This window comes from Vanessa cardui, chromosome 6 (genome assembly GCF_905220365.1).
Source record: "Vanessa cardui chromosome 6, ilVanCard2.1, whole genome shotgun sequence".
Classification (NCBI taxonomy): Eukaryota; Metazoa; Arthropoda; class Insecta; order Lepidoptera; family Nymphalidae; genus Vanessa; species Vanessa cardui.
This window is the reverse complement of record NC_061128.1, coordinates 696,651-768,739: the sequence shown is the minus strand read 5'-3', so window position 1 is coordinate 768,739 and position 72,089 is coordinate 696,651. Positions and strand designations below refer to the sequence as shown.

General features: G+C 33.3%; 2 protein-coding genes across 2 annotated transcripts in view; both read left to right on the top strand.

The window, feature by feature from the left end:
* Positions 1-13,620: 13,620 nt before the first annotated feature.
* Positions 13,621-35,508, top strand: LOC124530419 (pickpocket protein 28-like). Its single transcript, XM_047104586.1, has 9 exons — positions 13,621-13,697; positions 15,268-15,357; positions 17,084-17,165; positions 22,285-22,558; positions 24,965-25,010; positions 25,101-25,247; positions 31,146-31,252; positions 33,490-33,572; positions 35,416-35,508. The coding sequence occupies exons 1-9, from the start codon at positions 13,621-13,623 to the stop codon at positions 35,506-35,508; spliced, it is 999 nt and encodes a 332-aa protein (XP_046960542.1).
* A 27,305-nt stretch (positions 35,509-62,813) lies between these two features.
* LOC124530417 overlaps positions 62,814-72,089 on the top strand; it is a 13,966-nt gene continuing 4,690 nt past the window's right edge. Inside the window, exons 1-6 of the mRNA XM_047104584.1 lie at positions 62,814-62,875; positions 65,469-65,589; positions 66,732-66,893; positions 68,998-69,097; positions 70,025-70,096; positions 70,954-71,068. Of these exons, the coding sequence (XP_046960540.1) occupies positions 62,814-62,875; positions 65,469-65,589; positions 66,732-66,893; positions 68,998-69,097; positions 70,025-70,096; positions 70,954-71,068 (632 nt within the window). The remainder of the gene's footprint in view (positions 62,876-65,468; positions 65,590-66,731; positions 66,894-68,997; positions 69,098-70,024; positions 70,097-70,953; positions 71,069-72,089) is intronic.

The following is a 72,089-nucleotide window of genomic DNA, read 5'->3' as shown; positions in this document are numbered from 1 at the left end:
TTGTGCCACATTTGTTTCTATCTGCATCTTATGCTACATTAGCCTTGCGAACTATTTATTACTTGGATAAATGTACCTCGCGTTTAACGTACCCGAGTAATGTTTTGCTTTATTCTTTGAATCAATAAGTTTAATAAAGGCTATACATTTTTTACATTTACATCGGCTAGCTGTAAATTGATTGAAAAATGTAAAAAAAGGAGTTCAATTTCATCACAGACTTTATTACAAATCAGCAATTCTTGCTATTTGTTTATTTGCTGTGTTCGAGTTGGAATAGTTAGTGAGCCAGAACATGATATAAAATCTTAGATTCCAATAGTGGGGGTAATTTAGAGGATAGTTAATATTTCTTACAGTCCCATAAAATTGTCAATGGAAATTGATGACCATTTACCATTGGCGTCCTATTTGTCCGTCGTGGTGAAAGAATTATGAAGAAGATTTAAGCACTCCTTATCATGACAATTTCAGATATTGCTCAGTCATCTGTCAGTCATCTGATCCATACGCATGAGGTAGCCAATAAGGATATCCACCCAGCTTATATTCATTTTTAAACTAATAATTTAATTTGATAAACCATACTGAAACAATACTATCTTATCTATAATATACATATATATGTGTATGTGCATGTGTTTAATTTACGTATACTATGTACACCTCTAACTCTTTCTATGTCTGTTTCTTTCTTCAACCTTAAGATTTTGTGGAAAAGGTTGCTGTTTTAGCGATAAGGCCACCTTTTGAGCATTATTCTTGAACGTGACTAAAATATGTGTTTATTATTGTACAATAAAGAGTACTTAATTTTAATTTAATTATAAACCGATAAAGTTATATATGCCACTATCGATAACACTAATATCTTACTACTTCTATTGTGCATTATATAACTGATCGTATTTGAAACTCCAACTGCAAGAAATTCAATTATCGATAACTAGCACTAAACTACTTACTGCTCTAATTTGTTTTCAATTCGAATCGAATTAAACCGCTAGTGTTTAGTGTCGCAGTATTTTTTTAATTCAGTAATTTGTTAAAAGAACTCGTTATATTTTTTATTTCTATCGGAAAATTGACTTCTGTCGTTTGCATCCTTCTAATGAAAGATTTCAAACCACACAGACAGCCCTTTCACACGTTAATATTATTAAGGGTTTACGGTCTGCTAGTATTAAGCAACATCGTGATCGTTGTCGAGCTATATAGCTATGTCACACACATAGGTATATAGCTCGAATGCCAGATTTTCTGCATCATCTGAGTTCGTAACGTCACTATAGCTATACTACGATTCGACGCAAATTGTGACACAGTTTTAAAAGATAGACTACATACTCGAATCATTAGCCTGTTTCAAAATAAACGTGGCAGAGTATTTGAAAAAAGAGTACAATGTTAATGGGCACTGATGACCAGTTATGGAATCCCATATGCCCGTCCTAGGCGGACAATGTAAAAAACAAAGTAATGTAAACCAATCGAACCAAAGCCTAAATTCTGAAACAGTATATAAACTATGACTCGTATCTTAATCGAGTTCCACATATGTCATCCGAGCCAAATAAGTAATCTCTCTTACCAATATTCCCAGCACATAGAAGAACTGGTGACAACGGTTCACGATTTAATTAACGCGATGGAGCCTCGACCTAATTACTGGCGCTGACTATTACACATGGCGTGATATTAAGAATGGATCGCAAATTCAATATGCACGTGAAATAATTATCATCTGTAAATAATCGAACAAAAATATCGATTAATGCTTTACCCGAGACAATACTCGCTTTCACGTGCTGAATTTTCGTTTAATATATCGAGCTCGGCGTTGAAGGAAAATATTGTGATTAAATACACGTGTCCATATAACCTACTGTTATACAGTGTGATAGAATAAGCTCCTTGTGTTAAATACTAATGTATTTAAGATATTTGTCCATCAGTGAAATACACAATACAGAATAATATATATGATAAAAAGCATGGACTATACATACCCTGATATTTATACATACATTTACATTAACAGCTAGTAAATTTCCCATTGCTGGGCTAAGACCTTCTCTCTCTTGGAGGAGAAGGTTTGGAACTTATTAGACTACGCTGATTCAATGCGGGTTGGTAGAATACTTACATATGTGGCAGAATTTCGATAAATTAGACACATGCAAGTTTTTTCAAGATGTTTTCCTTCAGCGCCGAGATCGACATGAATTATAAACACATATAAGCATATGAATATAAGGCGGTGCTTGCCTGGGTTTGAAACCGCGATCATTGGTTCTAATCACTGGGCCATCTCGGCCCTTGGTATTTGTTTTTACTCGTATTAACTTTTTAGGTTGTTGCTGGTTCTTCTTGGCAGAATTATTGCTTTATTAAAATAGAATTAAGATGATTTTTACTGAAATGTAAAACTATATCAAGAGATAGAATAAAGAGTTATGTGTGGCAAAAGCTCAGCATTTTCGTTTAACATCTTGTCAAAGAAAATTTAAATTTTAACTTGGCACTGTGACGTTGTTTTGTAAAATGTGGACTAATTCTTTATAAGTTTTGAATGTATTTTTCTACTATGTATTAGTCTTTGCAAGCCTGAAGGCACACACTACCTACGCAATAGTTATTGTACATGAATAATTTATAAGACATTCTGTTTAGAAGGAAATGCCGAGTTCTGTAATCTACCCTATAGTAAGATACAAATGCCTCAAATGAATGGGAGGTATTACTTTTCTTCTTTAGGTGTAGGAAAACACGTCAATATATGACAATGACCAGACTAATATAAATGTTAAATAATAACATCCCACCTATTACTTTCAACACCGTATTGATAAATTGTTAATAACAATAATTATGTACATGGGAAGTTAAGTCTCAAGAGTTTTGGTTTGTAACATATACTACTATAGACATACATGATTATAATGAACATTACTTTTTTGCAATTAATCATGTATAATCTATACTAAATCAGAATCAAAATATTCTTTACTCGAGTTGGAGATGTCATTTTACAAAACTCTATTAAGTGAAGCTACTTATAGCTTGGAATGTAGTACCATCAAGAAACTCAATAGAAACTCCTTTCTAACATTTAAAATTCAAAGATATCTTAGTACACGATTATTGTAAAATACAGTTATAGTTCTATTCTATAGCGCTATATCAATACACAGTAATATAAAATCCTGGATAGTGTGTACATATAACACTATCCTGAGCAATATTTCTCGCCCCATCGCTTGATTAGACAAGTGTCAAAGGTTCTAAGGCTATAAATTACATACAAAGTGCGCCTCGTATAAAATGCTAAATTTGAGCAGAGATTACACGTGGCGTACATAATTCATCAATATAGGTCCAATATATATTTAAAAGTAAAGCAGTTAAGTAACGCTGTTCCAATGCCGGTTGGTGGAATACACATATGGCAGAATTTCGAAGAAATTAGACACATGCAGGTTTCTTCACGATGTTTTCCTTCACCGCCGAGAACGAGATGAATTATAAACACAAATTAAGCACATATATATAGTGGTGCTTGCCTGGGTTTAAACCCGCAATCATCGGTTAAGATGCACGCGTTCTAACTACTGGGCCATCTCAACTCTCTCAATATATATTTATAAGCTCGACTCATTGAGTGAAGCAATGTGACTGCAGATTACATTTCTATACAGCTACATAAAACATCTGTTCAAAGCTTTCATTTAAGATAAATTTAAGCATGTTTTAATCAATTATTTTGTGGCATAGTCCATTTTATTTGATAATTTTTAAATATTGACAGCGACACTATATAATTAAATTTACTTTTCTAAAGTAATATATAATAATTTTAATCTATTATAATTACATTTATGTATTTCAAACGTTCCTAAACTTATATTTGGACCATGTATTAAAGTCGCAACAAATTTGTATACCGTATATGGAGCTTGGTCTAAATTAGTAGGTGTATCGAATGACCTACTGATTTCCCAGTAGTAATAATCAAATGTGCGTTTCACATCTCGATCTGATTACTGAATGATTCAAATTCTATCACGGTATTAAAATTATAATTATCCTCTATTCTCGGTATCCTTTAATTTTTGTATCAATATTTTTTAGAATTATAAAACATGAAGTAAAATATAGAGTTATTATTTCTAAGTAGCAATGTATTCGTGTCATTTATATAATAAAAGAGGCTGAATTAATAATATTTTGAATATAATTATATCATAACTATATAAAGAAGAACAGAATAGAAGAAGTTATGGTTAAAAGATTCTTATTCGTAAATTCATTTATTTTACAAATTATCATTAATTTAGACTTACTTCTAGATCGAAGTTGAATCCAATAAAAAAATAAATCAGTCATTAACCGAGTCTCGGCTAATGCATTGCGTATTTATTAATCATTTTCCAAACTGCAACCTCAGTAATCTCCCCAAAACTGGAACATCGATTTTGTGTATTAAGCTCATGAGGATATTTATGAAAATACTTACACATTATATTGAAACCAACCAGAGAAAATGCATTTATACTGACTTTTTCATTGTAACATGTTGTGCAGATTTTTAATAAAGTTAAAAAATTCTCCCGCATAAGAATAGCATCTATTTTGCACGACAAATTTGCGATGTAACACCGAGTATTATGTCATCTATCAAAATTTCATATCGAAATGGCCTCACAAGCTTGATTTAATCAAACTTTTCGACGAACTTGTTAGGTAGATGATACAACTTTTCTTTTAGCGTGCTAATTATATTTAAATACAACATAGAAGAGGTATGTTAAATTGATAGCGTTTACTTAAGAATATTTAACATACAGAAACCGAGGCTATGAACATTTGATGTTTCTTAATTATGTAGATAGCGCTTCGTGTAGTAGGAAACGTCATGTCGCAGAAGATTCCTGTGGAGCGAAAGCCGCAAAGGGACGCTGCTCTCGACTCGCTCTGTCGAAGAAGACCGACGAGGAGGCAAAAGCTACGCGCTCCTTTACCCTCCATCTCAACAGGTGCCTCAACTAGGGAGCTCAACCGACACGAGTATTTTGACAATGTTATCGTTAACTGAGCACGAGGTGAATTATAAGCACAAATGAAGTAAATGACATTTCGTTTGCCTGTGTTTAATTCCGCAATAATTTGTGATAAGTGAATAATATATAATAACAGACTAACCAAGTATTACAGACATTTTTAATTTTGTCCTTTAACAAATATAAATTATTTGTAAAAGTACATTGGTAAATAAGCCATATTATTTAATGTAAGACTATGAAGAGAATAAAAAAGCGTGGAATTAATGCTCGTTGACTTCCAAGCAGGATAAATTACATAGTTTCTTGCCGGTTGTTCTCGGTAGAATCTACTTAAGAAACCGGTGGTAACTTAACTTAAAATAGTTGTCTTCTACAAGCCTACTTACCAACCTTTTTTTTTGTTTGACGAGGAGAAAATGCGCTTACACATGCCGCCCGGTCGTGGGACCGGGACGGGTATGTGGGACTCAACCGGGGCCATTAGAGCCCCGTGCCAGGCACTAATGCCCTGTCCTACACACTAAAACCATCCTCGGGTTTCCACCATGTTGCCGAGTGGTGAGGCAACGGGATCGCCCAGGGCATGCAAACGCGGCCCCACCAGCGGCAGCCACCGTGAGGCGGCTGAATGACAAGCGTAGAAAGCGCGCTTAGTGTGCGCCCTCCTCATCATTCTCCATGTGCTCTTGTGATGAACTCCTCCGAGTCCGCCACTGGAGGCTGGGCGTCAACGAAGCTGACGCCCTGTGGCGGAAGGCGAAGATTGTAGGCTCCGCCGTTGACCGCCGCTGTGAAACACCTGGGAGGTTCGAGTAGCGAGCCCTCCCACTCCTTACTAGCCAACGAGGCCACTGACATGGTCCGCCCTGACGCCAACCAGGAACGTACCAGGAGCAGTAACACGGCATCCCTCCTGCCAGTCTTAGCCGTGGCCGACGAGCAAACACAAGCCGGCCCCGTTACCCAGGGTGCACCACGAGGAAGTGACTGACATGCATCAGCCAACCTACTTTAATAAAGTATATTTTAAATTTTTGATTTTGATTTTTAACTGTAGAGGCTATATAAATAGTGATTTTACTCTAAAAACCGCAACATTAAACATTACATCACATTAATCACATCGTTGTGTAGATGCTTCGGTAATATAATAATTACTATCAGTACAACTTCAAATATTTGCCATGAAATTGGAGGAATTGAACCAATTACTTGAAAATCAATTGGGCTGTAAGATCAAATACTATTTGAAACGGGTTGGGTGTCAGATTGATTAATTTGCGGCGAAATCATTAATTATAAATGCTTTGAACTGGTTTACGTGTTTGAAAGAATCGACAGTTCTCTCGGCCGACTGCTGGCTCTTGTTATTGATAAACTGCAACATTTATATTTGAAACAATACAAAAAGTACTAAAAGACCTAGAACACGTGAAACTTAAAATGATTTTAATTGTATTGACTTAGAGGCGGTTTTAGCCCAGCTGTACGATTATTATTGATAACTGTCTATAACATATATCTTCTTTTATAGAAATGTACATATGTTTTTATGCCGTTCGTGTATAGTACAATATAGATCAAATACTTTATCTGCCCTGATAATTATGTTTGTTAAACTTACGTATATCTTAAAATATATTGAATATACATAGTTTTATATCTTTTAAAAAGTTTCGTTATATTTTAAATTATATTATGTTTTATACTTCAACATCGTTTCAATATTATGTCACTCTTCTTATTGTTATCTCATCTTCCTCTGAATTTTTTATATCGAGAATTTATTATTTAATAAAAATTTTAACAAAAAGAAAAACCGACTTCAAACAATACCCTATTTTAAAACAAATGAATATGCACGAAAAAGTAATAAAAATAATTGCGTATTCAACATATTTTTTAGAGTCTTCCTAAGTTAAATGAAATGAAAAATATTAGACTACTTAAAAGTCGATTTACGATTATATAATGTAGTTATAATTATTGGTATATTTGGAGTCGGTGTCAGCTACGGTGCCCTTACCCCAACAATCAAAAGAAAGAAGCGATACGAGCCCCTTGATTGATCCAGTATATTATTGTGTAAAAGGTAATTTGTAAAAAACATATTTGTTAAAGTATTCTCGTATTGTTTTTGATAGATATACTGTAGGGTTTTATTGGCTGACACCGACTCCAAATATAACAATAATTATAACTACATTATATAATCGTAAATCGACTTTTAAGTAGTCTAATATTTTTCATTTCATTTTACCTAGGAGGACTCTAAAAAATATGTAAAATATGCAATTATTTTTATAATTTTTTAGTGCATTTTTATTTGTTTTAAAATAGTGTTTTGTTTGAAGTCGGTTTTTCTTTTTGTTAAAATTTTATTTATTTTTTGATTTTAAGTAAAACTGATGTTGACTAACTAATTTTTTTTAATATGGATAGATTAAGCGTTCCGTTTATATGAGTCAGAAACTACTTCGAGGACAATTTCAAAGGGAACTTGCGAATAAAGCAAAAATAGACTTTCGAAAATGCTGATTTAATACGTCATGCGGCGTAAACTACAAGGATCCCTCGAAAGAGCTGTAATCGAACTCAGCAAAAAAACTTTGAAAAAGACCAACTATATTTCGTACATCATATGACATCACATCACATACACAAAATTTGATTAAAGATAGTAAGAAATTCTGCCCCATATCGCACCCTAACTGCGAGCCGTATAGGAGTTCCATCACTACATAGTATAAAACAAAGTCGCTTACTCTGTCCCTATATCTTTAAATCTACGCAACGGATTTTGATGCGGTTTTTTTTAAAAGATAGTGTGATTCAAGGGGAAGGTTTTTATATATAATACATGAACAATATAGTAAAGAAACACTGATAATTTTAGAAGTTTGCGATGTGATGTCGTATATAAACAAATTCTGTAGTCTATTTAGTATCAGTATTGCACCCGTGCGAAGTCGGGGTGGGTAGCTAGTTGATTATAATATTCGACTATGATAATTACATAAACATAACCACATTACGGAAGGTGACTCAAATATCCAAATAACCTACAAATAAAAGATTCGACCGAGTATCGCTAACGTGCTCCTCAGAATTGTTCCGTTCCCTTCCGTTCCGTTACTTTGTCATGGACCCTGTGCTCAGAACCTTACCAAACTTTCACCAAATAACCCATGAAGTATATATTTTATAATAAAAAAAGAATTATTAAAATTGGTTAACGTGATTTTCAGTTATTCACCTATTTGTCGCGCATATACATAATGCAAATTTAAGACTTATGTCGTTTTCACATGGATACCATCATCAGAAAAAAAAATAAAAAAAATGGGACCCCACGGGAAGCACTACCTTTCAAACAAAAAAAAATTTATCAAAATCGGTCCACCCAGTGAAAAGTTATGAGGTAACAAACATAAAAAAAAAAAAACCGCATCAAAATCCGTTGCGTAGATTTAAAGATATAGGGACAGAGTAAGCGACTTTGTTTTATACTATGTAGTGATGGAACTCCTATACGGCTCGCAGTTAGGGTGCGATATGGGGCAGAATTTCTTACTATCTTTAATCAAATTTTGTGTATGTGATGTGATGTCATATGATGACGAAATATAGTTGGTCTTTTTCAAAGTTTTTTTGCTGAGTTCGATTACAGCTCTTTCGAGGGATCCTTGTAGTTTACGCCGCGTGACGTATTAAATCCGCATTTTCGAAAGTCTATTTTTGCTTTATTCGCAAGTTTCCTTTGAAATTGTCCTCGAAGTAGTTTCTGACTCATATAAACGGAACGCTTAATCTATCCATATTAAAAAAAATTAGTTAGTCAACATCAGCTTCACTTAAAATCAAAAATAAATAAAATTTTAACAAAAAGAAAAACCGACTTCAAACAAAACACTATTTTAAAACAAATGAATATGCACGAAAAAGTAAAAAAAATAATTGCGTATTCAACGTATTTTTTAGAGTCTTCCTAAGTTAAATGAAATGAAAAATATTAGACTACTTAAAAGTCGATTAACGATTATATCATGTAGTTATAATTATTGTTATATTTGGAGTCGGTGTCAGCCACAGTGCCCTTGCCCCAACAATCAAAAGAAGCGATACGAGCCCCTTGATTGATCCAGTATATTATTGTGTAAAAGGTAATTTGTAAAAAACAAAAGATGATTGATATTACGAACATTTTAGAATGAATAATTGTAATGCCATTCCAATGTGGACAGCCTTTAGGTGTCAAAGCCTTCAACGCGGTTCTCTGTGTATCTGTTTGAAAGGAATAAAACCGAATTTCATATACATCTCACTAATGAATGAAGTGATTAATTAGAAAGGTTATAGTGTATAACTGATTAAATTTTGGATACATTGGCATATGAGCATGATAATTGAAGATATCGGACAAAAACAGACTCATTGAGATCTTTACTGCTCTTCGTAAACTATATACACGTTACTATCAAATAATCATCAATCGAAAGCCTGTAAATATCACACTGCTGGGCTAAGGTCTTCTCTCTATTTTTGGGGAGTTTTGGAGTACACCCACCACGCTGCTACAATGCGGATTGGTGGAAACACATGTTGCAGAATTTCGTTGAAATTAAACACATCACCATGTTTTCCTTCACCGACAAGCACGATATGAAAAAGTGCTTGTCGGGGATATGAACCTACAATCTTCGGTAAAGATGCATACGTTGTAACCACTGGACCATCTCGACTCAAAGAATATACTTGTAAGTATAATATGTATTACGAAATAAACGCGTTTTGTTTACACTTATTGTAACCGTGATAAGGACGGAATACGGGACGTGTAGAAAGTAATAAAGAACCACAATTATAAGTGGGTTTGTAAAACCGCTGACACTTTGACACGACCTTACAGCTGAATTTGCTTTTATTTAATTAAAGTTTGAATTAATTCTAATAATTATTCTATCATTAAAACATCGTGAAAGGTTCGACGCTGCTTATAATTGTAGCTTAGGTCAATCAAACAATTTGTCGACTTAATGATAGAACAACTTCTGATTAACAAAACAAACAGAAGTATTGCTGCTCTACACAAACAAATAATGTTTAATTTGAAATAAAAAATGTATTCAAAAATCAAATCAATATTTGAAAATATAACAAACTCTAGACGGAATTAGTAATTTTAGAAGACATAACGGATTAAGGCTTTTTATGTGGTCAGTTATCATGACGGGAAATGTATTGTTAACAATCGCATATCTATATGTGATTAGAGACAGATACAGAAGCGATCAAATCATAACACGGGTAAGCTGCATACACAGGTATGCCCGCATAATGCTTACTATTATCACGTATATATTAAATTGCGAAAGTGTTCAGTCCACATACTCAGTAATCATGTACGGCTCCCGTTTATTTCACTGAGATTTGAATTCTTTCCTATTTGAGACACAGTAAAAATTTTATAAAATTACTTTGATTGCCATATATATACATATATACATAATTTATTTTGTATAACACTTCGATCCAATTGGTAGCTAATGATTATTGATTTTTAAGGCACTGTACACGTGATTAGTAACAGTCTCAGAATTAATTTCTTGGAGAGAATGCTAGTGTAACAAGATACATATTATAGTAAGGCACATAGACATCTTAGTTTCCAAGTTGTGACGCATTTTTCGCATTCATAACACAAGTGCTTCAGCTACTTACATTGGGATCAGAGTAATGTATGTGATGTTGTCTCATATTTATTTATTATTATTTGAAATGTAAGGGATTAACAATTGTGGTTTTTTTTACAGAGATAACATTGGCATATTTACCATTGTTCGTTTGTAAATCTGTTTATCTAATTTAAATCAAAAATATGTAAAATAATATCAAAGATATAAAGGTAAACTGACATAATGTAAAATCATTTTAGATAAATGCAAATTGCAGAGTAAATCAGGTTCCGTTTCCAGCTGTCAGCATTTGCAACTTCAATCCTGTATCGTTAAAGCGAACCGCTGGTATCACGGAAATATTGTAAGTTACTAAAATTTTTGGTATACAATATTCAATACTTGTAAGTGGTTTCGCTATATATAAATATAAAACAGTAAAGTTGAGTCTGTCAAAGTGTTGATGTTCAAGCTATGAGAAAAAGACCATCTCATCTTATGATTCTATAGTAAATTTTCACGAGATGTTTGCATTTAAGCCCATCAATAATCAGTTATATATACCTAATAAGTGATAATACGGTGGTAATACTCTCCTCACTCCTCCATCTACTGGACCTTATTATTACACTAGCTTACTCGTCGAAAAAGTGTACTACCAATAAGTTAAGACATTCGAGGCTATTCAAAGAAAAAATATCATTACCATTGAGTCAAAGTAAAGAAAATAAGTTGGATTAAAAATCGAATGATTGTATCGGCAAAAGAAACTCAACTACTTTGTTAACATTCGTTAAATTATTAAATATTTAAAAGAAATACCCAAGAGACGATTATTTCATTCCCAAGGTGTTCTTCCATTTATAAACTCGAGATGAATTATAAACACAAATAAAGCACTGGGTTTGAACCCGCGATCATCGATTAAGACACACGAGTTATAATCACTGGGCCATCTCTGACTAATCACAATTCATTACCAATTTTGTAATATATTCGATAATTTCATTCTACATTCTGTATATCAAGCCTTATCTAAAAAATCGCATTCAAATTCAACGACAAATGACATCAGATTACTGTTTATTAATTGCTTTAAATAAATTTCTCAGTAATTTGAAAAACCGATTCAAATGAGTCAAATTTAATCACCATACCATTTGACGATATCATTTTAGGAAGCCTTTATCTGAAATGGTCGTTAATAAATTTCAGCTTGACATTCAATTCATTACACGATAATAGATTGGTTCACTTACTGCATAGTTGTGGTAGATTTATTGGAGTCAGTAAATTCACTCTGCTTCGAAATAACCAATAAGTCGTGATTAAAATTTGACTGAAATATCAAAATTTAATATATCGGCCATCGATCAACCACCCACTCATCAGATTTTCACACTCCAATCTCTATACCTAGTATCATTGTTCTGGTTGGAAGGGTCGATCCAGTGCAACTATGAGCACAAGAGATATTACATCTGATATATTTATTTATTTTGAATACTTTATTGTACAACGCATTACAGTTATTGGGTATTAAAAAACCAAAAAAAAAGGTGCTCAAAGGCGGTCTTATTGCTTAAAGCGATCTTTCATAGACAACCTTTGGTGATAGAAGCTTAAATCTTAGCTACCATGATTGGTAGTGGATTGGGGTGATTTAGGGAATGTTTGTTATTTCTTACAACGTAAATATGTAAATATCTATTGGCGGTAGTGACCACTTATCATCAAACGGACCCTTTGTGCACCTATTACTTAAAAAACAAAGAAGATGCTCATGTATCCCGTAAATTATTATTATATTTATATTGTTTGAATTGAAAACTGTTGTTGTGACTGTTGGTGTGAAATAATATATTTTAATTTTATTATTTATTATTTAATTTTAGAAAACACAACAACAGAACTCAGAAAGAAATTGAAAATTTCTACCGCAATCTACCAAGTCTAATACATTATAGAGGATATGACGAAAACTTAGACGATGCTTCGGAGATTATGGAAATTCTTAAACATCATTACTTTAATACGGAAACTATTATGGAAGAGGTACAGTTACAATCAATTACTCTAAAAATACTTCCTTATAATAAAAATGAAATATAGCAAATAAAACTATAACCAGAATATTCTCTCATATTTGCAAAATTTTGATAATGTCAAAATCACGCATGAATGAATTTTTGTCAAAAGAGCCTTAATTATATTTATAGAAAAGAGAGATTACAGTTTATTTGCAATTGTAATTCCTTCCATTTGCAGACTATTACTAAGAATTAAATCATTGTCAGTAAATTGATAGCGATCAAAATATTCCAAGCAAATTTTGAGTTTCATTTTGGACAAAATTGAATATGATTTATTGCGTGGTTGGAGTTAAAAATTGTATTATGAGATATATTATGTCAGCAGCTTTCACGCTAATGCCAACAATACTTGTACAGTCATAGTTAGAAAACCTTCGTCAGTTTTCAGATTCATTCGTTTATCAAGTCTTAAGCTCTTAGTACCTTTTGAATCTAATCATCAAATCATTGCGACACGATATGTCATTCTCGATCGGTAAAGCAGATCATCGCTCATACTGAGCACACGAAAATAGATCTTAAGGTGACGAACCTTTTCTTATCCCGACTGTTCATATTTTGTTAGGCCGATACGTGCCCGCACAGAATACGAACAAAAAATTGACATAATTCCTTTATATTTTCCTAATATTATGAGAAAAAGTTCGTATTTTGAATTGCGAAACCGCGACAGGAAGAATCAATAAATAATATTATATTAACATAGGATAATCGTTATAGGTGCATCAGCAGTGTGAAGATCTGTTATTATACTGCACGTTTAATAGTAAGAAGAAAAGCTGCAACAAAATGTTCAGTTTGATAAAAACGTACGAAGGTCATTGCTGCGCTTTCAACTATGCAGCTCTCAACGATGGAATTATGGAGTGAGTTGTTTACAATACCAAACTTTATAACGGGTTTACACAAGTTGATTAATCGGTAAATTGGAAGCCATTCAAACGGTAAGTATGAGCAGCAATACGATAAGAGTTTGGCAATATTTATAAACTTTAATTAAATTCTATACTGTGTTGAGCTAATATTTGATCAATGTATTTAAAGTACCTGATTTTAACAAAACGACAATAAATCAATGAAGCGGCATTATAATAGAATCGATAGGCGAAGTATTCACCTTTCTACACCGCCATTAAGAAACTCTTTTTTTTTTCATAGTATAGTTTGGCGGACGAGCATATGGGCCACCTGATGGTAAGCTGTCACCATCACCCATAGACAATGACGCTGTAAGAAATATTATCTATTCCTTACATCGTGAACGTATCACCAACCTTGGGAACTAAGATGTTATGTTCCTTGTGCCTGTAGTTACACAACAATACTGAGTACTATTATTTGTCGGTAGAATAACTGATGATTGGTACCTAGCCAGACGGGCTTGCACGAAGCCCTACCAAATAAACTACTCAGCCTTCAAAACGGAACACAACAATCGTTGTTGTTTGACGGTTAAATATATTATGATTGGTTGTTACCTATCCATATTTTGTAAGTATTGTTATCCATCTGTAACTGAACCGTTTTATTTCTATGTATACTAATTCTTGTTCTTTTTTTTTAAAAAATATTGCTCTATAAAAATTGAAACCTATAAAAACAAGTTGCGTGTATTGAACACTAGTCATATTTACTTCGGGCCAAGCGAAATAAACTAAAAAGTGAATTCAAAGGTATTTCCGTTCGCCCACAGAAATCAAACTGACTTTTAGATAATAGTTTCTCATTTTTATGCTGAAGAAATGGTCTGCTGTATTTACCAACTTTTGTATTTTAAAGAGTAATTAGTTTCACAAATGATTATATGATAAGCGTCGAATAGTTAAAATAAGAAGTGGAATTTAATTTAAGATTTTTGTATGAGCTGAGTGGGCCAGTGGTAAGTAGTTAGTGTGGCCAGGGCCAAGCAATCACACTTTATACATATATGTGCTTAATTTGTGTTTATAATTCATCTCGGCGTTGAAGGAGAACATCGTGATGAAACCTTCATGTGACTAATTTCATCGAAATTCCGCTACATTGCATTCCACCAAACCGCATTTGAAACAGCGTGGTGGAATATGTTCCAAACTCTCTACTTAGTGGAAGAGGGGGCCTTAGCCCAGCAGTGAGAAATTTACAGGCCGTTACTTACTACTTACTTTTTGTATACAGTTATAAAATTGGTTATAATGACCTATTTTTAAGAAGTCGTAAACAAATATTGCGTTTAAAACTACCTCTAGTTTAAAATGAAAATTAACCATTAACAGTTAAGCGTAAAGCTGGTATTAGAAGTGGAAACAATAACCCAAGGGCGTAAGAGCCCTTTAATAATTTTTATTCAAAGTAAAAAATCAACGTTACAATGAATTTAAATTATAAAATTTTAGCGCTCAGGCAAGTAATAAAATAGTTGTAAAATTTTTAAAATATAAATACATAATTTTTCAGTGAAATATCTTACGACGATGACATCGAATACTACTCGGACCCAAGTAACGAAAGGACAAGCGGTATTTTCGTCACATCGGAATCTGGCAGGTGACATGCATCTAAATACATATAATAGAGATAACAAAGCTTCCTGCGGCTTTAGTGATATAATTTGAACTGCACTGCACAATTGAAGGCTATGCGAGAAGATAATTGTACATACCGGTCATATAATTATTTTCTCGCGTCACCAGTAAAATAACTACAATTTCTGATTTCCGTAACACAAGTGCTTCAGCTACTTACATTGGGATCAGAGTAATGTATGTTGTCTCATATTTATTATTATTATAATAATGGAAATGCTGCTAGCATTCTTGCGAACATTCCACGTCGTCAAGATTTATATTTATTTAATGACTTAATGTTGATCATATAATGTAATATTTTATCTCATTAAGCGACCTTAATGAGATAAAATATTACATACCTTACCTTTTAGTAGTTAGTTTTTCCGATATTATACAAATTGTCTTTCTATTAACTTATTTACACAAAAACCATAATAAATTATATACTTAACTAAAAATTACTCAAACCTTCCTTATGAATCCGTCTGTATATTAGCGAAAACTGCATGAAAATCTGTTCTATAGTTTTGAGTTTTGAAGACACGGCCGGGGATTTTGTTTAATAATATGTAGTGATAGTGATAAAACACGAGCAAATGTCAAGACTATAAAACTGGTGTTTTAGCTAATTTTTGTATCAGAGAGTCTCTGGTGGATTACCTATCGGAAAACAAAGGATAAAAATCCATGCGACTTACGACGAGGGTAATTTATCTGAAAACCTGGAGCTTTGATTTAAATTTTGAATAACTGGGATATTACTAAATTGTGCATGAGTTTCATTTGAATTTAAATATAAGGGTCATATTGATCTATATTCAATGCACGATGTATTTAAGGTACATAATCTGATAAGGATAAACGTACTAGTTTGCTCTACTTGTTTACACAATGTATTAAAAACACACACACTATAAGGTGAATTTTTGTCTGTTACTCAGTGTGATTGTTATTAAGAAGGTGACTTATATTTACTGAGTATCTAATTGAACCACCAATTGGAAGAAGGGAATAAATCCAAAAAATAGGAACGGAAATAATAAAACAACACTTCATAACTTTTTGCTTTCAACATATATATATTTATTCACCGACAGACCTGCCTTAATGTATAATATTGAGCCCTACGTCTAAAGAATGTAAGGGTGTATAAAATTGAATATGTCGAAAAGTGGCGCTTATTCCCTTCTTCCAAATAGTGGTTCAATTAGGTACCTGTTGAGATCCTCTCCAAGAAATAGTTGTTCATCAGACTCGTCATATTTTATTCATCAAAATATCACACACATATTTTTTGATATTGGCTTTTGTAAGCTTTCTTGATTTCAACGTGAAACATCTATCGGCCTACCTTTTTTATCTATTTAACTACATTCATATTTATTGGTTTTCTTGAATTATTAATAGCACATTGATATTTATTTCAGACGATTTGTTATCCATAACATAATTTTTTTACAATGAATTATATAAGTGGCTTATTTTAGTTGTAGTACTTACAAATATAATGCTCTCTTTAAATAATGTATATTATACATTCGGTAACATTTTTTTTTAAATTATTGTGAGTGTGGTTTGTCAGAAAATCACTTTTATTTATTTGTCCAAAAACAATTGATGTTCGAATGATTTGCATTTGCTTGTTGAAATAGTATTGTTTTCACATAATTGTATAAATTATTAAATGACATTTAATAATGCAGAGGATCTGGCCTGAGCGTGGTTTTGAACGTGGAGCCGAGAGATTATCCTAATTGGTCTTCGACGCCATACAACGGAGCTAAGGTAAGACAAACGGTGTCATGCCGGTATCTGAATTAATCTTAATACCATCACATACGAATTGATGACGTTCGATCCTTTTGATAGTATAATAGAAATATTTATTTGTTAAATAATTAATTAAGGCACACAACTACACAGTAAAAAGGGCTCTTCGCAATCATAGCAAGTATATCATGAAATAACCGTACCCTCATTAAAAGTGTAACACCTCCGTTTATTGCCTCTACCAGTAGAGCTGTGTCATGTGTTTGCCGAGTAGAGTATTAATCCTCATCAAATACAATGTTTGTGTAGATAAAGATTGCCATTTATACTTTGCATTTGAACCAGTATTTAGAAACATTACGGCATATTAAAGAGCACATGTCACTTTCGCGTCTAATCTCCGTCCCGTTCCAAAAAATTATTCCACAGACTAAAAACCTTATATTACGACAGTCGTAGTAGGAAAAAATAGGAATGTAGGGCAACGTTGATTAATAAAACTGTTATCGAAGTTCTGATCTACAATATGACATTAATCTTCTACTTTTGGGTTTGAGCTATTTTAGTTTCTTAAATATAATGAATAATTCGATTCGAGAAACTTTACAAAATAATGTTATTTAAATTCTATATTTTTAAGGTTTTTTTTCTTCAAATTCAATGTAATTATACGTATTCAAAATCAAAACTATATATATTATATTATTAGAAGAAAATTAAAATCACAAATAGCAACACTGTGACCGGATATATAAGGACTACTGGTTGGCGATAATCGTCTATTCGTTTAGCTGTCAGAATATTTTAGCAATTAGCCTGTCATATAGAATGAAATTGTCTGTTGGCCGCCATTGAAATATTTAAAAAATATCATTTCGTAATTCTATTTCTAATATCAGAAGCGGGATTCGAAGGCTGAATAGCCATTGAAAGCCTACATTTCTGATTTTATAAACTAAATTAGTACTAATTTTTGGTTATTACTTGGTGATTTGATTAATTAATATTCGAACGGAGTTTTTGTCTCTGCGATGCCTTCCAACGACCGACATAACAAGCGAAAGCGTCACGAGCGCACTCCTTCGCCCAATCCGATGGAAGAGATTCTGAGAAGATTGTGCGCGTTGGAAGACCATCAACCCCGTGCGTCTGTGGAGACGCAAGCTATCGTAACGAACAGCGCTGCCCCTAGCCGCGAGCTGCCCAACACCACACCATCGACATCAGTGCTTGTGGTCCCAACACCGCTGCATGAGCTGGCGTCTGCGCAAGTGGGGACGCATCCGCTCCACTCCTCCACGACTACACGCACCATAAACAAGGAATCAACGCAGTCTGAGGACGTGGTGACGCACGCTGCGGAGCGTCTTTTGACCGCCATCAACTGTGCTCAGGTCAGATCCAACCGATTTTTTGTCTCTGATTTTGCTTTTAAGGTTACGCATTGTTAAATGCCTTCGTAGTGAAGTGCTTATTGCTATTATTATTCTGAAGTTTCGGATTCAATTTACCGACTTCCTTACCAATAAGATAGAAGACTTTGGTGGGTTTATAAGAGATGGTCAGGTTAGGCCGAGTAATGATAAAATTGATGCATTGATTAAATTGCCTTGTGTCGCTGTTTGCTTTGTTAGCTGATATACTTCTTGTTTTCGATCCTATTCTTGAGTTAGATTATGTACTGAACTAGCCCGTATTTATGAGTTTTGGCCATGTTGTGTAAAGAGTTGTGTTCAGTGGAAGAGACCCGTGTAAATCCTGTGCGCCATGGTATCGGGTTGACCCTGACACTGGTGGTTTCTGGGGTGAGTCGGTGGCGCAACCGACAACAGACCTGTGTAAATCCAGCCTTTATTAGATGACACTGGTGGTTTCTGGGGTGAGTCGGTGGCGCAACCGACAACAGACCTGTGTAAATCCAGCCTTTATTAGATGACACTGGTGGTTTCTGGGGTGAGTCGGTGGCGCAACCGACAACAGACCTGTGTAAATCCAGCCTTTATTAGATGACATTGGTGGTTTCTGGGGTGAGTCGGTGGCGCAACCGACAACAGACCTGTGTAAATCCAGCCTTTATTAGGTATCTGGGGTGACCTACTAGAGACCGATGTAAATCCTGAGTGCACGAGTATGTGCGGGGTATTTGGTTGCGTGGGAACAGACCTGTGTAAAGCCTATGTGATTGAAAAGCTTATGTGTGCCGTTTATTTATATTTGTTGGTTATGTTGAACTTAGCTAATTCGTACGTAATCTAACGCTTCTTTGTGAAATTAGGCCAACTGCTAATAATAACAGAGGTAAATAAGTGTGATTATTTTAGACTGTGTGTGTCTTGACAGAAACCGATGATGATGACGCAGAGCAGCCATTGAAGTCGGAGGTTGTTGCTGGACCTTCATCGAGTTCCTGCTGAGGACTTCGAGCACGCAGTCCCGTCAGGAGAAGCCGTATTAGAAGAAAATTAAAATCACAAATAGCAACACTGTGACCGGATATATAAGGACTACTGGTTGGCGATAATCGTCTATTCGTTTAGCTGTCAGAATATTTTAGCAATTAGCCTGTCATATAGAATGAAATTGTCTGTTGGCCGCCATTGAAATATTTAAAAAATATCATTTCGTAATTCTATTTCTAATAATATATATTCAAATGGGCTTTTACAAGCACTTTTGAATCGCCATTTAACAATTGAGTGAAGCTACCACCGGTTCGGAAAGTAGATTCTACCGAGAAGAACGGGCAAGAAAATCAGTAGTTACTCTTTTCCAACATTTAAAAAATACATTCATTTAAATACGCTTAATGATAATTAACAAATTATAAATTAAAAACTGAGTTTGGACTCCTTCCCTTTACACTTGTTTTTATCTATGCTAATATTATAATTGTATAAAGTAACTTTATCTGTCTCCCTGTTTGTCTTATGCCCTTTTACAGATAATAACCTACAAAAAGAATTTGGTATAATTTGGCACGAAGCAATCGTGATTTCAAAGAAACGACATAAGTTACTTTTTTATTACTAGCAGATATAATTTACTTGCAAACGAAACCGTAGGTGATAACAACTACATATATTATAAGCTGGTTGAGCCCGCTACGTGTGCGTTTGTGTTTAACAAAACAATTATTGTTGTAGCCTTAACTACTCCTTATTACATCAGTTATCTGCAAGTGAAAGTCCCATCACAATCGGTTATTTTAATATAACAAACTGACACTCCAATTTTATTATATGTATGGATTTTAAAATATATCTATCCCCATTACAATGTTATTTTTCAATTGAAAAAAATCCACTTGGAAATTGTTACGAAAAAAATATCCACCCTGAAAAATATTATGAATGTGTTTGTTTTGCAACATTAAAATATAGTTGATAGTCACTTGTCGCTTGTGATAATTTATCATCTCGCTAAGGGCTTTCAGTGTGCATGGAATAAATACAAACAGAATAAACTGATATATTAATTTCTCGCCCTGACAGGGTATGATTCGACCCCCTACTATAATTCAACTCTAAGCTTAACGGTCTCTTATTGGAAAACATTGTTTAGATAATTTGTCCAACGTCACAAAGGGTTTAACATTCAATTCAGTTAGTTGATACACTTTATTTGATATAAACATAATATACAATGATTTTTATGACGTTATGGATATATTCAAAATCAAAAATCGAAATATACTTTATTCAATAAGACTGTTACGAGCACTTTCGAATTGTCATTTAACAACTATTTTAATTGAAGCTACCACCGGTTCGGAAAGTAGCTACCGAGAAGAACCGGCAAGAAACTCATTAGTTATTACTAATAAAGTTAACAAAACAATATATTTGAAATAAACAAGTGACACTATATATATATATATATACTTCTACTTACTACTTGGTACTTAAGTGTATGTAGGAAGCCTGGTCGAGTCGCTAGTTTAAAAATAAATATGTATATATATATATATATATATAAAAAAATAAAAAATAAATATGTATATATATATATATAATATATATATAATATATATATATATATATATATATATATACATATTTATTTTTAAACTAGCGACTCGACCAGGCTTCCTACATACACTTAAGTACCCAAAAATAATGTCTCTATCAATCGACAAAAATTAAATGGAATACGATTATTAGTTTAGTATGAAAACAAACATACATCTTTATAATATTAGTATAGATTATGAAACTCTTTTACCCTGAATAGATCATCACACTCAAATATATTTAAATTCTAACATTACATACGTAAATGTCAAAATGATAACCTCCTTATTCTAGAAGTCGTTTAAAAATAGTAACAAATAAAAAGCGAAGAGCTTGTTTTTGTTGATTTCCAATACATCACGTACACATTTTTAAATTAAATTTTATATTTCACTTTATAACTATGCACTATTCACTCTACGACTCTCTACGTATTTTATTTCTAGGAGTTATTACTTCTCAGGTTCTTCGGAGTGGAATTATTCCGAAACGTTTGCAATTTTACATTCAACTTGATCCTTATATGGCAATTGAAACGTGCTTGACTAAAGCGAGTCTAATACCTGACTTAAGTTAAACGTAGACGTACGTAAACGCTCATCCGTTTGGTTATATTCATTTTGTTGACAATAATCAAGAAGAAACTCATGAGTAACTCGCTAATAAAATACATCCATTAATATTTACTAGCTAACTTTTCAGCAAGTTTAAAGACAGATTAAACGTATGGGAATTTCTAAATTGTGAGATATATCTTCCGTTTATATGCTCGCGTTTTATTTTAAAGATTACAATATAGCAAAAAAAATGCGTTAAATTGCAATCATATCTCACGGTTCACAATATTTCGACAGATCTGACGAGACAGATTGTAATTTACCGAATTTTTTAATCTTACGGTGACAAATACACCGGTTTTCATATTTATGCCACTCCTAGGTCCCGTGTCCGATTCCCGGCCGAGTAGATCAATAAAAAAATCATTTCTTTTCTATGTTGTCTTGGTTCTGGGTATTTGTGGTATCGTTACTTCTGATTTTCTATAACACAAGTGCTTTAGCTACTTACATTGGGATCAGAGCTATGTATGTGATGTTGTCCAATATTTATTATAATTTTTCCAGATTCTCCTCAATGATCCAACTGACTATCCAGAAGTAACAGTTTTATACAAATATGTCGTGCTGGGTCAGTCGTTGGACATCAAAGTCGAACCGAGGATTTTCCAAAGTGACGACGACCTCCGACAGGTGCCTTTGGAGAAGCGCAATTGTGCCTTCCACGACGAATTCTTACTGCAACATACGGACAGATTCAGTAGCGAAACGTGCAAAACTGAATGTAAGATGAAGAAATATGCAGATCAGTGTGGATGCGTACCGTATAAATATCCTAAAGGTACGTCTTATCTCAAATGAAAGATTAAGTAATATTGTTACAGGTATAGCTACTCGCTTTACGCGGTTTCGCTTGCGTTTGATGGGTTTGGTTGCAATGTGTTAGGCAAAAAAAGCCTATGCCCATCCTTGGAGTTCCAGTTTGCTTCATACTAAATATCATCAAATTTGGTTATCAGCTCAGTAGTGAAAGAGCGATAAAAAGAGAGAGAGATATTCATTCTTTCATATTTATACTATTATAGTATAGATATACGTTGATGGATTTGTAAACTGCATCAATGTTCAGACGCATTTGGTATAAACATTTTAACCAAGTATTCATACTCTGTTATACAAAGTTAAAATGAAACTTATAGATTGGTTCGTCAATTGCATAGTTATCAGCGTAGTATTATACATTTAATCGAATGTTTGTATTATGCAAAGGAACATTTATTTTTTCGAAAAAAAGGATAAATCTAAAAAATATAACAACGTTTTGGTTGGTTCGGTCCCATTTGTTTTACACTTGTCTTTCCAATATGCTAAGATCGAGCTGTTTCAAAATATGGGTTGATGAAGAAGATGTTTTTGAACAACCTTGTCATGGTTATACAATAACGATAATATTTCTCAACGACAAGACCGATATTTTAATGAGCCTTTGCTTACAATATTCACTGAAATATTGGGGCTTTTAACAATAAAAAGCACTTAGTCGAACAGAAAACGTAATTATTGCTAAGAGCTTTGTTCTTAATAACCACACAATATACATAAGGTGAATATTAAACTTAACTTATAGATGATGCAGTTATTATTTACTCACATTTTGTAATTTGACACTAAAGATTTAAAAAAAATTGTCAAATAAATTGTACAAACATACGCCTTCAAATAAACTGCACTTATAATCTTAAGGGATAAGTAGCTAGACGCAGCGCTGTTTATTAACAATGATAATAATAATTCCACAAAAATCATCTTTATAAACAATTACATGGTTGAACTATGACATAGGCTTCAAACGAAACACAGATCATGTACTGGCTATCCTAGCTAGGCTAATTATACATATATTATAATCTCTACAATTAAAAAAAATTTAAGCATGTTTGTGTGACTTCAAATTAGCTGCATTTACTATAGTAAATATATGAAATTACTAAATATTGTTCACTTGATTGAATTAAAACAATTTACACGGTTGTTATCGATACGTTTTACATCTGATGTAGGGCAATTAGCGTTTAATTATTATTGAAAGCTTTTCAGAGATATTTAATGTTTATAAGCAGAGCTAGATAAAATAAAAAAAAAAATATTTCCTCCTCGGCACATTTCAGATCCATTCCCTAGTCTTGAATTGCTGATAAATATAAAATGATATGAACGTTTTAGACAGACCCGGATTTAGAAGTCTAGAAGTTTTGGCACATCAAAGTCGGCTTACACCCTACTTATTTATCAAAAAAATTTAACAATTTCTTAAAGCAATAGCAATTTGCAATATTTTATTGCGGGACAATATTTAAATTCGTATAACATTCTTATAAAATTTGTCGTTATATTATCCTCAAATATATTAAACTGTATTTTGCTATTACAATTTTAAATTTGTTATGTTACAATTCTTATCTTGTTGGAACAATGTTTTTCTTTTACAAATTTCCATTATGGAGCAGAAGATCAGAGACCTTAAATCTGGCTCCACAACAAGATGTTTTTATTAATGAGATAGGATTAAAGATCTAGACGTCACGTCTTTCTACACTTTAAATGTTCAGATATTAAGTTGTACTCTTTTTTCAAATTTGTAAAAAACAAATTTGGTAAAGATTTTTTTGTGTCCTCTGCCCAAAAGTTTCCTGGACGAGATCGCTGTTTCAGCGTGAGGCCGCCCGTTGCCTTCATACAACATTTATAAATGACACTTTTTTAAATCCTTAGGAATTAAGTATGGGTGCAATAAAGCATAAATATGTGAATAATATTTCATTCATCAAGGCTGCTATAAATACTTAAATGGAAAGAATCAAAGATCAACAAGTTTGGGCCAATTGCAATAGGGACCAGTAAACTACGCGTGAAATATCATAGAGTACAAGTGTGGGTACAAATTGAACTCTATACTCTGTCAATTTAGGGTCCAGCTGGCAAATTAGGGTCAGGTATAACGTATAACTTTTCTTGCTTTCCGACGCACGGAAGTACTCGGCTAAAATATCCTGAGGCCCGGACTACTGAAATTTTTCGGCAGAAAAACTCAATTACTGCTTTCGAGCCGGGTTGAAATTTCAACCGTGAACATAGTGTGGCTATGTATCTAGTTACTATGTCACCGTATTTAAAACTTCTAAAAATTGTAAACATGCACTTTTATTAGATTTGGAAATACAATAATTTCAAATTTTATCTATTCTAGAGAAGTCTTTACGAATTTGCGATTTCGGTGATTTGGAATGTCTGAAATGTCTCAATTTGCGTGGTAAGATTTCGTTTTTCTCTCTGAATTTTTATGCTATATTTTTTCCTTTTTTACATTTGTAGAAGACGTCGTTTAATCATTTTATATATTCATCAGCTCGTGATATAGAATGGGAGAAGGATTGCACACCAATTTGCTACATAGAATGTCGAGATAAGAGATACAGTATAACCAGTGACGTCATGCCATTTCTAGCTGACTTCTACCCGAGGAACATTACGTAAGTACGAAATATTACAATGAAAACGAAACATATTAGACTAAAAACTAAGGCAAAAACTTTTTTTACGGAAGTATCATTAACATTAAGGCCTTAACTATATACAAAGGCAAGAATGCTTGAAGCTTTTTCCAATTGAAATCCGATCCTCTGAGCAAAAAATGACCCAGCCCTCTTGTCCATCGGATGCATTAAGGCGAGGAGTTATAATTAATGAAGGTTTTCTTCTATCATTAAATTTTTTTACTCGCTTTTTCAGTCCCAATACATCGCACCTCACCAGACCTTTAATTAAATTATTGTAATAAAAATATTGTTAGTTACAACTTAAAAGATATGGATAGTACAAAGCAAAATTGAATAACAAAGACCACTCCGACTGATCTATGAAGTTAAGAGCTGTCGCTAAAACTTTCGTTGAGGTATGCTAGACTCCACCAAAGACGAATTATATATCCTATATAAAACCAATATAGTCCATAAAAGAGTCTTTATTTTCTTTTACAGCTCCGTCTTATAGGAGATTGACTATTCTTATTCTTTTTAAATAACTCGATATTATTTCTATTACTTTACGTTTTAAATAAAACAAATATATGAGAATATATCACTAAATACATTTTGAAAGAAACTGTTATTAAATATAGAATTATGATTTCAAAAATATAATACGAGTATGTTAAATGTTAATTAATTCAAGTTAACCACATGGAAATTCCTTACAACCTGCAATCATCGGTTCACCGCTAAACATGTTCTAACCACTGGGTCAAATCGCTTATTTTTATAATATTGTAGAATATTTCATTATAAGCTTAGATTAATATCTTTTTAAAACCAAGACAAAAATATAAATAAAATTTTACAAAGATGAATAAAATAAATCTCGTGTAAAAAATCTAATTTATTTTCACTTTAAACAACATTCGTAACAAATCTGTACTTTGCATATATATGTACATACAAATATGTGTGTAGCTTAAGACCCGCTCGCTGACTGCCAACCTTTCTCGTACATACTTTTATTTACGACTGCAATGAAGTCTAAGTTATTTTAAGAATTTCTGTATTGCTACCGAATGAATACATATTTACCCTCTTTACGATAAACATTTTTTTTGCAATATAACTAAACAATTCCTTGTTCTCTTTGGAATGTCTGATTACTGGCGACAGGAAGAAAACCTCGGTATGAAACAGTATACCCATTACGTAACGTTCATTGTTAAGGTCGTTATTTGTTCCTATACACTCACACGTACTTCAATAACGTATCTTACACTCTGTAAATTATTTTACGCGTTTATTTTACGCCCAGATGGCCCAGCGGTTACAACGCGTACATTATAACCGATGCTTGCGAGTTCAAGCTCAGACAAGAACCACTATATATATGTGTGTGCTTAATTTGTGTTTATAATCCATCTCGTGCTCGGTGGTGAAGGAAAACATCGTGATTAAACCTGCATGTGTCTAATTTCATAGGAATTCTGCAACACGTATATTCCAGCTACCCGAATTGGAACAGCTTGGTGAAAATGTACAGGCAGTTTTTGTTGTTTTTTGTTGTTTATTTAAATATCTCGTTATGTTCCGATAATCACTAATCGGATTGTATAGTGCAAAATATTTCAAAAAAGGCTTAAACCTATATACTTAATAATAATTATTATTTTGTTAAGGATTTGCGAGACTTCACCGTACCTACAATTGTGATTGTTTTTTCCCACTTATGCTTAAAATTTAAATTATTACTGTAAGATATCAATAAAAAATGGTAAAAAATATACAACTGCTTGGGTAATATTTATAGTTGTTGTAGTTTTTTATTTTTATTACGTAACGTTCATTGTTAAGGTCGTTATTTGTTCCTATACACTCACACGTACTTCAATAACGTATCTTACACTCTGTAAATTATTTTACGCGTTTATTTTACGCCCAGATGGCCCAGCGGTTACAACGCGTACATTATAACCGATGCTTGCGAGTTCAAGCTCAGACAAGAACCACTATATATATGTGTGTGCTTAATTTGTGTTTATAATCCATCTCGTGCTCGGTGGTGAAGGAAAACATCGTGATTAAACCTGCATGTGTCTAATTTCATAGGAATTCTGCAACACGTATATTCCAGCTACCCGAATTGGAACAGCTTGGTGAAAATGTACAGGCAGTTTTTGTTGTTTTTTGTTGTTTATTTAAATATCTCGTTATGTTCCGATAATCACTAATCGGATTGTATAGTGCAAAATATTTCAAAAAAGGCTTAAACCTATATACTTAATAATAATTATTATTTTGTTAAGGATTTGCGAGACTTCACCGTACCTACAATTGTGATTGTTTTTTCCCACTTATGCTTAAAATTTAAATTATTACTGTAAGATATCAATAAAAAATGGTAAAAAATATACAACTGCTTGGGTAATATTTATAGTTGTTGTAGTTTTTTAAATTTATTTTAAATTTAATTTAACAAAAGTGTTATTGTTGTATTCCAAGTTACTCCTTCTTACATCAGTTTTCTGCCATATTACATCAAAGTTGAACTGAAACGATCAGACAGACGGAAAAAAAATTGTACCTTTTATGCATACATATGCATTTATTAAATAGCGATTGATTTAACATAACAAAGAGACACTCCAATTTTATTATATGTATACATTTTAATAGTATCTACAAGCTTATAGTATAGATATAAATACTTTGATATAATATAGGCAACGAATGTATTGACATGTAAATATTTTATCAATAATAATCTATAAAATATGGTCTCAAGTCAAGGGTAGTTCCGTAAGAAGAATGATTTGCTACGTTACAAATGTATTGTAACGTCAGCATCATGCAATAAATCGTGAACTAACTGTGAATTCTTTTTATATTTTACAGCTTATTATTTACAAATTTATATTTATACAGGCAAAATTCAGTGACATACAAACTTTATTTATTTGTATAGAACTAAACGCCGTATTTTTGAAGTCTAGTTTCACATAGCTCAACTCATATTTCTGAAACTTTCTTTTCAATTTGTATGCAAATTTTACAACACATGCTTTTTTATTTATTGAAAGATATATGCTTATAATTTTAAGCAACGATCTTAGGAAGCGAAACAATCAGTATTTTTTTATGGTATAGGTTGGCGGACGAGCATATGGGCCACCTGATTTTCCACAGCGTCATTGTCTATGGGTGATGGTAAGTGGTTACCATCACCATAGACAATGACGCTGTAATAAATATTATCTATTCTTTACATCGTCAATGTGCCACCAATCTTGGGAACTAAAATGTTATGTCCCTTGTGTATTACTTGTTGTATATGTAGTTATACTGGCTCACTCACCCTTCAAACCGGAACACAACAACACTATATGTATTGTAACAATAGTATGATGAAGTGTATTAAATAAAAAATTAAATTAAAAATTTCAGAAACCCCCGCCACAAAAAACATAAGCTACCTTTAAAAAGTAAAAAATAATAAAAGAAAATTAATCCTAAAGTACCTATATGCATAAGTATGTATTAATATTAAAAAAAAAAACTTCGCGTTGGGGGACCGCACCTAATTAATTAGTGTCACATGCTTACCTATCTCATCTTTTATATAACACTTAATATTATTTTGTACAATAGCGCTCGGTCCCCCAACGCGAATTTTTTTTTTTAATATTAATACATACTTATGCATATAGGTACTTTAGGATTAATTTTCTTTTATTATTTTTTACTTTTTAAAGGTAGCTTATGTTTTTTGTGGCGGGGGTTTCTGAAATTTTTAATTTAATTTTTTATTTTATACTTTTTAAAGGTAAGCATCCCTATAATATATCTGGTTAAGTTGCAAATACGTTGGTTCTTGTTGATTTAAAACATATAAGTTAAGATTACATTTTAAGGTCAATCTTGTTCTTTTTTATTTTAGTTACTAATTAATTTTTTTTTGTTTCTTAATTATTATTTTTTATCTAATAATTTTATTTAATTATTAATTAATGTTTTTTGTGATGTACAAGTCATAACATTTCATTTGATACCCCAATTGAGCATATTTGCAGACATTCGGTTTTTCTTCCCCACTTTAACCCCCCATAACTTTTAAACGGCTAAACCGATTTTCATCAAACATGTCTAAGAACACTCGCCCGTAAAACACCTATAATACAAAAAAACTAAATTGAAATCGGTTCATTCGTTCGGGAGCTATGATGCCACAGACAGACAGACACACAGACAGACAGACAGACAGACAGACAGACAGACACGTCAAACTTATAACACCCCTCTTATGCTTATAGTTTCGCTATAAGTCTAAATGGATGGATATGGATATGGATATCAAATGATATCAATATATCCATAAAGCGCCATTTTGTAGAGGCAGCCATCTTGGATTTTAAATTTGTCATATCTAATAGTATTCTACTAGTCAAGCCCTTTCATTTGATACCCATATTGATGGAGTTTAAAAAAAATATCTAATCTGTCATTTTGTGGCGGCGGCCATCTTGGAACAATTTTCATCAAACTTACGTAAAAACACTCTCGACATTTTCTACTGTCAAACAAAAAAAACTAAATCAAAATCGGTCCATCCGTTCGGCGGCTAGAGTGGTACAGACAGACAGACACACACACACACACACACACACACACACAGACACGTCAAACTTATAACACCCCGTCGTTTTTGCGTCGGGGGTTAAAAAGGTATACATTTAAATCGAAATCAATCAATCCATCAAACTCAAAAGTCTGGACTTAAGGATTTTATAGTCTAACATGCTAATCTAACCAATTCCTATTTTATTTGTTGTTGTTAAAACCGTATCGCAAAAATTTTATTTCCAGATTAACGAAGCCATTCTCCTTAAAAATATCGGTGAAAATATTATTACAATAAATCGTATAGTATAAAGCTATAGAAATATAAGTCTACTTTTTTAACATCTAAAACCTACACCCCTGTTACATGAGCCAAAGGCACGAAATCAATAACATTATACCTATACATATGCTTAGAAAATAATTTAGGCGCATTTATACAATCCCTCTAGAAAGATCGTAGTTTGCTTTTGTACCTGATATCCAACTTATCGTCAAGAAAAACTAAAGTTTTTTCGAGGATCATTTTAGGATAGTTTATCTAAGTTCGAAACAATCTCACAAGATTGTCTTTATCAAGCTGAGATAACACGAATCTTTCTTATACTATCCATGTAATTGCACACCTTATTTCACACGTGATAAAGATGCATTTCACATGTTGACATAGTTAATATATCTAGATTGAAAATTGTGAGATATCTTCAAGTCGTACAAGAACCATTATCGCTGCTCCGAAGTTTTCATACAATACTTAGCTTCAACTGCGAACCTTGATTGCTCTCAGTGTAAGAATAAGATTAAGCTGACAACGTATTTTATTTGTTAGGATAAATTAAAAAAATGCCTTTAAATACTTTCTTATTTTACTTATATTGAAAATGGCACCGGTAACCGAGAAGCTATGTGGAAACCGACCGTCATGATATAGGTGTATTATACATAGGATATAGGAATAAGGATCATTTTGTGAGGAAGGTCTTGATCATGGATGTGGTGAGGGACGACCAAAGAGTTAGAAAGAATGTTATTTGTGAGATGACGTCTGACAGAGAAGTATGGAAGAAGACATGCTGCGCTGACCCAAATAAAATTGGGATAAGGGCAGAATGATGATGCTAGTTAAATATTCTACGTATCCTTCATTTGCTGACTTAACTGACCATTTAAATGCACTATAACGTATGGACAGATAAATATTGAATTATATCATTACAAATAATACAAAATAGTTTCACAATATTTTTGCTCTGTATTTGAATATTAGTTTAATTTCAGGTTAGGTCGTAACATCAGTGAGTTGTCGTCGCTTCAAGTCTACTTTGCAAAGTCAACGTGCAACTGTTTTAAAAATATGCTCCTCATTGACTTCAACTATTTCATTGGTGAGTTATATTTCATTGTCAAGCACTTTGTAAATTAATAAATAAAGAATGACGTCACAAAATAACGTACTATGGAAGACATATAACAATGTGGAACCTGTAAATGCTTAATTAATATACATTGAAGGATTGTGATATTTTTATTCATAAATCATAAAATATATTATTAGCGTGTACTTTATCAAATTACGTGTTCGAGCTTATGAATGAGAAGGATATATTTATTTCATAAATACAACAATGGTGTGGAAGTCTATTAATAATTTTAAATATTTCATTAAATTTTGTTACTTGAATTTTTCAATAAGTTATTTATAAATACCTTTCTCTCTTAGATTCTTATATCTACACATATTTTTCATAAAATATTATTAGCTCAACAGAATAATGGTTTTGAGTATCTTTCTTGACAAGGCCCGAGGCTGTTGCCCCAGATTTCCAAACCTAAAAGCCTGTTTAAAGTCTTAACAATATAATCTTAGTCATATTTCGTTTGAAATCATTTCAACACAGCTGACAATTCTTAAAACCATCACCCACGCACTCTTTTGAGAATGGTCTTTGTATTTATATATTTTACTTTAGTGTTAATTTTAAACATAAATTTTAATAAAACGTTTGAACCTGTAGCGCTTTACACCGCTTCAAGCGCTCAACGAGTATACATAGTTAAACTTTTGAAGCGCGACCCTACATCATGTACAAAGTAGCATACAGACCTCTCCAAGTGAGTTCTACAGCTCCATTGTCCGGTTATATTCAAAACATAGTGAAATACAATACACGTACGTAAAATGTAACAACATTTTTCAATCTCTATAAGCAACCAGGTCTGAAACATTTCCCTTTATAATTTCCCTTTATAAATACTAAGTCAAGAAAGTAAAGAACATTTTTAACGATGAAACCAGATAGGTCGAAAGTAAATAGTATAAATGTAAGATTCATATAAATTTCCTCTGGAAAGAGTAAGTTAAGTAACGTGTTTTATTGTGCTTAGATAATGAATGTTGGCATAAAAACACCTGAGCGACCAAACGGAGCATTAACTCTTGCGTAATAACCTCACCTTTTTCCGAACGAGCTCTCTGACTTCTCCGTATTGTTTATGAACTATTAACACTAGATGATATAACGTAAAAGTAAAAGATGTTTCAATAAAAAATAAAGGATTTCTTGATACATGTATCATTATTGTTTTTTAACTCATATTATATAGTTATATAATATGAGTTAAAAAACAATAATGATCGCGTACCAGGTCGCGGGCACGGCTAGTTAGCCGTGCCCGCGACCTGGTACGCGTTTGAATTTAAGAAAATATTTTTTTATTGTAGCCTTAGTTTGTCCCTGTTATATCAGTTGTCTGCCGTGAAAGTCCCGTCAAAATCAGTCCAGCCGTTCCAGAGCTTAGCCGGAACAAACAGACAGACAAAAATTGTAAAAAATGTTATTTTGTTATATGTACCGTGTATACATACACATGCATTTAGTAAAATGGGATATTTTAATATTACAAACAGACACTTCAATTTTACTATATGTATAGATATATGTCTTCAAGTACGTCCCTAGTCACGTTGGTCTCGCTTGGCAGGTGCCAATTTTAGATTACAGACGTTTTCTGATAAGATAAAAAAGCGATTGTATTCAATCTCTATTACTGAAGCAACCGAAATTCTACTTTCGAGGCCCCGAGAGTTTTGATTCCAGAGATCTATTTACTCACTGAATAAAATGTATTTTTTTGCTATCTCTACTTTTTGTCGCCTCACACACACTGAAGCATATTCGTTAATATGTTTGAGTGTGTGATAATATGATCATCACTCCCTCGTACTAATGCTCTGATAGCATGATTAAATATGGTGAGGCATACCACTGCGAGTAAAAACACAGCGTAGTGACATCCCACATCTATAAATAATTAATTAAACAGCGGTGCATCGACGAATTTCAATACAGCTGGTTTTGATCATGATCAATTCCTAGAAAATCACAGGATTTGTGCTTTTATAGGACGCCTAAAAATATATATAAATACGAAATACTTTGAATCGTTACTATTCTAGTATTGAAATATAAACCTAACATACACTTTGAAGGCAAAGAAAGATTAGGTGGCTTTAATTAGGAATCGCAACGATTCATAAAAAAAAAAAAACAATTTCTCGTGTTCAATATACCTATAAATTTTGCTATAATATTATACAATATACAAAATTATTATTTTTCAGCAACCTATGCCGGAGTTTTCTCACTAAGCTTCGGTCTCTCGATAATAACGCTATTCGAAGTAATCTACTTATTCTTGTCGTCTGTATTGGGAATGTCTTTTAATTATGTGAAAAATACAAATAAAGTTGTTGCAAAATATGCAGTATTTATTTCATTATGCCACTGTCTCGGTATTATAGATTTTCAAAATGTATTAATTTTATTATATATGCAATAAAAATGTTCTCGGAAGCCGCCAATAAGAAAACTGGTTTCTCAGTGGTGGTTTGGCTTTGTGTAAGACTATCTTGATGACACTGGCACTATTTCAGTTGAAACGATGAACGAGCTTGTGTCAGCGCATCGATGATATACGGAGTCGTTCAACGTTCCTGTAGTGTTTATCAGTCACACACAGTTTATATGCCTTCGAATAAAATAAAACAAAATGATGTTACAATGGGGAACAAAATCGTGATTATATAATATTTATAAAGAGCTTAGAGTTGAAGAAATTTAACTTTGTTTTTATATTAATAGTCTTGATAAAAATTTAAGCCTATTTTGGTTTCTTTATTGTCTTGAACGGTATTAATTTAAATTGAAAATATCATAATGAAAATTTATAAGTTGAGGTTGTTCAATGAACGTGAACGAAGGCAACTGACTTAACTGCGGACAGCGTTATTAAGTTTCCAAGTTTTTGGTTCAATTATATTTTCAATCGACTCAACAAGTCAAAATATTATATTGATGATATTTTGACTTGTTTTGAATTATTTAGTTAATCTGATTGTTAAAGGACAATTGATGTTAATACATTTGAAAATTTATACATATATAAAAATGTATTATATATGTATAAATTTGAAAATGTATACATATATAATACATTTAAAAAATATTTTAAATAGCTAAGCTGAGCGTCCGTAGATGCCTTACCGAATATTGGATGTCACACTGTCTGGCTACGAACTGCTTTATGTTTCAATGCTCAGTGTTTAGTGACTATTTTGAACTCGCTGATTGGTCAACCCGATGCTTAAATAAAGTCTAAATGTTCATTTATCATTAGCTTAACAGAAAAATGAAAAAAAAAACATCATCAGTGTTGAAGAGAAACATCGCAAACAATTCACTGTATATTGTGTAAAAGTCTGATGTGTCATGTACAGTCAGGGTAAGAAAAGATTCGTCACCTTAAGATCTTTTATCGTGTGCTCAGTATGAGCGATAATCTGCATTACCAATCGTGAATGATATATTGCGTCGCAATGATTTGATGTTTAGATTCAAAAGTTACTAAGTATTCTAAGTAACTACTAAGTGTACTAAGGTTTTCTTACTCTGACTGTACAATTGTACATGCTTATCATAGCTCGCCATAATAAGTTGAAAGGAATTCGTTGTCCAACCGAACATTACAGCATTTACTATAAAAAAAATCGTGAATAAACAGTTCTCATTCATTATTATTTGCTATTTCGCAATGAAGAAGGTTTTTGTACTTTCATTCAAATGACGACAAATCTCAACGTTAGTTTTGAAAGTCATCTTGTAATCATATAGTCTAGTTTTGTAAAACTGCATCATAATCTAAATATTTTTTTTATATTTCATTATAAAGGCAAGTCTTATCTACTGAAGACAATAATACAAAAGTTAAGGGACATAACGATATAATTCCCAAGATTAGTGGTGCAATTGCTCTATGGTAATAATAAATATTTCTTACACTATTAATGTCTATATATATCAATATCGACCACATCACATCATACGGTCTGGTTAATGTGCAACCTTAGCACATAGGTATTAAAAAATCTTAGACCTTCAAGAAAATATCCTCCGTATTCAATGGCCAGCAAAGCCAAGCAAGCTCTCACATGTTCCAGATGTACATGCGCGTGTATACTCACATTACAAAATTCATTTCAAATTTTCAGGCTGTTATTGAAATAGATGATAATAAAACAGTATTACCATCAATTTCAATAACAGCCTGCTGTGCTAAGGCCTTCTCTCTCTTTGAGGAGTAGATTTAGACCATATTCTACTACACTGTTCCAATCAAAAATCGCATCAAAATCCATTGCGTAATTTTAAAGATTTTAAGCATGCAAAGGGATATAGGGACAGACAAAGCGACTTTGTTTTACGTTATCTAGCGATGATTACGTCTAGTAACGTACGTGGTAGTGATAGGATACTTATAAAATATTTTTTTAATTCCTTTTTTTCTGGTATAATAATATGTGGCAGATATGAGCTAAGATGGTTGGATTTGGGTAGGCCACACAGTTTTCTACAAAATCCAATACGACCCATTCATCATATAACAATAAAATAATAAATAAATATTAGACTACATCACATACATTACTTTGATCACAATTTTAGTCGTTAAAGTACTTGTTTTATGAAAAATTAGAAGTAACGACGGTACCACAAACTCCCAGGCCCAAGAAACATAGAAAACTAATGAACTTTTTCTACATTACCTCGGCAAGAATCGAACCCGGTCCCTCAAAGTGGCGTACCCATGAAAACCGGCGCTCATACCTACTACTCGACCACGGGGATCGTCATATACTCTCACCAAACAATAATACTAAGCATTGTTGTGCTCCAGTTTGAAAGATGGGTAAGCCCGATCATATAACAAAGTCACATCTCTTAAGAGTTAGTGGTAACCAATTACCATCTTATGACCCACTTGACCATCCGCTAAATAAAGTTATCGAAGTATTACAATGGTAGATGTAAATAAAAATCCAAATAAGTTGAAAAACCTTTATGAAACAAGCTTCTATTCAATTCGCGTAAAAAAAATTTATAACTTTAGTTCACTAGATTGTTCGGTCAGCAGTTCTAAAGGTGTGTGCGAAATGACGGGTCAAACGATTGGTTGGAACCGTTTTAAAATTGACCAAAATTTAACACATAAAAACAGGTGATGTACAACAAAAGGTGATAAATATCAAAGATTTTATAAGGAAGAAAATGTAAAGAAAAAAATGTTTACAATATTTCTTTTGTAACGGAATGGCGTATACAATGGTTCGGGACAAGTGCACTTCAAAGGCTAATGTATCTGGAGATGACCTTTGGTCTTTCGAATGAAAGTAACTTTCTCAATATAAAGCGATTGCTCAATATCATCTAGTTTATGTAATATCAGGTAATATTTTTCGACAACGATTGTCAGTAGACAGTAACAGCCTGTAAACTTCCCACTGCTGGGCGAAGGACTCCTCTCCCATTAAGGAGAGGGTTTAGAATATATTCCACCACACTGTTCCAGTGCATGTTGGTTGAACTTCGATGAAATTAGACACATGCAGATTTCCTCACGATGTTTTCCTTCACCGCCGAGCACAAGATGAATTATTAACACAAATTAAGTACATAATATATATAGTGGTGCTTGCCTGGGCTTGAACCTGAAATCATCGGTTAAGATGTACGCATTATAACCACTGGACCATCTCAACTCCGATGACGATTACTACAACGAAATTTGTGACACATATTTTTTATAGCCTTCACAGAACCTTTTTCCTCTTTTTCATGTGTCCTGGAAATCAGCTTAATTTGTTTCTCACCTTTTTTTAATCCTTTAATGCATTTGGATGCTAATTAATGTTAATTATTCCGTAATGGCATGAGCGTAAAGTGTTTAAATATTTTAATTCAAATACAAAGCATCCCAATATTACAGTGCTCATTAAATCCAGTTATTAAAACTTTTCGTGAACACTTAAAGTTCATCACTATTAGTACTAATGGAACTGTAATTAATGGCCTCAACTTTTTAATAAATATCGATTTTAACATCGATACTTCGAAAGACTGTAACTATAAAATTATTATCAGTCTCTCACACTTCTCAAATATGTCCCTCAACAAAGTCCTTTGTAAAACAATTGATATGAAATTCAAACAGTTCTGTAAACACTGTACTATCCATGGCGTATATTATTTCTCCAATAATTCCAAGTGGTGGATCCACGCAATCTGGGCTATCATTCTATCGTGTAGTTTCAGCCTTTGCGTATATCTCAGCCAAATGATTTGGAGTAAATTCGCTGATAATCCTACGTTTACCGTTGTAAGTATCAATTTATCTTAATACCATAATAATGGCTAAGACGGCCCAGTCAAAATCACTCAATCAAAATAAACTTTATTTAAGTAGGCTTTTGCAAGCACTTTTGAATCGTCATTTTACAATGAAGTGAAGCTACCACGGGTTCGAAAAGTAGATTATACCGAGAAGAAACGACAAGAAACTCAGTAGTTACTCTTTTTCAACATTTAAAAAATGCAAAGTCATGTTAGTTAATACAATTATTTAAATTAATATATCCTGCTTGGAAGTCAACAGTCAACTCCACGCTTTTTTATCATCTTTAAAATCGTGTATAGAATCGATCCAGTAGTTAGACAACTCTTAACCGAAGACATGAATGTCTGAAAAATTGTACGTTCGATCATGCACTACGGAATTTTAATATTCTTAATTCCTGTTTATAATATTGTCTCGCTGTCTATATATGAATTTAATATGTCACATATGAATCCAATAATTTCTTACTAGAGCAGTGATATAGTTATAAGCTTACATTTGTATAACTACAACAATTAATGCATAATAAATGTTTCTGTATTTTCGTAATTGAAACGAAAGGTATGAAATAACACCTACTATGTTAAATATATTTTTTATTCATTTTTAAAATTTTTACTCTGTTATATTCTCTTTGCCCATTTTTCTTTCTGTTACTACATTTGCCATTGGCAACAGTCTCTCTAGCATAAACTAGCGAATGGCATTCCGAAAAGAATGATTCGGGAAATCAATTCCTCTTACTGCTTACTGGATGTGACGTCACTAATAGTCGTGGAATTTGACTTTGGCTTGGCTGGGTTCGGTTTTACTCGACTTGACTTAGCATATAGCGTAGCGGACAAAATGTATATATGATATCATACATACATACATTTTTAGAATTTATTATTGCCAGATATAATTATTTATGCTAATACATTTATATTATAATTATATATTTAATAAACTCATATTTGCTTAGTGTATCCGTTTTCGTAATCGATTTTAGAACGTCATTGGTATAGCTGTACAAAATAATACATGGGAATAGTATTTTATATAAATAAAAGCAACAATAAATAAATGCTATACATTGTACTGGCGTGTTTATTATTATGATAGTTTAAAGTTATTTATAGCGCGCTAGGTCGTAGATGTTACCTATGATCCAAAATATATCAATAATTATGTAACCTAACAAACTAAACAATACTGTTTAAATTAAATCCGACGAGCTCGCGTCCGTTGAGCTTGCTTAAGTAACGAACTTTAGCGTTAGTAAAATTAAAGTAAAATTTAAACGTTTCTATAACTACCAGCGGTTCAGAACTTAGATTTTACCGAAAATAACCGACGAGAAATTTAGTAGTTACTCATTTCAATCATATATTACATACAAATGCTAGGCACCTTTTTTATTCAGGATATCGTGTAGAGTATAACAATTATTTAGATACAACCAATCGTTAGTAAATCTTGATATAAAATCCACAAAAGTCAATGACTGAATTAATTTAACAGGCGGCCTTTTTTGACGTTTACGGGTGCGTTCAGTAAATGTGTTCGAACCAATAATTTCCTGCAGAGATGAGGGCAGAAGGCAAACTCAATGGAAACCTAAACACAATAAATTATTAATAAATGATAATTCACATTTTTAGTTATTTTTATTTTATGCGAGTAAAGTCGGGTTTACGTGTAGTTTCGCAATAATAATTTACATTTAAGGCGGCGGACACTGCGAAATTTATTTGCTAAAATAATATTACGTATTAAAACATCATAATTTGGTTATTTTATTTTGAATATGAATTCTGAGAGGTATCGATTTTATTTTGAATATGAATTCTGAGTTAGTAGTATTTTTTATATTAAGCTAGTTGTTGACCGTGGTTTCGCGTTTTAGTGGTTTGGTTGTTGTGTTAGACGAAAAAGAGTCTATGTCCTTCCTTGGATTTCAAATTTGCCTCATACCAAACTTCAAATCAAATTCGGTTCAGATAGACAGACAGACAGACAGACAGAGTTACTTTCACATTCATAACATTAGTTTAAATTATTGTAAAAAAAGTCTAATGATTTATTAAACTAAATATGAATAGTCAGAAACTATAATATATACCTAGCCGTTTTCGGCTACAGTGACTTAGCTTTCTTGAATTTGTAATTAGTAGGTAATATTTAAAGCCTGCGATGCGACCTCACATGACTAACATACCCAATCTTTGCACTAAACGTGCGACCACATGTGTCGCAAGTGAGTGTACCATTTACATAATTGTATGTTATATTAGCAGGTGGACGTGCTTTTATTTTGTCGCGTTTGAGGTCTAGTTCTATTTTCCTGTTATCTTCATAGGCATGTACTTTTTCATGTACATGCCGTCTCCACTCAGATCTGTTTTCAGTGAGAGATTCCCAGCGAGAGGCCTCAATGTCGCAGCTCTTCATGTGTCTTTTCTGAACATCTTTAAAGCGTAGGTACTGCCCCCCGCGTTTTCGTTTACCGAATTCTAATTCAGAAAAGAAGATGCGCTTCGCCTTTCGCTCGTCTGACATTCTCGCAAGGTGCCCGCACCAACGCAACTGACGCCGCATCAAATATGCCTCAATGCCGTAAACATTAGCTCGACGAAGAACATCGGTATTGCGAATCCGATCCGACCATTTAATGTTTAAAATTTCTCGGAGGCATCTTAGATGGAATCTGTCAAGCATGCGTATTTGGCTACGATGTAGACACCACGTCTCAGATGAGTACAAGATGATGGGCAGTATGATCGCCATATACACCTGTATTTTGGTACTTAATTTGATATTATGGGATCTGAACACCCGGACTTGGAGATTACCAAAAGCAGCCATTGCAGAACCAAGTCTACTATTGATTTCCGAATCAAGGTCGCCTTTGGCTGTTATGCTGCTACCAAGATAACGGAATTTATCTACTTGCTTCAAGTTATTTCCGTTAATGTGTAGATTCAGTGGAGCCTGATTTCCGGCACCCATAGCAATCACTTCGGTTTTTGCGATGCTAATTTTTAAACCAAATCTAACACATGTGGTATTAAGTCTCGTGATAAGCGCTTGTAGTCCTTCAGAAGTATCCGCAACAAAGCACAGATCGTCGGCATACATGAGTTCGGTAATAAGATCGTATGATACCTTTGTGTGAGATTTAAGCCTAGCAAGGTTAAATATGCCACCATCCGTACGATACCGTATTCGAATACCTTCTGTGTTATTTTTTAAACTTTCCTTCACAACGACTGAGAAATACAGAGCAAAAAGTGTCGGTGCCAATACGCAGCCCTGTTTTACACCACAGGTGACGGGAAACTGCTCTGACTGCGCACCGTTCACAAGCACTCTACACGTCATATTCTCATGAAGAAGCTTTATCAGACGTATAAATTTGTCAGGACACCCCAATTTCGATAGAACAATCCATAACGCCTCACGAGGCACACTGTCAAAAGCCTTCTCTAGATCTATGAAACAAAGGAATAGAGGTTGGTACTGCTCTCTGCTTTTTTCCTGCAATTGCCTTAACGAGAAAATAGCTTCACAGGTGCCTCTGTTTGGTCTAAAGCCAAATTGTGTTTCAGGTAATAACCTTTCTGAGAGATCCATTAGGCGGTTTAAGAGTACCCTAGCAAACGCTTTTCCAGCGGTGGAGAGCAATGAGATACCTCTGTACGAGTTACACTCTGAGCGACTACCTTTGTTTTTATATATGGCACAAATGAGCGAGACACCAAAATCAGAGGGAATTTCTTCCTCCTCCCACATCTTTTGAAAGAACAACCAGATCTTATGGTGTAGCGCATCTCCTCCATACTTCAGTAATTCTCCAGGAATATTATCTACACCAACAGACTTTTTGTTCTTTTGAGCCTTGATGGCTTCAATAACTTCCTGGAGTGAAGGTGGTTGAACTAAATCTTCTCTTTTGGGTAATTCAGGGAGTGTTCTCAAATATTCAAAATCAGCCAGCCGATCAACATTGAGTAAGTTATTAAAGTGCTCCGACCAACGATTCAGAACATCTTCCTTGGAGACCAGGAGAGTGCCATTAGTGGATTTGATGGGCACACTTACTTTATGTGAGTTTCCGACGAGTTTCCTAATCTCACCAAAGAATTCACCTAATTGTTTGGTGTCTGCAAGCCATTGGATGTACTCGATTTTGTTCTGCCACCATTCATCCTTTGCTGTACGGGTAATTTTCCTAAGTTCAAATGTACTCTGTCTTATTCTATCAGAAATATTCAGATTCAGCTGAGCTTTTCCACGAAGAAGTTGGCGATGTTTTGCCAAAGCATCTGATAACAACTTTTCATTATCGTCAAACCAGTCTGCACTTGAGCGAGTTTTAACATCAAGAATTTCTTTGGCAGCTCTGAGGATGTTAGCAGATAGATTATTCCAAGCTTCGGTAGTGTTGTCAGCAGCAGGGTCAATAGTTGTTGTTAAACTGTTGATAGCTTCCCTGTACTTATCAACAGTTTCGCCTGACTCCAGCTTTTTTAGGTCGAGGCTAAACTGCCTGATCTTACAGGGTCTTCGGCGAGGCCATAGACGCAAACGCATTTTGGTTATCACGAGTCGGTGATCTGACCAACAGTTTGCGCCACGCATAACCCGTGTAATAGTGACATCGGAGATGTCCTGCTGTCTAACGAGGGCATAGTCAATAAGATGCCAGTGCTTAGACCTTTGATGCATCCAGGTGGTTTTGTATTTAGCAGGTAGTCTAAACATGGTATTGGTAATAGCCAGATGAAATTGTGAACAGAGGGTTAAAAGTAACTGGCCATTGCTGTTCATATTTCCAATACCATGACGCCCCAATACACCAGGCCAAGCTTCAAAGTCGCGTCCAACACGAGCATTAAAGTCGCCGAGTAAAAGTATTTTCTCACAGCTACGAATTCTGGACAACGTTTGTGAAAGTTCTTCGTAAAAATGGTCTTTCACGTCGTCGCTTTTATCAAGCGTAGGTGAGTATACACTAATAATATTCAAATGCTTGTCGTTTTCAAGGTGAAGGCGCAAGAACATTACACGATCTGAAATACCAACAGGATATTCTACCAATTTAGAGGCTAGTGTGGTTTTAATTGCAAAGCCTACTCCTGATCGTCTTGGTTCAGAAGCTGGTGTACCTTTCCAAAAGAACGTGTAACCACCACCGCACTCGACGAGTTCTCCCTCATCAGCTAGATGAGTTTCGCTAAGAGCAGCTATATCGACATTGTACCGTCCAAGCTCTCGCGCTACGATGGCGGTTTTTCGTTCAGGGCAAAGGTTGTTGGGTCGATCTAAAAGAGTTCGGACGTTCCATGCGCCAAAAGTCATAGTCCGTTGGATTATTTTAGCTTTCCGCTTCTTTGTGGTGTGACCACGCATGTGTGGGATGTCCAGGTAGCCGTGGTTACTACCTCCCATTAAATTGGGATGAGCATTTGTTTGGGGCACCTTTTCTAGCCCCCTCCTCGGCTGGGCGAGGAAAGCAGTGCCTCTCTAAATAGAGCTGCTTTGTCGCAAAGGGTGCTGCCGAACCGCACTGTCATCCCATCGCAGTACAGGAGCGACCACTCTCCCTAAGCCGCCTATGTGCAGGTATTAGACAAAGAACGGTATACATCAAGACCGGCCTTCTCTACCTCTACCTATCGCCACAGGACTTCTAGTTCGAGAGTACCGTTAATCAAAAGCCAAGTCAAGTACGCAGGATATATTTAGGTGCATAAGTGGACGCGCAATACACAGATGCACCCTCTCGTCTACCTCCCCTTGGTCCAATGGAGTGGATAACCGCTACGATCGGAGGAGAGGAAGATGCAGTCTCTGGCAACGATACATCACTCCTATCGCCACCTTCAGGCCTTCAACATTGCCTGGTTGTCTCGCCACTGAAAGTGGACTGCATATGTGCCAAGACAAACAGCACTTGCACGGGGAGTTGCCGTGTTAAACTCGAAACACTGACATAAGCCATCACAATTACGGAAAATGTCAGTGCTCGAGTCCCCCTCAACCAGGTTTAGCCCGCGAGTCGACGCGGTTCCCAGGGTGTGGCCGCTGTGTGCTGACAGCTGCTAGGAGCCACTGGTGAGAGGTTTTTGGACCATCAACGATTTTATAATTGCAGAAACTGTACCTTTAAGGTTAAAGGTCGACTAACAGTAGCTGACGCTGACAATCTAATACACCCCAAAACTCAGTCAGTCAGAAACTATGTATAGTCAGAGTAAGACAATCTTCGTCAAATTCATTTATTTATCAAGTAGTAAACTCTTAAAATCTTTGGAACTAAAGCACTAAACTGACAAGTTGACAACTACATATAAAATAAAACTATTATGAAATTTGAAATTAAAATGAAACTAATATGATAACTTGGTTTTAAATATTGTAACATCTTTGGAATACGTCTAGTTTTATACCAAAAGGAAATCTTTTAAATAGCGTAATTAGTCAATACAAATTAAAATAAGATAGGGGTCTTCCAGTGAATTGTCAAAATATGTCTATGTGGTAAAACGGATCGCTCATACTGAACACACAAAAATAGATCTTAAGGTGACGAACCTTTTCTTACCCCGATTGTACATAAAATATGCTGTAGGTACATGACATAAATATAAAAAACGATATATCAAAATCAAAATCAAAATTAAAGTATACTTTATTAAAGTGGGCTTTTACAAGCACTTTTGAATCGTCATTTAACAATTAAGTGAAGCTACCACCGGTTCGGAAAGTAGATTCTACCGAGAAGAACCGGCAAGAAACTCAGTAGTTACTCTTTTTCAACATTTAAAAAAATACAGTCATGTTAGTTAATTTTTAAGTTAATACAATTATTAAATTAATATATCCTGCCTGGAAGTCAACAGGTATTAATTCCACGCTTTTTTATCATCTACAAAATCTTGTATCGAATAATACGCCTTTTTCACCAATGTATTTTTTATAAACGATTTGAATTTACGAGACGGCAAAGTTAAAAATTTCAGTGGAATTTTATTATAGAAATGGATACCTTGCCCCAAGAAAGATTTATTGACTTTGCGGAGTCGGAAACTTGGCGTTATAAGCTTATCCTTACTTCTAGTGCATATACAATGATTATCGCTGATTTTATCAAAATTATCAATGTTACTGTGAACATACATGATATTGTTGTAAATATATTGCGACGCAACAGTGAGTATTCCTACTCTGTTAAAAACATCCCGAAGAGAGTCTCTAGCTCCAAGATTATAAATAAACCGAATTGCTCTCTTTTGTAAAATAAAGACAGATTCAATGTCTGCAGCGTTACCCCAAAGTAATATGCCATATGACATAATACTGTGAAAATAACCAAAATAAACTAAACGAGCGGTATCAATATCAGTTAGTTGTCTAACTTTTCTAACCGCGTATGCTGCGGAGCTGAGTCTCCCTGTTAGGGACGACAAATGGGGACTCCACTGAAGTTTGGAATCCAATTCTATTCCCAAGAACACGGTAGTATCGGCTACATCAAGCGGGCCACCGCTTAAAGATATATTATAATTTTGCTTCCTAACATTGGGTAGTGTAAAAACTACACATTTTGTTTTTTGAGTATTCAAAACCAAATTATTTACATTAAACCAATCTTGTATCTGTGATAAGGCACCGTTCACATCGTCATAGTCAGTTTTTTTCCTGTCAACCTTAAAAATCAGTGAAGTATCGTCAGCAAACAATACTATATCACAAATACCTTTAACAAAGAAAGGAAGGTCATTTATATATACTAGGAATAGAAAGGGACCCAAAATTGAACCTTGTGGAACCCCCATTTTTAGCGTAGATCCAGTAGACTTTATTCCATTAATGAAAACTTGCTGGATTCTTTGACTTAAGTATGAAGCAATGAGATCAAGAGCCCTACCTTTAACGCCGTAATATTTATTTGAGCTTATAAAGAAGCGTCTCGTGTTCTACACAATCAAATGCTTTAGATAAATCACAGAATACTCCAATAGCCTTCTGTGATTTCTCCCAAGTATCGTAAATATGCTTAAGAAGCGCAATTCCCGCATCAGTTGTTGATCGACCTCTTGTAAAACCAAATTGCTCACTATGAAAAATTTTATTTGTACCAAAATGGATAAGAAGTTGATTTAAAATATTTTTTTCGAAAATTTTACTTAAAGATGGGAGTATTGAAATAGGCCTGTAATTACTGGGATCGCTCCTATTTCCATTCTTAAAAAGTGGTAAGACTTTACTACATTTTAACAAGTCAGGAAATGAACCCGTGTCCAAACTCTTGTTAAAAATTACTGCTATATACGGAGCAATATCGTGTATGATGTTATTTATGAATTTTACCGAAATGCCCCATAGGTCGTTAGTTTTTTTAATATTGAGTGTTTTAAATACTTTTATAACATCTATTGCAGAAACTCTTTCAAAAGAAAAATCAATAACGCATTTAGAAACATGTTTATTTAATAATCTAGCTGCATCTAATGTAGATGATTTTAAATGAGATGTTATTCTATTAGGTATGTTATCAAAAAATATTTCAAATGAATTTTTAACTTCCAAATCAGAATTTGTGTATTTACTGCCTGTGTTTAATTTGATAGGTATACTTTCCTTTTTAGGTTTTCCACTAACACTTCCAATAATGTCCCAAGTGGCCTTTATTCTATTATCGGAAGTCAAAATTTTGTTCTTTATGTATAAATACTTAGCATAAATACATACTGTTTTAAATATTTTGTAATATTTATTGACATATCCTAGAAAGGCTTCGTTTTGATTCCACTGCTTCATGCCATACAGGTCGTATAATTTATTTCTACTTTTATATATACCAATAGTAGCCCAGTCACTAAACTTCAATTTTGTATTATTATAAAATGATTTCATTTTGAATATTTTATTAAATTATATTATTATTAATTCAAAAAATGAATTATAAAGTTCATTTGGATCTTGTGTCGTTAGATCTAAATAAGCTACACGCCACAATATCTTTAAAACAGTTTACTTTATGAGCCGTTATTGGCCTGTACATTATTTTTTTTTGAATGAATAATTTCTTTGTGTTCTAAAGAAAACTTCTGACCACAGTGATCAGAAGTAAAATTATTTATAATTGAAAATTCATATATTTCACAGTCACGAAACACATTGTCAATACACGTAGAAGTATCGTTGGTTATTCGTGTTGGTTCATTAACTCGGTGCGTTAAATTAAATGACCTAAACAATGTGACTAATCAAACACTCAGCGAAGTAGCTTTTAATAAGTCTACGTTAAAGTCGCCACATACAATTATATATTTATTACTTTCGCTTATCTTTTTAAGAACATCCTCCATAGTGGTCTCAAATAAGCAAAAATCTCCCGATGGGGGCCGGTACACGCATACTATAATGTACTGCGGAAATTCTATGCAGGATAATTCAATAGTACGTTCGACAGAGAGAGCCACAATATCTTTTCGAGATTTACAAATGATATCATTCCGTACTAATATTAATGAGCCACCGCGAATAGCATACCCTCTTACGAATGTACTTGACAATTTAAAGTTTGGGATATTAAATATGTAAAATTTTTTAATCCAATGCTCTGTGAAACAAAATACATGAGTTTTGTAATTTTCTGAAAATAATTCTATTTCATGATCTTTGCCACCTATGCCCTGTATATTTTGATGTATAATATTTAAGTAAGAAGGCATAGGTTTTGTCATTTTATTCATGTATTAATATGGTTCTCTCACTTTCAGGTTGAATCAACGCATTACCATATAGATAATATACCTTTCCCAGCCGTATCGGTTTGTGATCCGGAAATGGTCTACGGACCCAACACGCAAAACATTACAGAAATATTGTGAGTATTAGAACATCTACGATTATATCTGCACTGATATTACAAAGATTTCTTGATGCTACGGGTTGGTACACGCCCGTCTGAGTAAGTATCACCCACTTATCAGATATTTTACCACCAAACAACAGTACTTGGTATTGTTGTGTTCCGGTTTGAAGGGTGAGTGAGCCAGAGTAACAACAGACTCGAGGGACATAACATCTTGGTTCCCAAGGGTGGTGGCGCATTGGCGATATAACCAATGGTTAATATTTCTAGCAACGCCAATCTCTATGGACGGTGGTGACCACTTACCATCAGGTGGCCTAAATGGCATAAAAAAATCCAATACTAAAACATTTTCATTGGTAGAAAGCTACGTTATTCTTGAGCGCTATAAATATATCACTGTAAAATCTTTTTTTTTTAATAAATCGTTCTCGTGGGAAGCCACATCGGAGTATATATAAATAATCAAAGGTATAACGATCCAGTGCCTTTTATACCTTTGTTTGTCAACCGATTTTCTTTTGTTTTATGGTACAAGAGTTTCAGTGTTGACAATAAAAAAAATTGAAACATGCAAATATATACAAATTTTTATTCGTATTTTCAATAGTAATTATGGAATTCGAATTTCAAACGTGGAAGGAACTGTTTTTAAAAATAGAATATAATTTTCTGTTGTATTATTTGCGTCATGTATTCTCTAAATCTACTTAGGTTTGTCTGGTAGAGCTGCGTTCCGATATTGTCTGTCTTTGCATAGTTTGTGGAAAGAAATATTGCAATACTGGGTTCTTTAAAGTGGCCCCGCTTCTGTTCGTTATTTTCTGAATGACATAAGGCTGTTTTATTATTGAATCTAGAAAACATGTGTATTCCCGCAATATCCCTGACACATTTGACATGGGAATCAATAAAAGACGACAATAAGAGACTATGGAGTAAAAAATAAAGTAGCTTTGATTGTGACTATTGTTTTTCTATTAACTAGCTGAGCCTGTAGCTTTACGTGTGCTATTTATAAACCTTTAACTATAGGGCACAAAGTGTCAGCCCCATTTTACTCCTCGAATGGTGACTTAAAAAAAGAACCAAACTACATATGTCCACGAGAAATATATATTAATCGGTTCAGCTGTTTAAGCGTGAATAGAGACCAGATAGAATAGTTGGGCATTTCGTTTTTGATGTATTTGATAAAACTCATATAACTTAATTTGATGTATGAGAGAGTATGATTTGTCTGAATGTATGAGAGATTTATGAAGCTAATTCCTTAGAATTCGTATAGTCTTAACGTTTGTAATATTTTATAGCATTCCTTCGAGTGTTATATTTTGGGGGTAATTTATTGATTGTAATTCTTATAAAAATAATTTTCCACATTTTAATTAGTTGACATTTCATCTAAAGTAGGATATTTCGGTCTTTACTTGATTTCTACTTTTTAATGTTTTTTTTTAATATTTTATATTTATGGTTTATTATATTATGGTTTACTATATTTTTGTGGTTTTAATATTGATCGTGGGTCAGGATCGATTCTGTGACTTTATACATCGCTAGGCCCTTAAACAATTGTGAGTATGAATCAATTGTTTTTCGTTAATATCACTACAAAGAGAAAATGGATTTTTGAATATTTGTTTTGTTTCATCCGTTTTTATACAATTGGCTTAAAATGAAATAAAAAAGCGCGAATGCCAACAGAACAACTGAAAAATCGAATATAAATATTAGTGTGGGTATTGTGTTGTCACAACACATTCCTACAAAGCTACACTATTAATAGACAGCGTTTGTAGTTATGATAAGTACAAAACTTTGTCCTTTCTGTAAACTTTCTCCTTTCTGTAAAATTATGATTAAAAACAATTGATTGACATTAAAAAACAATGCTGACAACAAGAAATCATCATCACAGTCAAAAAATACTTTAATTGAGTAGGCTGTTACAAGCACTTTTAAATCCTAATTTAGCAGCTATATTAAGTGAAGCTACCAACACATCGGAAAGCTGATTCAACCGAGAAGAACAGGCAACAAAGTCAGTAGTTACCGTTTTACAAAATTTTAAAGTACAAAGTAATGTTAGTTAATTATAAATGTATGCAATATATCCTGCCTGAAAACAAGATGACATAGGTCGTTGAAGCCAATCATCAAGATAAGCCAGGTTCTGTGCAAAACCGTATTGATGACCATCTAACTCAAAATATATATGACGACAGCATCGATGGCCGAGCGGTAGACTTTCTCTTTGTCTATGTTCGATGATACGAGGTCCATCACGATATTGTCACCAACCCAAGATTTATTACTAAAAATCACAATCATTAACTTATGAATTAATAGTATTAAGTGCTTAAATATATACAAATTAGTAACTGTATAAATCTTGACCGCGTGATGATGGTAAGAATTCTGGTAATTCACTTTAGTTAGGTACCGATAGATAAACCGAGAGTTACGCCTTGGAGGTGAGTATTCTCCAACACGACTTAGTCCACTGTACTTCAATATCAAATGACGTCACCGCGTTTAACCGTTTCTGATGCAATCACGCCACTGGTTTTTAGTTAAAATTATTGGCTTACCATCACATTTTTTCAGTTTTTAACAAGAACAAGCGTCGACTCAATGATCCTGTGCAACAATTTGAGAAATGTAATTCGTATGTTTGTATTGTTAGGTATTGATACACAATAGTGAATCTTTTTGATTATACTGTGTAGCTGAAAAACAAAATTACCACTACCTTACTACCAGATCCATTAGTGTAGACTACAAAGAATCTCCCTACGTTTTTGGCCAACATTCGAGAATATTTGTTTCCAAGTTGCAACGGTTCATGTTGACAAGTATGCTGGGCAATATTTTCCAAAGTTTATGAGGCAAGTCGATTAGGTTAATCTGTGAACAACGGTAGTCTCCCTTTTCACAAAAAATCGCAAATTACGAAATTTCTCAGATGAGGTGATATATTAGCAGCAATGTGTCGATTCACAAAATTCACCCTAAGTAAGACGATTTAGCAGGAAATAAGGTACAACTCATGTGGGCTTCATAGTTTTTTTTTCTTTTTAACATCTCAAATTTCTCTTTCCAAGATTCACCCTTATCTGAACCACACATAATGTTTATTAAAATTTCACATTGATCCTTTATTCTTTCAGTTTGTCCAATACCACGAAAATTATATTTTTTATTTGTTTCCACGTGCCATTTTTAAAAACCTCTCGGTTGTATGAGAGTTAAAAAAAAACATTGCATATTCATTTTTTTTTCAATAGGTATATGTATATTATACCAATTTCTTTCTCAAATAATATATATAGTTTTTATTAGTATTAAATCAAACCTTATAACGTAGGTTATAAATTCAATAACCTATATCATCTATCAGCTATCAGCATAGAAATAAAATGTACAAAAAGGAACTCACGATGGCTATAAAAGAATGGTTATAATATATGAAAGAATGGTTTGGTTTCTTGTAATCAAGATCACTTATTAATTTAATATCGAGAGGCGCGCCTCCGTGATTAAAAAGATAGAGTTAAAATCATTCAAATCGAACGAGCTGTTTTATAGATATTGATGTACAGTGTACACCCTGATCTGATCTGAACGTAACCTTTTTTTAATTTCAACTTTACTTAATTTAAAATTCGAACTATCGAATCAAAATTGCTTCTAATGCAATCCAGGAAATCAGATTAGTTAATACTATGTCTAATTGTAAATAGTAATCCTACTAATTGAACCCATGAGTGGTTTTGTTCTATCAACAAGCCAACGGAACACAATGAACCCGTTCTGTAACTAAGTTGAAATTCAAATATATAATTAACATTGCGCGCAAATTTAGCGGCTAATTGAAATTTCAGTTTAGCCATTACTTGCTCTAAATTGTATGAGACAATTTAAAACCAGATAATACCAGTTAAAGCCATATATTCTCTAAACTGCTAATGCAGTGACCTCTAGATTAAGTTGCTTTAATATTCATTGTGCCTATAATACTACAAGCACTCACTTAGTACCAAAACACTTAAATACGAAGTAGAGTTGACAGATGAGAGTGGTACCCTCGGAGATATACTAAGTCCTTTCGACAGTGAAATTCCATTACACAAATAGCTATGTATAGTACGACGCAACTTAGATGTACCATCGGCAAAATTCGTAAAACCGATCACATCCGAATTAAGTAGGTACGTTATCCCAAATTATCAATATTTACTTATTATTTAATATCATCTTTACACAATCGTAATAACTTGTAATATCATACATCTAAGTTGTGTCGTACTATACTTACATTTCAATTCATACTGTTTGATTATTTTAGATGACCGTTTCATTATTAGTAATATTTAAATAGTGTTAATAATATTGATTGATTATTGTGTATATTTTATAACACTATTTCAATATTTATTTCAACAAACTCGAGATTCCCTTGGGGATTAGTTTAACAAGATAACCATACTAACAATTTGGACACCAATATTTAGAACATTATTATGAATAATATAGGTCAATTTAATTTCAATTTATTTTTACTTTTTTACACCACATGAAAAATTGTTAAAAATATTAAGTAACTAATTAGTGCACTCGTATAATAGAAGAAACTGTTTTACACACACGTGTCACGTGATCATACACGTGTCTGTTCTCGTCTCTATTTTAATTATTTACGAAATATATTTATTCTAGAAAATACCGTGGCTACAGCGACGATCAGTTGGAGAAATTTTACGCAAGTTTCAGTAAAATTAAGACAAAGGAATACGTACCTGATGAATATGTGAAGAAGATGCATTCGATTCTTGAACATTTGGGTTACACTTACGATATCATGGTGAATTTGGTATGTAATTTCATTCTTATTATACATAAGAGCTAACGAAGCTAAGTACCTAGGTTTTTTAAGAAGTCAGAAGATTATTAATTAGAAGGAATTATCCTAGTATTTTGGCTGATTACATGTTTGTTTAAATAATGTTGTCTTAGATTTTCCCGATTATTACACATTGAAATAAAACTTATGCGTGCAACCGGAACGTTACTAAAGATACCAATTAAGAAATCGTTGGCGGTAGTTGTAAATAATATTTCTTTTGTTCTTCAAATAGACAAATGTCACCTTAGTCTACCCGTGACCACGAACGCTGTGAAGTGCTCGAAACGTCGGGATGATAAAAATAAAAATAATTAATATACGCGATTTAAATCCGTTAAAACTAGTTTTATTTCAATGTGTTTGTTTATTCAATAATGTATATATAATCTAAAGTCCGATTTTAAACACAAACTATTTCTCATCTATTTTTTTTAATCTGGAAAACCGATGTCAAAAATCTTAGCTCGATCAAAAATGATCGCCATTTTAAATTGTCAAATCTAATGTAAACAGAAAAGTCGGAAACACGTGTCCATGGGCAGTAGTAGTCACTTTCCAATAAGCAATCCTCCTCTTCGTTTGCATTCACAGAAAAAAGTCATTTTATCATTCTCCTAAAATCAAAATTAATTTGTGCAAAAAAAATATTATCATTCTTATATTCATATCATTTATTACAAAGAAAACTCGCAAAGCAAATCTATTTTAGTTTTAGTGGTAGATTTACATTTAATGTTAGCTGAAAAAAAATCGATATACGCTTGCGAATTACCGAGGCTAAATGATCAGATAAATATTTGTTCACGTCTAACACCAAAACGCCCATATCTACCAGATTCTTGTAGGTACATAATGCTGAATAAGTTTTTTAAAAATAATATCTTCAAAATATATTAAAAATGTCAAGATCGCTTGCCATTCCTTTGACTATTTTTGTATTTGCAAACTAGTGCAACTTTATATTTACATACTTAAATTCTGTATTTTCTCTACAAACAGAAAATTTAACTGAAAAATAAACAGTTCTAAAGTTTTATCACGTTCGAAAAATAAATCAAAGAACGGTCGCAAATGGAAAAATTTGCGTCCCATTTCAAACTAATTTAAAAGGTTAGAGTGCCTCTTCGTTTTTTTATAATATTTTTTTTATAAAAGCATCTAGTATGAGGTGTAAAGTTTGACAATAATATTCTTAATCAATAACCTATACCTTTAAATATTTAAAAAAATGGTAACTAATAAATACAGACAATCTCTAACATTTATATAAAGGGGCCATTTAAAATTGCTCATACGAATCGGTTCTCCCATTAAAAATATACGAGTATACGTTATGGTAATAGATAATTAATTAACTCTAGACAGAGAATGTATCTCTGAACGTCAAATGTTTGTTTTTTATTTATTTAAATACTTTGTGGCACAACATATGTAGGAACATAAAAGGAACCAAAAATAATAATAAGGAACAAATGCTGTTAAATTATGATGCAAAGACGGTCTTATCACTCATAGCAATCTCTTACAAACAGTGGTGAAATAAACGTAGAAAGAAAACAGTCAAGTGCAGGCATGAGAAAGGAGATTATACGATACGAGGACGATTATAGCATTAGAGTAATATTAAAATATAACAATAAGCGACACACAACTAAAGCGCAATAATAAATACTCATAATTTAAAATCTATTTTTTTTGGTTTGGTTTTTCAAACAATACTATACAGATTAAAACAATTTTCTTTAATTTCTTACACAGTGCTAATAATAAAATGTGTTTTTCAACCGACTTCAAAAAGGAGAAGGTTATCAATTCGTCTGTTTTTTTTATGTTTGCTACCTCATAACTTTTTACTGGGTGGACCGATTTTCTTCCCGTGTGGTTCATTTTAATTTTATTCTGTTCTGATGATGGTATACGTATGAAGACGATATGTCTTAAATTTGCATTATGTATGTGCGCGATAAATAGGCGAATAAAATTGTGCCAACCAATTTTGATAATTCTTTTTTTATTATAAAGGATATCTTCAAGGGTAGTTTGGTGAAAGTTTGGTAAGATTTTGAGCATAGGATCCATGACAAAGTAACGGAACGGAAGGGAAAAGAACAATCTGAGGGGCACGTTAGCGATACTCGGCCAAATCTTTTGTTTCTGGGTTACTTGGATATTTGAATCACCTTCCGGAACGTGGCTATGTTCATTTAATTGTCATAGTCGAATATTATAATCAAATAGCTACCCGCCCCGGCTTCGCACGGGTGCAATACTGATACTAAATACTACAGAATTTGTTTATTTACGACATCATATTGCACACTTCTAAAATTATTAGTGTTTCTTTACTATATTGTTCATACACATACACAAACCTTCCCCTTGAATCACACTATCTATTAAATAAAACTGCATCAAAATCCGTTGCGTAGTTTCAAAGATATAGGGACAGAGAATGCGACTTTGTTTTATACTATGTAGTGATGGAACTCCTGAACGGCTCACAGTGAGGGTGCGTTTTGAGGCAGAATTTCTTGCTGTATTTAATCAAATTTTTTGTATATGATGTGATGACATATGAAGTACGACATATATTACCTTTTTTGCAAAGTTTTTTTTTTACTGAGGTCGATTACAGTTCTTTCGAAGGCAGTAGGTTCAATAGGTACCTTGTAGTTTTTTTGCCGCATGACGTATTAAAGCCGCATTTTCGAAAGTCTATTTTTGCTTTATTCGAAAGTGTCCCCGAAGTAGTTTCTGATTCATATATACTACACGCTTAATCTATCCATATTAAGAAAAAAATAGTTAGTCTACATCAGCTTCATTTAAAATCAATAAATAAATAAAATTTTAATAAAAAAAAAACCGACTTCAAATAAAACACTATTTTATAACAAATAAAAATGTACTAAAAAGTTACAAAAATAATTGCATATTTAACATATTTTTTAGAGTCCTCCTAGGTAAAGTGAAATAACAAATATTAGACTACTTAAAAGTCGATTTACGATTATACAATGTATAATTATGTTAAAATTTTATTTATTAAATAATAAAACAATGGACGTAATGCGTATTTTGGACTAAGTAATTTGTATCAATTCAATTACTATTAAAATGTTGGTAAAGTATAGGTACGACAAAACTTAGATGTAGCATCGGTAAAATTCATTAAACTGATCACATCCGAATTAAGTACGCTATCCAAAATTATCAATATTTATTTCTTATGTAAATATGATCTTTACACAAACGTAATAACTGGTAATATCGTATGACCTAATATATTCGTCACTTTGACACGTCGATTTACATGCACTTGCTGTTTCGGGTTGAACTGACACGAGAATCTATAGCGATGAATAACGAATGGTGCGATAGGGAGCTATTTCTATTGGTTGTATGAATCGGCAGTAATCGGTTTTATTGAATTTGCCAATGCTACATCTAAGTTGTGTCGTACTATACATTGAAGAACTTTGGTACTTATGTGTAAATTGTTACATTAAAAATTATTTTCATAATTTTAACTTTTTTTTATAATTATATAAAACGTCAAAAAAGTGTCAATTCGCTAAATTCCGTGCCATTGACCCATTGCCCACTTAATTTATGTCGGTGTTGCTAGTATAACGCTTCGACTTGGCATTTTCTAAAATTTTAATTAATAAAATAAATTACATTTATTTTAAAGGTGCATTAAAACAATTATTAAAATAAGATTTTAATCATCTAATTCGTTTGTTGAATTTTATTAGAGGTCATTTCACATCGTTTCAGATTAATTTAATAGCTGTCTTCCAGTTTAAAGGTTAGTTCTTCGATGTAGGTGTCGGAGTCTAGTTATGATAAATTTACTTTGCCTCATTTTTGACTTTTCTTAATTTTAATAATTATTCCAAAATTATTTCCCTGATTTAATTATGGATATAATTCCTTTTTCATTAAGGGTATTTTGGTAGTGATACTGGTCACCCTCGCTAACCTTTCAAAGGTTCGTGAACTTTCGATTTCGTTCTTTTTGAATTTTGGAACTATCGGCTTCACACCGAATCCAAATTCTAATTCGATATACTGAATATATCGGTGAGTTGTCTTAATAATTGAGTTTCTTAATTTGTGGTTGTTTAGTATTCAGTGCTTTAATAGCAGTTATCTTTTCAGAATTTATATTAACAATGAAGTTTTGAAGTTTGACAGAACTTTATATCATGTTTACCGACTCGTAAAAAATTGTAAGTCTTTATTCTTGTTTTTGATTAAATACATTGGTTTACAATTCGATAAGTCGTAGTCATGTGTAAATTGTGGTTTCCAGTGACCCTTTGAAATGGTTCTCCGGAGTTAAGATCATCAATTTGTGTAAGCAGGACTTTGAACCTCCAGAAGGTAAATTCGTGCTTATATCTCTCGTTAAAGGTATTTATCATTTGCTTATTTGCTTAACTTATTGAACCTGTATATTTCGTATTACAGGAGGTTTTTTTTTTTAAATCGGATTTACCCACCACGTGGACTTCTTGAATGGAAATATTAAGAGTGAACGGCTCCAGGTTCCTGGTTGAGTGTGCCCAGATAGCGGCTGGTGCAACTCCAAGGACGGCAGGCCTGTTCCTTAAGCTGTTGTCGGTATCCACGTGTAGCTGGAAAATTTGGTGATGTACCCCCTTTCAATTATAAATTTAGTTTACACCGGTCTGGCGAACGGTGTATTCTTTCAAACCACATCAACTAATTTAAACGTCAGTGGCGCCTAATTTTCAACCTTATATTGAATTGCATTGAATTACATTGAATTTTCAAGCTTGCCTTTTATCCCAAGTGACCCACGCTGAGTCTAGCTGGCATAATTTTATATAATAATCATTATAAGAAGTAACATAAGTAATGAGTAAATTAAGTAATTGGTTGTTTATAATACTGTGTTACTGTGCATTAAAAATTTTATAACCTAATATTGTTTCTTTATACCCAACCACCGGAAAGGTAACAGTGGCGCCCAACGTGGGGCGTGACTTGGGATAGTCAGTATGTCTGTATTTGCTATATTGAAATAAGGCGTTTGAAAATCAATGTTTAATATTGTTATTGTATAAAAACTATTATAAAGATTTAACAAGTACTATTTTAATAATTATGTCCTTTATTATATGTTTCAAATTAACTTTACAACATTTCATATTGCATTGGTAGTAAATTTTAAGTAAATTATCATACTGTGATATTACTTTAATTATATAATAATTATTACTTTAAGAAGATTAATTTAAATTATTGATGCAATTATATTTTAAACAGGTTTAGTATTAAGTGACTTACATATTATTATATTGTGAAGCCAGCTCGACTTAACTTTTTATTATCAGCATTTAATATGACAATTAATTTTACTTGCACTTTGGACTTTTGCACATTTAGTTCTATTTGAACTTTGATTTAAATTTATTTGTTTTTGAACTTTATTCATATTGTTTGTGTGGTTCTTTAGTATTACAACTTTTAGGGTTCTGCAAATTTTTATACTGGTTCAATACAATTTTTTTACTGAACTTTTTTTTCAAATAGTTTTTTAAATTTTGTTTTATATCTATATAAAACCAGTTGTCACATTCATAGCTTACACTTAGAATATTTTTTTTGGGAAATATTTTTTTTTTACATCATGGAAAGGCCTATAGCTTATCACTTACTTAGGAAGGATGAACTTATTTATGAAGTTGAGATAAGGGATGCTAAACCTAAAGGTTCAGTGGAAGAGTTGAGGATTCAGATTCGGGACTTAGTGAATTCAATTCCTGCTGATGAGATTTTAGAAACATCTTTGGATCCAGCCAGCGAGTTTGAAATTATTGATTCTAAACTGGATGAAGTCTTACTCACCTTGTCATCTAAGCCTCAATTTAAAAGTTTTAACCGGTTAAGAGCTATAGCACATCACCTTTTCCATCGATGTAGTAGGATTGAAGTGGATGTTAATTTATTTTATAAAAAGGAAGAATTGAATGTGAAACTTAAGGATTGTCTTTCGAAAGTGGATAGTTTGTTTCGATCTTTTAGGAAAACCTTTGAAGAAGCTGCTAACGATCAATCTACTGATCATTCACCTGCTTTGGTTAATTCTTTACCTATTTCTAAAATTTCTTGTTCGTCTGATAAGTCTATTACTCGTTTAAATTTAAAATTTAATAGTAAATCTTTTAAAGTCGAGATGATTCGCGGCAAGAGTAAACCTGGTTTGTTTTGTTTTCGTTGTAGGGTTAAGGGACATGATTTGGGTACTTGTAAGTCTAAGGATATTGTCTGTTTTAGTTGTGGTACTAGGGGCATCACCGTTAAGTCCTGTCTTAATTGTAAATCTGCTGATCCATAAAACGGATAAGCCTTCCGTCAAGTCGTTCCGCTAACTTTGATCCTGACGATTGGCGGAAGTATTTAAAACGAATCTCACTTTTCTTTACTCATAGTGTAGCGGCTATGCAGCGTCCTCCGGATGACATTCTTCCTTATTTGTCGGTTTCCATTTTTGATGAACAGTTTTGTGGTTTATTGGATTCCGGTTCATCTATATCTATCTTAGGGTCAAATTTAGGTCAATATTTTGTCGGTCAGGGTGTTCAGATGTATGACACATCTGATATTTCTTATATAGCTACGGCTAATGATGCACGATCCCGTGTGTCAGGTTATTTATTTTTACCGGTTACGCTGAAGTCTAAGACTAAAGTAATCAAATTTTATGTTGTCCCTAGTGTGACAACACCCTTAATTTTTGGGGTTAATTTTTGGCGTAGGTTTGGTTTAGCACCAAACTTATTTTTTGATGTAAGCTTTGATTCATCCGAAACGAATGTAGTTTCGGGAGCGAAGTTCTTACATCCCCTTGAGGTTTTATCTTCTTCGCAAAGCGTAATTGCGAAGGAGGTGTTTGGTAAGTTTGAGGGGTTTCCTTCGAAAGGAAGGGCTTAGGTCGAACGGATGTTATAACACATTCGATCGATACGGGTGATACGGCACCCATTAAGCAACATTATTATTGCTTGTCTCTTGAACGTCCGGACAGCAGAGAGGAGAGGGGTGTAACATCAGTCCTGACAGTTGGTTTATTAAGGTATGATAGTGTCGTTAGGTATTGCAAAGTGTGAACGTCCGGACAGCAGAGAGGAGAGGTATGAAACATCAGTCCTGACAGTTGGTTTATTAAGGTATGATAGTGTCGTTAGGTATTGCAAAGTGTGAACGTCCGGACAGCTGAGTTTATTGGTGTGAAACATCAGTCCTGACAGTTGGTTTATTGGGGTATGATAGTGTCGTTAGGTATTGCAAAGTGTGAACGTCCGGACAGAAGAGAGGAGAGGTATGAAACATCAGTCCTGACAGTTGGTTTATTATGGTATGGATAGCAGTGTCTTTAGGTTTCGTTTGCGTTCGTTAGGCATCCTTTTATCCCTTTTCCTCATCCTATTATCCTTATGGAGCGGTTGGTAACTCCTTAAATAAGCCCTAATACTCAGAGCGGATTGTAACTCTGTCAAAATAAGCCTCACGACTCAGAGCGGTTTGTGACTCTGTAAAAATAAGCCTTAAAACTATTCCTTCACGTTTGGTGACCGTCCAGTATCAACTTTATGATGGTGTTGTATCTGTTTGGCATCCTTTATCCTTTTTCCTCACCCTATTATCCTTATGGAGCGGTTGGTAACTCCAAAAATAAGCCTTACGACTCAGAGCGGATTGTAACTCTGTCAAAATAAGCCTCACGACTCAGAGCGGATTGTAACTCTGTAAAAATAAGCCTTAAAACTATTCCTTCCCGTTTGGTGACCGTCCAGTATCAACTTTGTGATAGTGTTGTATCTGTTTGGCATCCTTTTATTCCTTTTCCTCACCCTAAAATCCTTATGGAGCGGTTGGTAACTCCTTAAATAAGCCTTAATACTCAGAGCGGATTGTAACTCTGTCAAAATAAGCCTTACGACTCAGAGCGGTTTGTGACTCTGTAAAAATAAGCCTTAATACTATTCCTTGACATTTTGTCACCTTCCAGTGTCCACTTCTGTGTTGGCGTGGTATCTGTTTGGTTTCCTAATATTCCTTTCCCATCCCATATTACCTAACAAGTGTTGTTGTTCGTCTGGTCAGTAGAGAGTCTTATGTGTGAGTACCATCAGTCCTGACGGTTGGTTTTATTAAGGTTTGTTATGTCTGTTGGTTTGTATATTTTGTTTTGTATAGTGTGTTAAGGTTAAGACTGTTAACTTCTCGTGGGTTCGAATAGTTAATTAGTCATATTATTTTCGCGAATTTTGGTGTCGTGATACTATTTTATAGAGGTTAATTATATTCTCTATTTAGTGGCATAGACTACTAGTAACATTTTTAATATTGCTTATGAGAAGCATTATTTTTATATTATCTGTGTTAGAGCAGATATTAGTTTTGTTCATGCGCCTGGTATTGCATGCAGCGAAGCTTTTGTTGAGCTTAAACTTAGGTGGAGTTTGTCCTGCATATATCGTGGGAGCTCGGTTTGTTTTATTTGGTTGTAGCCGAATAATTGAGTTGTGGTGAGTCTACTACACACTCACTTTTCTTAAGTTGGATTTTCCACTTTTTTTGTCATTTTATATTTCACATTTGAAATGTTATTTAAATTAATTATTTGTGTTGTTCGAGGTTCTGAGCTGGAGGGCCAGCTCGAATTTTTCTCGTTTATCCTCGCAAAATTCTTCCGGGAGGGGAGGTACTGTTACATTAAAAATTATTTTCATAATTTTAACTTTTTTTTATAATTATATAAAACGTCAAAAAAGTGTCAATTCGCTAAATTCCGTGCCATTGACCCATTGCCCACTTAATTTATGTCGGTGTTGCTAGTATAACGCTTCGACTTGGCATTTTCTAAAATTTTAATTAATAAAATAAATTACATTTATTTTAAAGGTGCATTAAAACAATTATTAAAATAAGATTTTAATCATCTAATTCGTTTGTTGAATTTTATTAGAGGTCATTTCACATCGTTTCAGATTAATGTAATAGCTGTCTTCCAGTTTAAAGGTTAGTTCTTCGATGTAGGTGTCGGAGTCTAGTTATGATAAATTTACTTTGCCTCATTTTTGACTTTTCTTAATTTTAATAATTATTCCAAAATTATTTCCCTGATTTAATTATGGATATAATTCCTTTTTCATTAAGGGTATTTTGGTAGTGATACTGGTCACCCTCGCTAACCTTTCAAAGGTTCGTGAACTTTCGATTTCGTTCTTTTTGAATTTTGGAACTATCGGCTTCACACCGAATCCAAATTCTAATTCGATATACTGAATATATCGGTGAGTTGTCTTAATAATTGAGTTTCTTAATTTGTGGTTGTTTAGTATTCAGTGCTTTAATAGCAGTTATCTTTTCAGAATTTATATTAACAATGAAGTTTTGAAGTTTGACAGAACTTTATATCATGTTTACCGACTCGTAAAAAATTGTAAGTCTTTATTCTTGTTTTTGATTAAATACATTGGTTTACAATTCGATAAGTCGTAGTCATGTGTAAATTGTGGTTTCCAGTGACCCTTTGAAATGGTTCTCCGGAGTTAAGATCGTCAATTTGTGTAAGCAGGACTTTGAACCTCCAGAAGGTAAATTCGTGCTTATATCTCTCGTTAAAGGTATTTATCATTTGCTTATTTGCTTAACTTATTGAACCTGTATATTTCGTATTACAGGAGGTTTTTTTTTTTAAATCGGATTTACCCACCACGTGGACTTCTTGAATGGAAATATTAAGAGTGAACGGCTCCAGGTTCCTGGTTGAGTGTGCCCAGATAGCGGCTGGTGCAACTCCAAGGACGGCAGGCCTGTTCCTTAAGCTGTTGTCGGTATCCACGTGTAGCTGGAAAATTTGGTGATGTACCCCCTTTCAATTATAAATTTAGTTTACACCGGTCTGGCGAACGGTGTATTCTTTCAAACCACATCAACTAATTTAAACGTCAGTGGCGCCTAATTTTCAACCTTATATTGAATTGCATTGAATTACATTGAATTTTCAAGCTTGCCTTTTATCCCAAGTGACCCACGCTGAGTCTAGCTGGCATAATTTTATATAATAATCATTATAAGAAGTAACATAAGTAATGAGTAAATTAAGTAATTGGTTGTTTATAATACTGTGTTACTGTGCATTAAAAATTTTATAACCTAATATTGTTTCTTTATACCCAACCACCGGAAAGGTAACAAAATGATAATCTCATAAATGAATGCTAGGGATGTTGTTGGGATATAAGCACAAGCGTGTACTTAGTTACACGAGAAAGGGCAAGAAGTCTATGTAACTTACATTAGTAGTGACATTCTCGATTATTTTCAGCTCAAAAAACCGTGCGAAGTTTTGATAAAACAGTGCGTTTGGAGATCAAAGTACATCGAATGTTCGAGAATGTTCAGACATGTGTTCACAATTATGGGCTACTGCTGTCAGTTTGACGTAAAATATTTCAGGTATTATATTCCATTTTTTATACATGACTTTCTATCAATATTTAAATGGCTTAAAATATATGAAAATTTTATTGATATAAGCTACTTTGATAACAAGAACAGCCTGTAAATTTCGAAGAAGGTTTTGGAATACATTCCACCACGTTGTTCCAATGCGGGTTGGTGAAATACACATATGGCAGATTTTTTATGAAATAAGACACATTTAGATTTCGTTACGATGTTTTCCTTCACGAAATCAATTATAAACACAAATCAAGCACATTAATATTCAGTGGTTCTCTCTCTCGCCTGGGTTTGAACCCGTAATCATCGGTTAAGACGCACGTATTCTAACCACTGGGTCTCGGCTCTACTTTGATAACGTTAAAATATTATAAATCTAGCACAATACTTTAATTAATAGTAGAATTAGCTTGATGATAAAAGAAACACTAAGCGGTTTTAACGTTAATTTCACAAGAGTATTATATGTGCTTAATTACCTTCTACTGTACCATTGAATGGTATGAAATATTTGCTTCACGATTTAAATTTAATATCATTTATTTTTGGTAATGATTATTATTTAAATACTAATTTGTAATGTTAATATTTTTGGGTAACTTTAAAATGCAATAAATAAGGTTGTTTAAAATCAACAAACGCTACCTAAATTTTACGGAATTTTAATTTAAAATCATGAGATTTTTCGCTTTCGCTTAATTTTGGAACATGTTTATCCAACTCGTGCCGAAACAGAGGTTGATGTGGATAATCGTATGCAATGACAATATCATCGGAAATTTTGTTTTAACTTCCCACACTCCATGCGGAGAGAAAATTAGAATTTGTCTGTTTACTTTATAAAGTATGAGAGAACGTATTTACCACTGGAATGTCTTGTTTGTTTATTTCTCCTGACTAATTACGGTTTTGACATTATCACAATGATGATAAAAACAATTGGAAGAAAGGCGAATGTCGTAAGAGAAAATTTTGGCTATGTTACGTTAGGAAGTGGAGTGAAATGAGTTACTTGGTGGTAGGGCTTTGTGCAAGCCCGCCAGGGTAGGTACCACCCACTCATCAGTTATTCTACCGCCAAATAACAGTACTCAGTATTGTTTTGTTCTGGTTTGAAGGGTGAGTGAGCCAGAACAACTTAGTTTCCAAGGTTGGTGGCACATTGACGATGTAAGGAATAGTTAATATTTTTTACAGCGTCATTGTCTATGGGTGATGGTGACCACTTACCATCAGGTGGCCCATATGCTCGTCAGCTAACCTATACCATAAAAAAAAATCTAGAGTTGTTCTGGGCTTTTTAAATTGGAAGGATTATACGAAACTGACTACTAACGTCAGCTAATCAGAGAGGTACACAAAGAAAAATGGAACATTCTTAATGAGTCTGTTCAGGAGATAGTATAGTATCAAAATTAAATAGTATCTCAGTAACCAACTGACTTAACTAGAATGGAGGACTTTTACACATGGAGCCTTATAAGCTACCTAATTGGCAATTGAGCCAATGTATAAGGAGCGTTTTGTAATTATGTATTAACTTAATTGGTTTAAAAGAGAAGATAATTGTTAAACTTTTGCACGCAAATTTAATAAATGACTTTCCTCGATATGAAACATCCTAATCAGAACGTTAATTATTATTAGAATTTTTAGATTAATAATGTGGATTTATAGTTTTAAATGACGAACCAAATTTAAAATAATTAATATTAATTCTCGATTAAATTTTTTTTTTTGTTACTATAACAATAATAAACTAATGGTTTGCCAAGAACCAAAGTGAATATATCGGACTGGCCGTATTTAGATAAAATTGGGAAACTTACATCAAATTTTTAAGAGCCTTTGTTGGGGATTGGATGTCATAAAGAAGCATAACACTTCAGGCATATTATAAATAACATTATTTTATTGAAGTAGGTGTTTTTGATGTTCAATCAAAGTAAGAAAAGATTCGTCACCTTAAGATCTATTTTGGTGCGCTCAGTGTGGGCGATAATCTGCTTTACCGATTGAGGGTGACATATTGCTTTGCGATGTATGCATTATAAGTCACTTCTAGGAAAGAGTAATAAGTTAGTTTAACTTTATATGCAGTAGTCTGTTTAGTGTTTTAGTTGCAAAAGGTACTAATAGTATACGACTTGGTGAAGGTTACTTCTTGTGTAATGAGTTTTTTTTTTCTCAAGCATAAGGGCTTTTTAAGTTTAGTTATTTTGTTATTATAATTTAATTTATTTATTTTAATTTTCGTGTACGGGCACACGAAAATGTGTTTATGTTTACTCAATAGTCAAGCCGGCCACCTGAAAATCAGTGCTGTGCATTAGCACAGCTTATACTGAGATGAACCCCTTGCTACTTACATTGTATTCCTTAAATTTAATTATTTTCTGGTGTACAATCGATGTAATGTATACGTATGAGTAGCAAAATAAATGGTTTAAGTTTTAATGGTTTGGTTGAAGTAAAGGAATTTGAAAACTGACGAAGGCTTTCTTACTCTGACTGTACAGTAATTGAAAATATATAACAAATCTTCCATCGATTTTTTGTTAAATTTAATTATAAAGTAACTTTTCAGGAAATACGCCGATGAAAGTACAAGTTTTCGCACCGGTATTGATACGTCAGAGGCATTGGAAATCATTATTAATAGCCAGAAAATGATGTACAATGGAAGTATTGTAGACAGTTTTGTTTCGGTCAGTAAATTAATTAATTTCTACTAATTTTGCTTAAATTGCATTTTGTATCCTTGATTCGATATTTTTTTATCAAATATTTTTTAAACTTATGTATGAGTTATCAACATAATATATAACAAAGTGTTTCATCCAGAAATCCTAGTATATTATAATTTCTAACATAAAAATTGATATAAATATATTACTTTTGCGTAATGATTTTTGCACTTAAAGCACTCGTAATACAATTATATTTTAACCTCTAATCTTAAAAAAAATATTTGATACATTTTGTATTTTTATTGTGTTACAGATTTAGATTATATTTTGGATGTATTTAATATAATAACTAATACAAAATAATAATAGACGTTTACAAAAAATATAATCCAAAACTGTTGATATCATATGTATAGCTTTGTATCAAGTGAGTTCGTTCTAGCGAGTCTGCTGCGAGCACCTCCTGTAAATTCGTATTCGCAGTATTCGCAGCGTTTGGTGATTTTTCTGGAAATACAAAGACACTAGCACGTGATAGACGACATTGATTTAAAAAACAAATATGATAACTTTTTTTTGATTCGCCTAAAATGTTGCTGACTACTGCAAACATAATTAGCTGCGCACCATAGATAACAAACTATACACAATAGACAATAATATAATTTCTTGTATTCGTTGTATCGTACATTATATGACAAATCATGTCAAATTGATATATAATTGCCACCGCATAGCTATTCTGTATTAGAATGACGCTAAAATGCCAACGCATCTGCAAGCCCCTGAAGTTGTAGATATCCATGGGCGGTGGTAGTAGTTTATTGTGGCATAAATGGCAACCATGCTACCTTTTTTATGTAATAGGTTAGCGGACGAAGCATTACTTACATTGCCAATGCGCCACCAACCTTGGGATCTAAGATGGTATGTCCCTTGTGCCTAAAGTTACACTAGTTCATTCAACCTTCAAACCGGAACACAGCGGTACTAAGTACTGTTGTTTGGTGGTAGAATATCTGATGAGTGGGTACCACCAAGTACCAAACCACAGACCTGATATACCGGTAGAGTTCTAAGTAATAAGACGTCCTTTTCATAGATACATCGTCAAGCCCAATAAGATAGCACTGTTCATTGTTCATGTATTTGTTCAACAGCTCTACGTGTTCGACGAGGAAGATAATTTGACATTATTAAATCGAGCAATAACCTTGACTCCACTTACGTACTTCGACGTAACCGTAGACTCGTGGGCGATCGATTCATCAAGTCACGTCAAAACATTATCTTTAGATAATCGAAAATGCTTTTTACCTTCCGTAAGTATCATAAAATACACATCCTACTTATAAACTTCTGCTACGGAGAATTTTTCGACATAAATACCCGATAACTTTTTCTCGGCTCCATCTAGGATTTGAATTCAGCCTCTCGGCAACGCAGTCGACGATATTATTAAATGTCATAAAATAAAGTCGCCTATCCTATGTGTTGTGTGTTTTTTTTAAAATAGATTGATTTAAAAAGAAGGTTTATACGTAGAATATATTATAGTAGAGTAACACTGATTATTTTAAAGGTTTATAAAGTGAGGTCGTAAATAAAAACATTTTTCTGCTTACATTGTGAACCCTACCAAACCCAAGAAGATAGATCAAAATAATGTACTACAGTATTGTACAACATAAAAAGGTCTTCAAAAAAGTCAGCGATGGTCTATCTCTTAGGGATAACCCACAAAAACCATTATTTATCCTTTACTTTTTACGAGAAATGATACTTTATTTTCGAAGCGAATTTAAGCAATACAGCATTATCCCTTATCTAATTAAGTACCTTAAAATATTGTGCGATTAATAATGTTGAAAAAGAGTAACTACTGAGTTTCTTGCCGGTTCTTCTCGGTAGAATCTATTTTATGAACCGGTGGTAGGTAGCTTCACTTAATTGTAATGACGATTCAAAAATGCTTGTAAAAGCCTACTATAAAAAAGTTTATTTTGATATGTTTTTGTTTTTTTTATATATATTGTTTAAAATGTATTAAATTGTTAAAATGAATATTTCCGAAAATATAACAGATTTATAACACAGGGACAGGGTTTGTAATATCTAATGACAAAAAAGCTGTGAACGTTGTAAACCATTCCAAATAATAATAAATAAATAAATATAAATAAAGATTCGAACATTACTCTGATTCCAATGTAAGTAGCTAAAGTGCTTGTGTTAGGGAAAATCAGAAGTAACGACGGTACCACATACACCTAACCCTTACAAATACAACGTACAAAACTTGTTAACGTTTTCTACATCAGCTAGGCCGGGAATGGAACCCGAGACTTCGGTCTGGCCCATAAAAACCAGTGTTCCCACATCTCGACCAAGGAGGTCGTATTCTTTAGTATATTTAGTGTCAGTATTGCATCCGTGTGAAGTCGGGTAGGTTGCTTGTAGCATAATAATACTCGTATGAAGCCCGTCAATTGACTTCAATTTTCAATACACGGGTAACGTACATTTTCGCGTGCGTTTTATTATTCAATTCGCGTATTTCATTTTTCATTTATCCGTTGAAATGATATTCTAGCAGTTACATTTATATGTATTTTTATATTTACAAAATAAAATATAGTCGAAATGGCTCTGTTGCTGGGATTTTTGAGTCGTAAGTGATGATTGTGATACAAATACTGCTGATTTTATTGACATCTTTCTATGCGTTGAGGGAAAGCGTCATGAGTTAAACTAATGTCACCTGCTTTCAAAGAGAGGAAAGGCTGTTGACCACAACCTTTTTTATATTTGAAAAGAAGAGTTTATGATTTATCTACAAATCCTGTTGCCTTTTTAACAGTAAAATATTTTTCATTAACATTTTTAAATACACATTTTCTTTGTAAAATGACAATAACCGATTTTGACTTCCCTTTTCAACTCAAATATGAGAATAATCAAATTACTTTTCAATAAAAAGAAGATTTCTAAAATTAAAAATACAAATATCATAAAATGGAGAAAATTGTTTGTTAGTTTGTAGTAAGTAATCTCCGGAACTGATGACCAACTTCTAAAACTTTTCATTTGGTATAAGGTATTCATTAATTGTATTTATATCATATCAATTTTATTACGAATAATTGACCCCATGATTAAGTGTGCTTATAAGGAAAACGTTTAAATATCTTCTAGTTAAATTTAACTGCTGCGTCATTTTTATGGCTAGTTATTGGGTTATTTAGTCAAGAGATTTCTCGAGTTTGCAAGTGGCCATTGCTTACACTCCTGTGACTTCACATCCATGAACCACGTATTTGTGAACCATATTTTCAGCTTACTTGGCTGTTTTAAGAATAGCTATTTTATCCGTTATCGATTCTTGATAATATTTGGCACCAAAATCAGCTGATTTTATGTTTGCAGGATACGAAAATCAACGCTAATTCATACCAAGGATGTATGACTGTATTGATGATGAGAAAAGTTATTGAACACTGTCGCTGTATGCCGTTCAACTATGATCGTTAGTACCATTATACTACCATATATTTTACCCCCAAACAGTTGTACGATGTCTAGTGGCGAATAGCTTTAATAAACAACAACAACAACAACAACCTGTAAATTTCCCACTGCTGGGTTGAGGCCTCCTCTCCCTTTGAGGAGAAGATTTGGAACATATTCCTCCACACTGTTCCAATGCGGGTTGGTGAAATACACAAGTGGTAGGATATCTATGAAATTAGACACATTTTCTCGGCGAGTTTTCTCACAATATTTTCCTTCACCACCAGGTAAGCACATAAATATTCAGTGATGCTTACCTTTATTTGAACCCGCAATCATGGGTAAAGATTCAAGCGTTCAAATCACTGGGTCATCTCTGCTCTTTTTAATACAGTTTTAGTCTTCCAGCAGTACAGTTTTTATAATAAGATTTATTAAAGTATTTGATAGTCCGATAAAATATGCAGTAATTTGATTGATAATTTATACTAATATTATAAATGCGAATAAAACTCTGTATATGTCTGTAAAACCAGAAGATTAATTCCTTAAGTGCAAGTGAAGACAAACTCTACAACTACAAACCGATAGATTTAAACTATACGCTCTTTAACTAACTGGATAGCTTCTGGTATACTTTTGAATTTGGAACGAAGTTAGGCGGGCTTGCACAAAACCCCAGTTAAGGCAACTTTTCTAACTTATCTGTAGACACAAAGCCTAAATATACTGCTTCTATTATGTTTATATTAAGCCAAGTAACACATTATACGCACAACACCGGCATCCATTAATTTTCATAATATTTGTTTTAAATGTATCTTTTATATTCGTTTTTCAAACGGCGCGATGACACCGCACATATGAGTTTGCATATTTAGGGTAATATTATATATTCAGTATGAATACACGCGATCTAAATTTTTATCTTAATTTTTTTCAGCTGATGAATTGGACGTTGAAAACTTTCCAAAATGTACTTGGGAAAGACTTAAGTGTATCTATCAAAATTTGGGTAAGTTAGTAAATTTTTTTTTTATGGTATAGGTTGGCGGACGAGCATATGGGCCACCTGATGGTAAGTGGTCACCATCGCCCATAGACAATGACGCTGGAAGAAACATTAACTATTCCTTACATCGTCACCGACCTTGGGAACTAAGATGTTATTGTCCCTTGTGCCTGTAGTTACACTGGCTCACTCACCCTTCAGACCGGAACACAACAATACTGAGCACTGTTATTTGGCGGTAGAATAACTGATGAGTGGATGGTACCTACCCAGATGGGCTTGCACAAAGCCCTACCACTAAGTAAATAATCAAAGATGTTTATTATATTAAATATTTTAATTAAATAACGATACCTCATATATTAACATAATAACTTGATCTCTGTTGAGTTTGAATCTCAATATAGAATATACACGACAAAACCATTACCGTTTTAATTAACTCTGACACGATTCTGTCATTCATTATAAAAGTGTCATAATTTTGTCTGACGTAGAATGTTACTATAGATAATATGATTCTTGGAATGTTCAAGATCACAATGACTTAAGTGCGTAGGCAGTTTCGAGTTCCTTACGCGGATACTTACGAGTATTCACCGAATTTGCCGAAATGATATCTTCGAATGTAATAAAAATAATCTTTGGGTTCTTATTTAATTTCAAGTGATATCTATTAAGACATGATATAAGTTTTATCCAATAACACGCATTCCATCGTACCTCGAGCAGCTTGATAGTAATTAAGCATCTTCTAAGATCAGCTGGAAGATGAGCGACTGCGAGTATCCTTCAATTTGCAGTGTCATTGTAGATATTGAAGTATAATAACGCCTAAATTAACAAAGATATTTACACAGATCGAGTTCAAAGCGATGTGCGGGATATTATAGTTGAACAAGAATGCTATCAGCGATGCGACTACGTGCAATACGATACAGAAGCCGAGTATGTGAAAGTGGATCGAATGGTCGAGTAAGTTGTTCAATAAATAAATAAATTCGAGACATTTATTATCGATTAAAAAATATATATAATTGACTTGTGTTATATATCGATTTTTTAAAATGTTAAACTTAATGTTAACACTGCAATGTGAGTTTGGCTCGAAAATCTATGTTAAAGGGACGATAAAACAAAGTTATTTTCGGCCAATAATAACTTTTTGTTTTTTTTTTTTCCTATAAAGAAAATCTCAAAAATAGAACGCTGGTTGATCTCTCAGCGCTCGTGTTGGATTGCCTTCGCCTTATATAAAGATTTGTGTTTAAATACAATCTATTTAACAATAACATATTCTTTTACTAAGTCTTCGTTCAAGCTACGTCAATCCAAAATTATAAAAGCGATCATGACATTAGGCATTGAGATATTTTTTCGTAAATAGAATTGTCAATCAAAACGAAAGCGAAATAAATTCATTTTGTCAGAAAATTCGAAGTGAATAAGATAAATCGTTCCATGAAATGGATGTATGTTGCCTACCCTCGTAATTTGTAAAGGATACTACGATCTCATCCAGTGAAAACGACCCTATTTATAAAATGTGTACGGAATCGATGCAATTCAAAGATATAATTTGATCCCTTCGGTTCGAACTCTACGTAACGAGGTCCTGATGTATTTAATTGAATTTTTCCGGTTGAAATTCCAATTTATTAATGAAAAATACATTTAAATTTTCTCTCCGAGGAATGGGATAGGCCTAACATAATAAGGCCTCCTCTTCCATTAAGGAGAGGGCTTGAAACATATTCCACCACGCTGGGTTCGTGGAATGAACATGTTGCAGAATTTCGATGAAATTAGACATATGCAGGTTTCCTCACGATGTTTTCCTTCATCGCCGAGCTCGAGATGAATTATAAACACAAATTAAGCACATACATATAGTGGTGCTTGCCTGGGTTTGAACCCGCAATCATCGGTTAAGATGCACGCGTTCTAACCGCTGGGCCATCTCAGCTCTCAACAACTAGTGTGGTTTAAGAAAACA

What these genes read in the sequence shown, in the direction of transcription:
- LOC124530419 (XM_047104586.1), top strand. Translation starts at nt 13,621, where the DNA reads ATGTTCAGTTTGATAAAAACGTACGAAGGTCATTGCTGCGCTTTCAAC. An exon ending in ACCGTATAAATATCCTAAAG is followed by an intron (nt 22,559 to 24,964) that starts GTACGTCTTATC and finishes TATCTATTCTAG; the next exon opens with AGAAGTCTTTACGAATTTGC. An exon ending in TTCTACCCGAGGAACATTAC is followed by an intron (nt 25,248 to 31,145) that starts GTAAGTACGAAA and finishes GTTTAATTTCAG; the next exon opens with GTTAGGTCGTAACATCAGTG.